Here is a 69,192-nt window from a genome sequence, read left to right as displayed (position 1 = left end):
TTCATAGGCAATAGTAAAGCTTATAAATCAATACATCTCTAATAGACTTTTCTATTTTCTTCTCAGCAAACACTAGAGACATTAAGGCTGAGTCTACTGGAGAAAACATGGTGACATGTGTACCTCCAAACCACCTAAAACACCCTCAAGCCAGTGCAGAGAAAGGAATTGGTCTGCGGCAAAAAGATCAGACTGTAAGCAGCATAATTGCTTATGCCGACTCCAGGTCACAGTCGAGATCTGACCTGAACCCAGCAAATAAATCCAGGGATTCAGCATGGGCAGAAAGGGTAACAGCCCATGCTTCAGCGCCTCCCAGATCCCCCATCCTTCACCCAACCATTGGACTACCTAAGGGCTACACGCCCATCCCCACCCTGCTGGCTAAGAGTGTGGGAAACAAAGTGACCTTAATGAATCGACCTGCTGATTGCCCAGGTGTTAACAGTGAAGATGAACCGAGCAAGAGGTCTTTGGTCTCCCTGCCTACAACTGCAGTAGCTAACACCAAACTTTCAAAAGCACAAAGTTCTCCATCCAGTTCCCAACAGAACAAGCAACAGATTCAGGTACGAGGACCACAGCAGACAAAAGCCCCTGAGCAGTCAGAAGTGGCCACTGTGGCAGCAGTTCTTCCTAAATCTCCACAAGGCAAACCAACACAGATTGCACTTAAAAATCCAGTCCAAGTGGTGTACAAGGTGCCTGAGGGACTGGGTCACCTTGTAAGGAAAGACAACAATAGCCCAATAAAGATCTCAGTTCAGCCCGTCCTGGGCCAAGACACTGGAGAAAAGACTGTCCAGCAAGTAGTGATTCTGCCTTCTAACCTTCTCGTTCATAAAACTGAAGCAAAGTCTTGCTCTTTAGCTCAACAACAGACTAAAGGCTTTCAGGCAATAGTTTCCAAAGTGGCCAGCTCTTTTTGTATGTCTACCGATGTGCCTGGGTTCAGGATTCCTGAAAACAGAATTCCTGTTCAACAAGTGGCGCCCCTAAAAGATGCCAGGACAGTGAAGACCCCTTCTCCTTCGGTTTCACCTCGTCTTCAACACGGGGCTCTAAACAGAGCAGGATCTAAAGAGACACAGTTATGCAGTGTCCAAGCTAGTGCTTCACAAGATACCACACCAAACACAACCTCCATCACAGCAGTTTCAAATGCAGTTTGTACTGAGCCTGAGAAACCTACAGACCCGAAACAGGAGCTGAAGACTGTGTGCATCCGTGACTCACAGTCAATCCTGGTAACAACTAGATGTGGCAACACGGGCATTGTCAAGGTCCAGACATCCTCGGACCAAAACACACTTGGCTCTGTACATACCAGTCCAGTCATCACTATCTCGCCTCAGTTTAAAGCCTTCCTTCTGTCCAAGGCCACACAGTCTACTTCTGCTCCCACTCAGACTGCACCTTCTGTTGTCCAAGCAATGACAATTTCCCAACCCCAGCAGCAGATTCATCCTGTGTTAAAAACCCCTTCCTCTCTCAAAAATACCATGCTCACTGCAACCACTGGTAGTGGTATAACATGCCCAAAAAGTCAAACTACAGCCAGTGCTGTTGCTGTAAGTCAGGGCCTCAGTACCTCAACTGGTTCTACAGTTGTGACAAACATTTCTCAGCCAGTCCACACACCTGCTGCTGGTTCTCATTTTCAAGCTTCAGTAGCTAATAGCAGTGTTGTCGTGCCACTACAAAGTGGCTCAGGGTTTTCCCAAGCAGCTACCAGCAAGACTGGTATGAAACGCACCACTACAGATGAAGGATCCCAAGTTACCAAATTCATCCTGGTTACTCCATCTTCGTCCTCACCCTCAAATGTAGCTGCATCCAAAGGGACACCCTCCTCCCCGAAGCCAGGTCCTAGTTCAAGACTCATGTTTGTCACTCAGCCCGCATTGACATCATCAGCCACTGTCATTGGAAGCCTTTCAGCACCGGCGATGGCAACGTGTGCAAGTGGACAGGGAGCAACCACTTCATTATCAAGTCAGACTCTGAAGGTGGGATTAAGACCAGGAAAACCTGCTAGAAGTATCAGCTTGGAGCCATTGTCCAAGGGCAAAAACATCACCCTGCCCCAAGGTGAGTTTTTGTTTTTTTATTATTATTATTATTTGTTGTTTGTCTTGGGTTGGCTCAATTTTGAAAACTTTGTAAAGTTTATGTGTATAACATGTATCTCATAGTGGGAGAAATGCCACACTATCCAATGTTGACATATAAGTAAATCGAATGTAGCAGAGCAGGTGAAGCTTTTTAAGCAGTGAAGTTGGTGAGCAGGGATCTGCTCTGAACCCCTTCTTGGTTGCAGTGGTGATAGACAGGTTAACTTGAGGTCATGGTTTGGACATGTGCAAAGGAGGGATGGTGGATTTTAGGGCTGCCACGATTAGTCGACTAGTCACGATTACGTCGACTATCAAAATCGTCGACGACTGATTTAATAGTCGATGCGTCGTTTGAAGCTTTGTAAGATCACAAAAGACGCAGGAATAAGTAGTAGGATTTAAGAGTGTAATAACGGACTGAAACAGAAGATGGCAGCACTGCATGTACAAGGATGCCAGCTGCCGTTAAACCCCGAAGAAGAAGAAGTAGCTTTGTCCCAGAATTCATAGCGCAGCCCTGCTCAGTTTCCAACAATGGCGGCAGCTAGTTAGTTTTAATATTACTCTTATTATTCTTTCTGGGTCACAAAATAAAAGTTTAACATATTTTCAGACGAGAATGTGTAAACCTCAAATACCTGCTCAGTTTATCAAGACACCACATATTTTGAAAAGCGTTCCGACATCTGTTACCCACTAGCTCGATAGTTAGCCAGGGGCAAAGCTCACTAGAGCCGTGAGAACACCGGACTCCCGGCAAATCGTTTTCAAACCCACCGCCGTCTTTCGCTACTCAGGTTAAACATATATAAGTCACTTAGATAACTTACAAATGTTATTGTTTGGCTTTTTTAGTATTTTATTTGTTCCTGAGTAAATCGGTTTGGCTGAGATTAAAGTTATAGTTTTTACACAGCTGAATAAACGTCAAGCAGACAACTGATTATCAGAAGTGTGAGATTCTCGAGAATATGCTCCGGTGTCCTGTTATATTTTAGATAGCAAGGAGTTTATTAAACTTCACCGAAACAATCTGCAAATTTCATTAAAATTTAATAAACTATCATCTTGTCTTTATTTTTAGTTAGCACATACCTTAAACACTTAAAGCTGTAAGCTAATGATAGCTATATAAGAGCAGATTCATGCTGGTGCAATAAGCTGTAGGTTTTACGTCCAATGGATGATGATCTGATTAGTCAACTAATCGCAAAAATAATCGGTGACTAGTCGACTATCAAAATAATCGTTTGTGGCAGCCCTAGTGGATTTACTGGACGAAGGATGTTCAAGATTGAGTTGCCATGTGGACAGGAGAAAACAAGGAAGACCACAGAGAAGGTTGATGTATGCAGTGAAGAAGGGCACAGAGAGGGTTGATTTGAAAGAATGGGAAGCAGATAATTCGTTCTGGCAACCTTAAAAGGATGCAGGCAAAAGAAGAAGAGAAGATGGTTTGATAAATGACTTACCTGTGATTTTGATAGTGATTACAGGAATGTGTGCTGCTCTTGTCTTCTCTAGAGAGCATTATCTTGCAGAACAACTGAGGACAACACGTCTTGGTCATGCTGCCTTCTTACTCTGTGTGTGTGTGTGTGTGTGTGTGTGTGTGTGTGTGTGTGTGTGTGTGTGTGTGTGTGTGTGAGAGAGAGAGAGAGAGAGAGACAGCATGGCTATATGATGATGTCATCTTCACAGTTGGTTTGGCTTGGAAAAAAGACTGATGTGTTGGACTCGCATTGACTACTTCACTGTAGTGCTTGATTTGCTGGAATCAAAGAAACCTTTTCCACCACAAATTTAATAAATATTTTTCTCATCTTTATGTTTCACCAGGGGTTCAAATCCAGTTACCAGGGAAAGCAACTATTGGACAGACTACTTGTGCCCTGTCACAGTCTGCTTCCAAGTTCACACCAGGGTCTGTTTCAAATGCATGTGGGCCAACAACCTTCACCACTACCACTGGACTGGTCCCAGCAACAAGTTTAAATGCCATCACTAGTTGTTCTTCCCAGCTTGTCTCTCATGGATCAGTCAGCACCAGCTCTCACCTCCAGGGAATCTCGGCATCCTCCTTGATGTCACAAACAGGCTGTTATACATCCATAAACACTGCTGCTGCTCAGCCAAAGGGAAACATGATAAAGAATGATGTTAATATCCCAGGAAGCGTAGTGTCCATCACCACTCCTGTTCAGACAGCTACTACTGTGGAGAGTAGGCCAGACCGAACTTCCACACTCACTCTTGATTGTCAGAGGAGTATCGGTGAAGAAACCACTTCGTCCTCCTCCTTCTCTTCATCTCAGTTTGCTCGCAATAAAACCCAACTCCCTCTCTCCTCTGCAGCAACCACCTGTACCCCATTCACCACCTCTGCAACCAGCACAATTCAGCAGAGAATAGTCATTAACACCTCTACGCCACTTGCTGCTGGCACACAAATTCTCCTCAACAATGCACGCTTTGTAGTCCCTCCCCAGGGTTTGGCTCCAGGCAGCCACGTCCTTATCATCTCTAGCCCTGCACAACAAGTGCCTCCTGCCAGTCCTACAAGCACTGGACCATCAGTACCTTCTCAAGGTGCAAGCCATGCCATGGTAGCCCCCAGGGCGCCAGTTTTACCCCAACCCCCAGCCAGGCTGCCTGGTGTCCCAGCTGTAAGTTCTCCCTTTGTGGCAAGCACTCCTGCTGTCGTTCCACCGTTGCTGGCAACCACTCCTAATGTCTTGTCACTAAAACTAACAGGAACACCTGGCCTGGGCTCAAATTTGTTACCCAGTAAAACAAATGTAGTATCGGCACTTCCTAGGTTGCCAACTGCACACGTGGGTAACTTTGCGTTACCTCCAGTAGGTACATCCACTCTGGTCTCCCCTACAGCAAGGTTAGACAGTGTACCAACTGTACCAGTGTTAACAAGTGCCCCTTGTCTTGGATCAGCACAGGGCACAGTCAGACTAGCTGCCACTACACAAGCAAAATGTTTATCAACCATTTCACCTGTAGTAGCACCCCCATTGGCCAGATTGTCGGGACCTCTGTCATTGCCTGTAGTACCCAGGCCATCAGCTGTTACCCTACCCAGCCCTGTTATACCAGTTCCTGCACCCCTCTCTTCGCCAGTAGCACCAGTAATAGCAGACACACCAGCTTTGCATGGTTCTCTTCCTGCCCAGCATGTGATTGCAGTGACAACCCTTGACCTAGGCATACAGCCTCAGCAGACAGCTGTCCGATTTGCAGCACCGACCACCGCTCAACCGCAGGTTTTAATGCATTCAGGGCTGAGCAACACATCAATCAAAAAACAGACCCCACTTGTGCAAACGGTGCCTGCTGGCACACGGACACAGGTTTTGCCAACTGTGGCTGTTCCACCAATCATCAGTGGAGTCTCTAGGATGCAGGCACTGCCTGTTGCTACTGTTCCACCCATCGGAAGCACTGTCAACACATTTGAAACAGCAACTGTGGAGACCACATCTTCATCCAGCACAACTGTAATAATCACTCCAGGTCAAACAATCCCATCGAGTAAAACGAACACCACCATCCATCCACCTGTTGTACTGACCAATCAGACACTTGGAAAACACTCTGTGCAGACCTCAGCCCTGGGTCTGCATACAAGTGTAGCTTCCAAGATGCTCATTAGTCCCGATGGGGCTGTTTTGAGCACTGTTCAGCGGCCGGTCAGTTCAGCAGAGCTGACTGAACCTCGGGATGCACTGGTGATTTGTACCAACAGTTCCACTGGAGCACTACAAACACATGATTCCTCTTTACAGCCTTCAACGGCAGACACAAAGTGAACCAATTAAAGTGGAGTGTGAAGGCTCAGGCACCACTTTTCAGCTGCTTGGTTTTAGCAGGGTTCATATATTTTTGCTTGTTTTAATCCTGGTTAAAGAACTACATTTTCAGCTTTAGTTTGACTCCTAACTTAAAGTTATGCTACATTAGGTTTTATCCTCTGGTTTAATTGTCTTACATGTAAACCTGCTCAGTCAGACATGGTGAAAAATGTATACTGTGAAGAGTTTCTGGAGGGGGACACTACTAAGGTTGCCCTGATTTCAAATGTGTAGACCCTTCCTTGAGTAATTACAAGTGTTATAACCAATTGATACAACAGGAAGGTAGATGAAATAGATTTCAAGTTGAGCTTTAGCAGTTTAGCATTTCAGTCCCAGTATTGTTTATGATTTATCATTACAACTTGCTCTACTTTTGTCTGTCGGTTTGGAAAGAAAAGAAAGGAAAAATCCATCAGCATCCAGTCTGTCATGTCCTTATTTTCAGCTAGTAACTATTTGAAAGAGGCATTTTACTTTTTAGAAATAAACTACTAGAGAAATTTGTACTACATATTTGAGCCCATATAAATATTTTAAAGTCACATTTATTTATTTTTACCATATAGATTTTTCCCCCCCTAAAAAATTAAAAAAAAATTACTAGGTACATTTTCATGGAACAATTCTGGACGATACTGCATGGAAATAAACAATGCAACTGTCCCAAACAAGCGTGTCTGCTTTCTTATCCTCAGAAATGTGCAATAATAGTGTTTTACTTTTTATTGAAACAAGCTATAGTATTAAAGCTGTGTTCATTTGCGTAGTTTTTAATTTTACAAAGTGAGAGATACAGTAGTTTCACCTATATTTGGCTACAATGCGCTATATTGCTAGGGACATAAGATTATATATTTTCAAACAGTAAGGTGAGCTTGGAGTTCCTTCTTCATTGTCTTTCTTTGCCTCTTCCACCTTCAGCCACAGTGCTTCAGGGGGAATACGGAGGTGGCAATGGCCCAGAGGAAATCTTTTCATAGGCTGGAGGTGCATTAGGAACCTGTAGAGAAGTGGAACAACAACAAAAATGAAAGCTACAGTTCAGTTATATGTGAATAATATGTTTATGCAGCGTTGAAAAGTGAAGCCAAAGTTTATTTCCCTAGGGACGTGTCATTACAACAAATGCAAAATGTAAATTTTTCACACACGGGATTCCACATGATTTTTGAAAGACTCCTGCTCTGATCCTCCTTTCACTTTTCCACCATACACACATCTCCTCTGGGAATTAAACATTTTTATACCTCCCTCCAGTCTGGTGACATAATCTTTGCTTCAGGCATCCACAGCTTTTGCTTTCACGTGCTCTACATCATGTTTCAGAGCTCTGAGGCTCTGTGTGGAATATCAGGTTGCACAAAATTTAAATGAAATACCTACTGATTGGTGATTTTGGGGGGGGGGGATTACTATATCCTGTATATGTGGCTATTATTCCTGAAGTAATTGTCTCACCACAGATCGGAAGCTGCCAAAATCAGTAAGAGCCATCTTGTTTTCTGCTGGAGATCCTGCCTCCGAGTACTGGCTTCCTGTATAACCTGACGATCCCGATCTGGGGCTCTGCAAGTTACAGAAAGGTGTACGAGGGTTTGTGATGAAACAAAATGAGAACACAGTGATACAGGCTGGGAAAAGATGGGTACAAACTGAACACATGATGCTCTTTGAAATAGGGTGAACTGAATTTTCATTTTGACATTTTACAGATGTTCACCAACAACAAATCAGAATAACATAAATCACTTATAAAGTGTGATGGTCTCACTCTGATAAGTTTGTAGCCACTCCTTTTCTTGAAGTACCAGCAGCCCAGGATGAGAAGTGCTGCAAGGATGACAACCAGCAGAGCTATGCCCACTGCCCTGTGGTCCACAACACAATTCAAATTGAGAAAAACTTTACTTTGCACATGGGTTTTAAAGTGTTCACAACAATACAAATTTGGGCACAGCAGTAGCTTAATAGCAATGATTTTAAGATGACAATAGACACATACTCCTCAGCTCTGACGTTTCCTCGCCTGCTGCTGGCAAAATAAACGTTGAAGTCCCCACGAGGCATGCCGTGTGTACGATTACACAACATCAAGCTGAAAGTCAACAAGGGATCATTTTATAAGGAACAAATAGACAATACGCTCACATGACTGACTATTTAAACCCATTGTAGCCTTTATAGCCATATAATAATTGAAAATGGGCTATGATGTGAGGTGCTGCTTTGATATTAAGGTCAAGGTCAAATTTATTTATATAGCACATTTCAAACAGCTGATGCTGCACAAAGTGCTTAACAATATAAAAATGGCATTAAAAAGCAACAATGTAATACAATAATAACAATAAAAAACAATAATAGGACAATAAAAGAATTAAAACAATAACTAAACTAATTCAAATAAGACCAAAATGCTTGGGTCATAGTGTGTTAAAAGCCAGGGCATAGAAATGTGTCTTTAGTAATGATTTAAATTGCTCAAGTGTTTGTGCAGATCTAATATTTAAGGGGAGACTATTCCAAAGTCTGGGACCTGCCACAGAGAAGGATCTATCACCACGGGATTTGAGATTAGTCCGTGGGATGGACAGCATTAGTTTTGAGCTAGACCTCGTGGTTTTTCCTGGAGCATAGGCAGAGAGGAGCTCAGACAGGTAAGGAGGGGCTCGGGCATTAAGTGACTTAAAAACAAAAAGTAAAAGTTTAAATTGGATCCTGTAGGAGACAGGAAGCCAGTGTAAAGAAGCTAAAACTGGGGTTATATGCTCTCTCCCTTTGGTACCAGTTAGCAGGCGAGCAGCTGCATTTTGAACCATCTGAAGACGATGGATGGTGGCCTGATCTAGACCATAATACAATGAATTGCAGTAGTCTAATATTATCCCAGAGGGAGGTCCATAAACTGCCAAACAAATAGTCTGGACACAATTAAATGCCATAAAGCTTAGCTCTGCACTGAGAAATCATTATTATCTACCCAGCATGCAAATTTTTTAAGTGAAAATATTATATTGTACCTAATCTTGATAAGGTAAAATTAAGTTCAGATAGTCCTCACTCTTTAATAGCCTGTAATGTAAAGCCAGTATGTCTTGATACAATTATTAAAACTTTTAAATAACACAAAAGTGTAACTGTGTAGGGGTTCCAAGCTTTGGATCACTTGCTTTTTCCACTCTGCGTCTCTGTCCAGTGTATACACCGGACTTGGCTGCACCTCTTCTATCTGTCTATTCTCTCTGTCTTTGTGTTGACTGATGCTATCTTACAGACTTTAAGTGCACATCAATACAAATCACATATATATTATGTAGATACAATGGAAATCGACTGCTACTAAGGTTGTCTTTGAGTATCCTACATCTGTGCAGTGAAATGAACCTTATCAAGAAGACCCTAATTAGCATTTCCTTAATTCACATTAATGTCATGTCAAATTGAGCCTTTCATAAAAGCACAATGCCCCACATGCCTTTAACAAGCCTTCTTTTTATAGAAAAGTAAGACAAACAGAAAAACCAGCTACCTTACCAGGTTTGAGAGAAAGGATTCAGAAAGCAGCTCTTCTGGTCGGCTTGGCTTCTCAGAAAGATTGGGTCCACGGAGCGCTGTGTTTCTTCACTCCTCAAATATCTTAACTCAGTGTGCTGGAGAGCAGAGAGGGGCAAAAACCCCACATGACCGTCACGGGTTAGAGACTCATGGTTAAACCCATTGAAGCGGAGTAATTACCGTGAAACCCTACGGCAACATTGTTATCCACTCGTGAAACTACAGGCGTCAGCTGCTGGCCTTTCATATGACTGTGTGTGTGTGTGTGTTTGTGTGTGTATACCAACTTCATTATTATTGATAAATATCCTAATGAAATTATATAGATATAAGGAAAGGAATACAAAAATTCAATTCAATACCAGGCTAACTATCTCAATGATATCACGCCTTTATCATAAAAGATAAAATACCTTCAAATTACCACAATGTAATATAAGAATTTCATAAATACTATAAACCTAAACAGTAATTTAAGTCATAAAGTCTAACAAACAAACAAACAACAAAAGGAAACATTTCTGATCCCAGTATCACTGTTTTAGATTTGTGAGGAGTATTTGCCTGGATTATCTCAGCTCCTAAACAAAACAAAACTTATAGTTTTTTACTAGTTCTGCTCATGTAATTTTTTCATCTGCTGTAGTGCAAAGATACAATATTATGCAAAAGTCTTGAGCTATTACTCTTTTTTTTTTTGCTTTTTAATATTTTGCTTCCAGACTTTCTTGCGATTTTCAAAGAAGTACTCTTAAAGAATAGTTCTCCAGTTTTCTGAAGGTTTTTTGACTTATTTTTAGTTTAGTCTTTGTACCTAACAATTTAAATAGGAATGTTTTTTTTTCTTTAACCTACAAATCATCAAGTGTAAAAAAGGCACCTACGCTAATCAACCAATTTTGTGTGGACATGTTACAGACAACCAATTTTAAATTGTACCTTTTTGTACACTTTTTTACTTGCAGCCTGTCACAAAAGCACATAACTTGTTCTCATTTCTAAAAACAAATGAATCTAAAAAAAACCCCCAAACAAACACCAAAGACAACACAGTGTGACAGCCGCAAAATAGTATTTTTACATTAAAAAGGGGACTCCCAAAGAGCTCTTAGCTAAAAGCTTAGCACATCTCAGTGTGGTGTGCAGGACAAATGAAGAATTGATAGGCCTGAAAAGCTATCTACAGCAGATGAGCAGTATTTGAAAGGTATGTCCTTGAGAAATGGGAAAAATCCAGCAAAGACTTGAGACAGGACCTGATGATGCATCTGGTCCTTCAGTTGAGCCCATCTACTGTTCACTGAAACCTCATCAGAAATGGTCTCAGGTGAAGGGTGGCTGTCAAGAAGCCATTCAAGAAGTGAGCTAGGGAGAAAAGGTGGAAGTATGCCAAATTACACAAGAACTGGACTGAAAAATCAGTGGCAGCAGGTCTCATGGAGTGATGAATCAAAATGTGAAACTTTTGTTTCAAATAAGTCATCAATATGTAAGGTTAGAAGAGAGGTACAATAGTAAGTGTTTGCAGCCATCTGTAAAACACAGTGGATGCTCTGTCATGGTTTGGGTCTGCATTTTGGCCAGTGGTGAATTAATTTTGCCTAATATATGTTACCATATTTCAATAAACTGGTGAAAATATAACAAGTTTTCCTAACAAAATATAAAGAAATGATGGTTGGCTAAAAAAAAACCCCTCCACAGTTTAAATCTAAAAAGTACATTTTTTTAGATATATAATTAAACTGAGGTAAAATGTGGGCTAAACGCTTTCTGTGTTTTCTACGTTCTTTCTGTGTCTGTGTGAGTTCTCCCTGGGTATTCTGGCTTCCTCCCACAGTCCAAAGTGGGGTTAGGCTAAATGGTGATCCTAAATTGCTCATATGGGTGCAAATGTGAGTGTGAATGGTTGTCTGACCGGCACACTTGTCCCTAGAGTGGAATAAATAGATGGATGGATAGTAAATATGTTCTTCGTGCTTTGGAATTATGATAAAATGTATTTTAAAACTTCTTTTTTTCTTATTAATTTTACAGAAAAGAAGATGGAAAATAAAAGAGGAATCATTCCACTGGCCCATTCTCAATTATACAGTAGTTGTTACTGTTTTGGGTTTGTTTTCATAAGTCAAACTGCTGCTGGAGGGATCTTTTTTTTTGTCTCATTAAATGAAAACAGAAACTTTGATAGTTTTAGAAAGAGACAGAGAGGTTGTGGGGAGTGACGCAGGGGAGGCTGTTTGCTTTAATATGGGATAACTTGACTTTTCCTCCACAAGAGGGAGACCAAATCCTGTTTATGAAACTAAATCTTAATGTGTCTCAAATCGAAGCTAAATGCTTTACTGCTGGCCTATTATGTAGTGTTGTAATGTAGTGTGAATAAATGTTTTAATATACTCACGTGTCCCCAAACCGCTACAGTCCTAATTAGTTTGGGTCATGTGAGAACATTTTACAGAGGAGGCAGTGAATTTTGTAGCTCTGGGCAAGCCGTGGTTAAATTTTTAGTGGGAGGCAGTCAGTTGATCGACTGCTTTCTGTATATATATATATATATATATATATATATATATATATATATATATATATATATATATATATATATATATAATAATGTCTAGAGTTTTTTTTAAGCTTTCCCCATTATGCTGCACTTGTTTAAATAAAATGATGTGCTTTTCTGATGACTTTTTATTTTATTGTATATATATATATATATATATGGGGAAAGCTTAAAAAAACTCTAGACATTATTATTATTATTATTATTATTATAACAAGCTCTGTGATAGCAATAATGAAACACAAGTTACACAGTGCGTTAGTTCAAGGCTTTTTCTCAAGGGTCACTCTGTAGGGGGTAAATTGTTGACTCCATCAGCCTTTTTTATTTTTTGTCCTGAAAAATGACCTGATACTCGTTAGCATCGCCTCTAACCAAGCTGCTCTCCCCTCACGGCAGATATGTCCGCCGTGAGAAAGAAGGGGTAAAAAAAGAAAAGAAAAGCCAGCCAGGGATTATGTGTCAGTTCCGAGGGAGCTGTTTGAACAGTGGGACGGAGAGGGAGCTAGAGACTCTTCTCCTGCTCCAGCTGCCATCCTACTCCTGCTCCTCCCCCTCCTCCTCCTCCTCCTCTCCACCAGAACCACTTCTCTTTCTCATCACATCCAGAGGTAAATAAGCTAGGTTCAACTGTTACAGCCTCTTTTCGGGCAGATTGTTTACCTCCCTGCGCGTTTTCCGCCGTCAGACAGCCACCTGGAGCCGTTACAGAAATCAGCCGAGGGGGTAATTCTGATTTGTGATGGGGGGTCTGTGCTTTGTACCCCTGCCTCCTTGGCGTCGGGTCGGGGTTACGCTTCCTTAGGCAAGTCCGAGGTCCACTTTCATAGCTGGAGATGCGACGATGAAGGCCACAGCAAGTGCGAAGTGCTAATCTAAAGCGATACGCGACCCGTGCGGTAAAAAGAGCGATATCGAATAAGCAGCACACGGCTAACCGGGTTTGATGCACTCCCGGTGATGCTAGCTAATGCAAGTTACAGATAAGGCTACACCTAGCCAGTTAGCATACATTAGCTACATCTTCAGTTGTTGCTAGCCGGCTAACCGCGAGTTCATTTTTGTCACTTTCACAGACGTCGTCGCTCCGCTCTTCCTCATAGCAAGGGTATGAAACAACTAAAAATAATAACAACAGAGTATTAATGTAGTTATAAGCGTTGTCAAGACGAGCTAATGTCTCTGTTTTGTTTCCGGGCAGTCCCGGGAATCTTAACTGGCTCTGAAACAAAAGAAGAATTTTGAGACATAATTAGCTAACAGTGGCTTTTTCTTTTTAAATCGCCTTTGGATTTTGTTTTGTATGTTCCGTCGGCGAAACTGAAAGTATAAACACGGACAAGCAAGCTCAAGAGGCCAGAGACACAAAAACAACACACAGAAACACAATCGGTGTCACTTTATTGTGTTTTTTAAATGAGTGATTAAATGAGAGCTGTCACCACTCGAGTTTACTTGCCAGTGCACGACGTGCGTTTGAGATCTAAAGTAGTTGATTGCCGGTGTGTTTCCGCTCTCACTGTATTTTCGATTTAGAGCAGGTTGAAATTTCGCAACTGGATTGCATATCCTCAAGTTGTGTATGTATATTAGGGGAAATTGTACCGGGGAGCAAGGTAGCATTTCCAACAGAGCCTTAAATCAATAACTGATAAAGCCATGCCCAGGCTTGTTGTGGGGCCTGTGTGAATCGTGTACCTCAGAGATTCAGTTATGCTGGCACTGTAATAATGCCCACTTGTGAACTCACACCATTTCTAATCCCCATCCCAGACCAAGTACACTATAGCTGTCTGTAAAATAATGGGCCATTTCTTAATTTAGTCTTGTTGCCACTTTTTTTCTGTCTTTTGCAGCACTTTGGCGATGTGACATATAGGACGATTGGTGATATTGACCGACCTGTGCATTGACACGACCTCTTGACCTCATCTTCAGCATGAATGGTGACATGCCTCATGTTCCCATCACTACTCTTGCTGGAATTGCTAGCCTAACAGACTGTAAGTGGAACATCATCACAGCTTAAACACTAGCATTCAGACTAAAATGAGGCAAGACTAGTGATTACTTGAATGCCAAGCAGGCCGAAATTAACTGGGCATGTAGTTATAAGAACGCCTGAATACTAGTTATTGTGATTTCAGAGGTTATAGATTTATGTGCCCTATATCAGTTTCAGAAATGAAAAAAGAAACATATGTAAAATATATTGTGTGCATCATTGCATTTAGTACACATTCTGAAACCTTTGGATTGTTTATCCAGATTAGAGTGTTGCTGCAAATTTAAATAGTGCATTGCCAAACAAAGTGTTACTTTTACATTACTTCTACATAGTGCATGTAAGTTGGGCGTCCTTACAGGCGTTTCCCTGTACAGTTTTATGCCATGATTTTCTTTTAACTGTCCTTTCAGTGTTGAACCAGCTTCCTTTGCCTTCTCCCCTACCTGCCACCACTGCTAAGAGCCTCCTCTACAATGGAAGGATCTCAGAAGAGGTCAGCAGCCTGCTGGTGTGTCGAGACGAGAGTCTAGTGACTCAGCTGGCGCATAGCCTTAACCAGGTTTCCACCGAACACATGTAAGTTTCACTCGCTGATCTTTCATACCTCGCTGCAGTACTGTTTTTTATTTTTTTAACTCTTAAATTATTTTTGAATTGCACATAAACTATTGCCCTGACAGTGTGTTATTTCAGAGTAATGACTGTTTAGCTCAGCACTGTAGTCGGGTATTGCCAATGTAATGCCAGTGAGCACATTGCAGTAGCTGGCTTTTGGGAATAGGTGGCTCTTGCCTGTAACATAGATTGTTCTTATGTTTATTTTCCAGAGAGTTGAAGGACAACTTGGGCAACGATGAACCCGAGGGCGACATGCCAATGCTCCTACAAACTTTGCTGTCCAGGAATCCCAAAATCTTCAGGGACAAAAGTATGCAAACCCAGCACAAGGTTCTGGGTGGTAAGGAGGAGACACTGAGACATTGCTGTTGACTCTGCAGTTGATCTTGCTGCATGCTTTCTCTCTGCGGGTACCTTAGTTTAGCTTAATTATTCACCTGAGCATATCTTTTGCCGGATGTGCTACTTAGGCCTTGTTTCATCCTGTGTGATTCCCACACTGCAGTCATTGTCACCACAGGAGGAAACTCTGGAATCACCACACTACACAGAATAAGCATTTTAGCCTGTTACAGGAAAGTGCAACTATTCACACTGTTACTGCTGGATTGCATCGCGCTGATTCCAAGAACTGAGCTGTCATTGATGTTTTTTGTTTTGTTTTTTTCCCCCTTGTAAGACATACTAGGGAGTGGCAAGACAAATATGGAAACCACTGGCAAGTGTGTTGCCGACTTTTTGTATAAATGTAGGTTTAGTTTTAATGGGTGAGCATTGGCGGTTACATTGTTTCAGCACAAAAGGTGAGGACAAATGCTAATGCTAACTACAGATACTTGTGTATTTGCCCTTTGCACCGATAGACCTGCCTGTAGAAAGTGAAAAACAGCCCCTGTATGGATTTTTGAAGAAGTTATCTTAATCGCTTGATCAACAACAGTAATGGTCCAGTAAGTTTTGTCTTTGTCGTGGGATGGCCAGGTTTGCGCTGTCTCGTAACTAACAACAAAAACAGGGCTATTCTTTGTTTTGGTGACCAGCTTTCTAGTCAATTGCCTACAGCGTGCATAAAATAATTGTCTTAAATCAGTTTCGGCAGTCACAAGGCGTCTTCACCTAGTTGTTTGGACAGATCCTGGCTCTTTTATCTCCTAGTCTTTAAAGTCTTTAAAGACTTTAGTCTTAGTCCTAGTCTTTAAATGAAGCTATGTTCCCTTATTCGCAAGGGGTCACCACAGTGGGTAGCTCCGGATGTTTAATTTGGCAGAATTTTTTGATTGTTTTATTTGCCAGATGCAAACCTCAAAGGGTTTTGTGTCTCCTTCTGGGGTCAAACCAGGAATCTTTAGCTTGTCAAGTGAAACTACATTAAAGGTCTAAGCTATAGGACCAAAGAAATATCTTTTATACAATTTTATTGTTCAGCACATCCTTTAATTAGGTTTTTTTTTTTACAGAGACTGTTTCTTCCATCCAGGTCTGTTGATTATTTAAAGTAGGGAATTTTTATCTTTTCATTTGTTTCTAGTGGATTGCAGTAGCTGTATAAATCTGGTAGACAAATGTCTCAAAATCTGGCTTCCCATTAGAGGTTAAGCTCTTCGTTGGCACTTGTGTGAAAAAGCCCTTTAAATCTATCTTCATATTGGTTATAAACTCAGATAATTAAAAAAAACAAACAAAAACAGAACACTATTTGTTTGATGTCTTCATTAGGTTAAAAAATACCTGTTGATGTTTATTCACCCTAATATAATTCTGGTCTCTGGAATTAATAATAAATAGGATCTGTCAAAAAAATTTACAGCCAGAGAGAGAAACAGCCTAGCTCTGTTTGTTTTGTTGTCATTGGCTAGATTGCTCATTGCCATAGACATTTTCATATTTGGCTTTGGCTTTAGCTCGGGAACGTTTTATTATTATAGGAACAGCCGCAATATCTCGCAGTCACAGGTGGTAATTGTAGCAATTATTAATAATATTATAATAATATTAAATATAGCAAGCAAACGTTTAGGCATCATTATTGAGGACAGTGGCAAATGCAAAATGAAAACAAGAAAAAGTAAACAAGTGTTTGTGGTAATGACCACACTCACAGCCCGTAAAAATGTGGAGTCAAGCATCATTTAATGCTAATGGATGATAATGTACATAGCCTCCCGCTTTGGTTTACTCTCGCCATACTAACCTCTTTCTTCGTCACTCTGAAATTCACTTTGTCAGATTTTATTTTCATTACTTGAAAATATAATGCTGCTCCTGCAGTTTAGTACCAAACGCTCTGACATTGCAAACAAACTTGCATTATAAGACGATCACCCCACTGTTAGGACTGTGAAACCCATGTTTTGTGTAATGCAACCACCATCACTAAACATGCCCTCAAAATGATCGCAGACTGGAATGGACACCTTTCTTGCATGGTTAATGGAAAAGGATGGGCAAGATTGTAGCAGGCCTGTTGTATTAAGTGTTCACTTTATTTTGCATCTGAAATGTTGTTTAACACAGTTTTTCATCCTGCATATTTAATGTTGCAACTTTCTTCCTCATGCCTCAGTGGTAGAGAAAATATATATATATATATATATATATATATATATATATATATATATTATTATGTTTAAACAGGATCAGGATAATTTATAAAATACTTGTTTGCTAAGACTTATTATAGACTTAATATCCTGGAATGAGAAAAATAACCTGCTTTATATTATAATATAGTGAACCCAGTATTCCTACTCAGTAGACGGGCTTGGTTTAGCTGGAGAAATGCACATGCTGAGCTTTTGTTTGATATGTGTCTAATTTTTGTTGTTGTTGTTGTCTTTATCTCATAGGTGTAATGCTGCAGCCAATAGTGCAGCAGTATAAGATTACTCAGAATCAGGTCCATGGGAGTCCAGCCTCAAACTATCAGCAAACCACTGTCCCTCAGAGCCCCTCTGGGTAAAGCAGTGCCACCGTATTGTCTGATGATGAAAATCAGAGGCATGTATTCCTCAGCTATGGCTTCTTTTCCTTTGCTTTCCTCATCTGCAGATGCTTTACATCACCGCAGTCTGGTTCAGGGCCACGCTTTGTACCCCAGCAGAACAGTCCTATACCTAGTCCCTACACACCCCAGAGTCCCGCGGACTACATGCAGTACAATCCACCCAGTTATTCCCAACACCAACACGCTCAGCAAGGTGAGTGTAATGTTTGGTCAAGAGAAAAGTATGACATAAGCTGCATGTCGAATTGCTTTTAGTAACGACAGAAAATAGCAAACTGAAGTTTTATATGCATTTGTGTACTTCAGCAACCAGTAACAGTGCACATGGTGACTTGGATAGACCTAGCTGGTTGTATGCAAATTACTTAACTGATCCCTAATAACATTATTAACTTATATACACCGTTAAGTGGTGAGAAAATGAGCAAATATCTAACTATTTTAATTTCATTTTCGTTTCAGTTACGAGTGGCTTGAGAAATATCCATGACAGCAAAGTCTCTGGACATCTATCAACTGATTTATCGAATCACAATGCAAGACTGGGCTCAGATGAAGACTACATGAACGTGGCTCACAGACTGGGAAATGAGGTAATGTGGAAATTCAAGATATCATGAACTGGACCTCAGCTCAAACTAGGCGTGGGTGAAAAAAGAAATAGAGCACAGTGTCGGGATATTTTACATGGCATTATTGCATCAATACAGGGAGACCAAATATTGATATTTGATTTAATAAATTAAAATACTCTGGAAATACTATAAACAAAATGGTTCGTCTCATGCAGATGAGATGATGCTAGCTGAGAAAACTTCGATTAAATCAGCTCAACCAAAAAACTACCCAACACTGGACACATTTAGCTTGACAACGCTACCGACTAATTCAGAGCAAGCTAATGGGTCAACTAATGGGTAAAAACAGGACAGCTAACTTGATCCCATTCAGTCACAGACTGATAGCAGACTGAGCCCATCTTATGGCAACATTTATGGCAGTGTGTGCTTAACAATCTAATTTTGTCACAACTAAAGTAAGATAAATTATTGGATAAAGCAGATATTGACAAAGGTTAACTTTGAGGATGTAATTTGCAGTTGAAAAAGGTGATAAATCACAATATGTGTTATTGCAATACTCGGGATATCCCAAAATATAAAAAATCAGAAAAATATCGTATCGTGTCTGGTGACCCTTACGTCTAGCTGACTGTTAAAATAATAAGAAATGTCTTGTGTTTCAATAGGAGCATGATTCTCCAATGAAGGCTGCTGCATTTTCAGTGAGATCCCCACAGTCGGCATGTTCTCCAGCTGGGAGTGAAGAGACTGTACAAAGTATGCTGCCTTAGCAACAAGTTAATTCTTCATTTTTGTGTCTTCGAAAAAACCTAATACACCGTTACAGAAATCACGTTTGGCTTAAATCTGTGGTCTTCACAATTCCATCAAATACTTTGTGTTTCTGCAGGGTCTAGGCCTTCCCTCATAATGCAGTCGCCTCCAGCTGATGTGCCACGAGGTGCACCGCCTGACCAAATCCTCACCTCATCTGATCGGAAGAAGAAACATAAGGAGAGGAGTAAAGAAGAAAGTGATCCGATGGAAAAAAATGCTCTGTACGATATAGTTAGTTCACCAAAAGACTCGACCAAGCTGACCTTAAAACTGTCCAGAGTAAAGGTTCAAGACATGGATCAATCTGAGGAGCTTCCCCCTGACGCACATATGGAATTGGACCATGAAACAGTTATGATCAATAATAATAATAATAACCAGTTATCAAAACCTGCCCAGGATGTTCCAAACAAGTTAGGAGCTGACGATCAAGCAAACTGTCAACAGGCTGCTGTGCGGTCAAATACCATTGAAACTGGTGTCACTGGCAGAGTTTCCTTTGATGATACAGAGATAGACACACTTGCAGAGATTGAGAGGATAGAACGCGAGTCAGCCAGTGACCGAGAACGATGGTCTAAAGAAGTTCAGGACAAAGGTGAAAATCTATGTTTGCTTTTCCCCTGTGCTTCTTAGCATGTTTTTCTCATCTGTCAGGTTGTTTGTGTAGAGGTGCTAAGTTGTAGTGTTCTTTCTTTCAGACAAGCCGCTGAAGAAACGGAAACAAGACTCCTATCCCCAGGAACCCGGGACAGAGTCAAATGATGGGGCTGCCATTCATGGGGGCAACAGTGTCAGCAAGATGACACCCAAGAAGACAAATGCTGCAAGTAATGGTGCCAGTCGGCCTGCTTTGATGGTCAGTATCGATCTACAGCAAGCTGGTAGAGTAATAGGACAGCCTGTAGTGGTCTTGGAATCACAGCCGCTGTGTGAGGATCACCTACGTCGTCTGAAGTCAAACCCCGATGGAAAGGTCAAAAGGGTTGGTGATGACAGACCTGGGATCATCAAGCAGCATGCTGACACTCTCCAGAAGTCTGGCTCAGATGGACAACCGGAAATGTATAAACAGAAGCAGGAAAGCCAGCGTGAATCAAAACACAGACATGACGACAAAAGTGACAGCAGCAAGGGACCGTCAGATGACAGAAAGCCAGACCCCTCACGGCAGAAACTTGACAAGCATTCAAAGTCACGCCACAAAGAGGAAAAGAATCACAACAGCCACCGAATGCTTGAAAACCGACCCGACACCCCAAAAAACACGAGCAAGACAGAGCGCTCGAGACATGGAGAAGACAAAGGCAGGGATAGAGACAGGGATAAGGACAGAGAAAGACACAAGGATAGAGATAGAGCAAGAGACAGGGACAAAGAGAGAAACATAGAAAAAGAGAAGGAGAGAGACAGGGACAAAGACAGACACAAAGAAAAAGAGAAAGAGAGAGACAGGGACAAAGACAAAGAGAGACACATAGAAAAAGAGAGAGACAGGGACAAAGACAAAGAGAGACACATAGAAAAAGAGAGAGACAGGGACAAAGAAAAACACATAGAAAAAGAGAGAGACAGGGACAAAGAAAAACACATAGAAAAAGAGAGAGACAGGGACAAAGAAAAACACATAGAAAAAGAGAGAGACAGGGACAAAGACAGACACATAGAAAAAGAGAAAGAGAGAGACAAAGCCAAGGACAGGGACAGGAAACAGAAGATGTTAAGAGAAAACTGCAGTCGAAACTTAGCTGACCCGCATACTAAACCTGACAGCACCAGACTAAAGCACGATGGAAGCAAAAAATCAGCTGACCCCAATAGCCGACAGAGGACAGGCAATTCCAGCCTTAAAAATCCCCAAAATAAGGACCAAAAGACAAGCGAGGATGGTAACATTAAGTGCCAAGCTGGAGACAAACGTCAGTCCTTTGAGGCCAAACCGAGCGAATTCCCCTCGTACCTGCTGGGTGGCAAGTCAGGGACCCTGAAGAACTTTGTGATTCCTAAATTGAAACGAGATGGAAAAGATAAAGATCCCCCAAATAAACTAGTAGAAGGCTGGAGCGAACCGCGAGTAAGGCTGGAGAGAGTCTCATTGGTAGATAACTTAAACAAAGGAGCTAAACCCGTTGTCGTGGTTAAAAAACTCAGCGTTGATGAGGTGAAAAAGATCATTAAGGAAAGCAGGAACGCGCACGGCTCCAGATCCAGGAACTGGTCATTTTGTGAGAGGACAAACAAGCGAAGCCACAGTATGATTAGCAAGAGATCCAAATATGCTGAGTTGGCCTCGGATGATGACCAAGACAAGGATGACGATGAAGACTCTGACAATGAGCGTGAGTATCGCTGCCTTTTATAATCTCATGTTCTCAGTCGTGTAAAAACTGAAATCATGTATCGCCTCTGCTCCCACAGTAGCTTCTAAAAATGCTGCTCATTTTTTCCTTGATCTGCATAAGGACCTGAAATAGTCAGTACCTGTTGCTATGGTTCAGTTCAAGAGAAAATATTACTCCTGGTGGATGTGCTTCCTCTTAAAGTTGCACAGAAATTTAATTGAAATTGTTCCTGTTTTGACCTTGAGCTTTTATTGCATGTGTTCTGGCAATTGTGTTCATCCTTTTGTAGTGTGTTACACTTGCTTTTCTACCTGTTTTTGTTTAATATTGTTAAAGTGTCTGCTGCCCACTTGTCCAGGCCACTATTGAAGCATGTTTAATCTCAATTACAGTTAAATTAGTGATGTTATTAGACCTTAAAAATTGCACGTTTTTAGAAGAGCACATGGGAATTCTGTAAAATCTACCAAAGTGCTTTACTGTCTCTACTTCTGATGGAATTTCCTTTATTTATTTACAGTATTTTGACAGTGATGCATTTTTTTTTGTTTTCTTTGTGCACCACTATTGTGTATTTTAAGTCAAACCAGTATTTAACAAAAGTATTACATGAATTTTTTAGGAATTATGGCCATTTTTATACATAGTCCTCTATTTTCAGAGGCTCAAAAGCAAGTGGACAGTTGAAATAAAAGCAGGTTCGTGGCCAGAAGAAGCCAGTTCCCTTGTTATTTAATGACAGATGAATCAGATAAAATGTCTAACTCCCAAGTACTTAACTTGAATTTGGTAGCTTTTAATTGGAACTTAGCATGAGGTCCAAAGAGTAATGAGAGAAAGACGCCATCATTAGGCGGGAAAAACAAAACAAAACCTGTCAGAATGACAATAAAACCTTTAGACTGCAGAGTCTTTTCAAGTATTAAAAACAATCCTTATTTTTACATTTGTATTAGTTTGTCCAATAACTTTTGACCCTCTAAAAATGGAGTTAATGCAGTACTTTTACAAAACCTCTTGGATTACAGCTCAAAGTGTGCACTTCAGTCACACCTTGACTGTTTGAGTTAAAGTCACCAGTGTTGGTGTGCAAAAGCAAAATTACAAAAATGTAACTTTTTCCTAAAAATTAGACCTAATTATAAATTATAGCCCTAATTGCATGTAAAGCAGTAATTTACAATGCAGATGCTGTCTCAACGTGTACTCTTCTCTGTTGTTGTTTTTTTAGATGCAAGGAAAAAGAAAAAGAAAGACCACGATAAGACGTGGAAGCATGAAGAGAGAAGAGGTTCTGGAGAACACCGTCGAAGTGGTGGTTTTCATAACGCACGCCGAGGGTCTGGTAGCCGTCAGCGCGACTGGAGAGATGAAGATTCAGATGAAGGCTCTCTCCCACCGAGCCTGTGTGATGGTCAGATTTTTATTTTTATTTTTTTTTGCATACGCTTACCAGTGGATAAGTGGATAATCAAATAATGTGGTGGCCAGTGAAGCCCGTGCTTTCACTTTTTGATTAGATTACAGCTGTCCTGTCATTCAGATTATCGTTATTTAAAATAATTGGTCATTCCAGTTCCTGGGGTGTGTAGAATACGACATCAATTTGTTTCTCTGTTGATGGCTTGAGGGTTGGTTGTTGCTGCTGCTGATTTGGCTACTATTGTGTGTATGTGTTTAGTTGCCAGAAAGCAGAAGAAAAAGGATAAACTGAAAAACAGGAAGATTTATGATTCCAAGTTGACACCAGAGGGTATTGACCTGGCACTTTGAATTCTTTTATAATTAATTCATAATTTATTTTATTAAAACATAATGTATTTGTATTAATCAGTTCTCAATGACGTTAATCTAACAGAGATGATGGACTCCTCCACATTTAAGAGATTTGCATCGAATATTGACAGCGTTCTTGAGAATCTCGAAGACGTGGACCTCACTGCCGCAGGTAGTTATGATTTACTCTGCTGTTTTCAGACTCTTTGACATTTATCGAAGTGTCACATTAAAAAATAGTGACATTGTAACTCTGTGCCAGATGATGACGAAATACCTCAAGAGCTCTTACTTGGAAAGCAGCAGCTGAGTGAGCTGGGCAGCGATTCTGCTAAGATTAAAGCTATGGGCATCTCTAACAAGGTGAGAAGGACATGTTCTTGCAGTGTTAAATTGTTACACTCATGGTGACAGCATTTTGTCATTGTAAACAACCTTAAATGACACTTACTGTACGGTTAAAGTAACCAATTATTTTTTCCTGCAGTTTTCTTCTAGTAAACTGGTGAAGTTTCTGAATATTTTGGAGAGGAACATTCAGGACAGCGTCAAACTTTCTACACTAATGAACCATGTAAGTTCTCAGCCTGATCTTAGTTATGCTGTTCAGGCTCAAAATGTGAAATTTATTTCCTTTTTTAAAAAACTGAATCATAGGATAATGACTCCATGGATGAGGAGCGGTTGTGGCGCAACCTCATCATGGAGCGGGTGACCAAGTCGGCTGATGCTTGTTTGACTGCACTCAACATAATGACGTCTCCGCACATGCCAAAGGCTGTTTATATAGAAGATGTGATTGAGAGGGTGCTGCAGTACACCAAGTTCCATCTGCAAAACTCTTTGTACCCTCAGTATGACCCAGTCTACAGAGTGGATCCCCACGGAGGTCAGCCACAGTTTTATTACCTTCTTTTTAGCTGTTTTAACACGTACAGCAATAATCATGATTTCCAAGAGATTAAAAAAATGTGTGTATTTTAGCATTTTGGAGTTTTTAAAACTTTACTTACTTGAATTTCTTACGGTATTTTGGTAGTGCTTGATAATAAAGCCAGTGACTTTTGGTGTGACTAATAGAAGTTTTTTATACATTTCAAATTCTCTTGTCCTCCTTTTGGCCACAAATCATTTTAAATCTAAAACTAATGCATTTATCTTTACCAAAGTTCCTCCCATGTAACATACATTGTGGGCTGTAACATCAAGTATTTCTTATCAGCTGATGTTAAGACCCTGGATTTGAATCTAAAGATTGTGTCAGAATATCTGAGAAATTCTAACATATTACTTCTGGGGTTTTTTTTGTTTGTTTTTTGTTTGTTTTTTAAATTTTTTCTTGTTTATTTATCGGATCTTCCTCACCCAGGTGGCATGCATACTTCAAAGTCCAAGAGAGCCAAATGTTCTACCCACAAACAGAAGGTGGTAGTCCTGCTCTACAACAAAGTGTGCGATATCATCAGCAGCATCTCTGAGCTCCTTGAAATCCAGCTGCTTACTGACACCACAATTCTGCAGGTGCAGTTTGGAATCTGCCTTCACATCACTCAGATTTGTGTCCTCATGTCACCTTGGCTGTTGAGTTAACTCATATCTCACTGCTTTTGTGCCCATCTTTTAGGTCTCCACCCTTGGCATTACACCATTTTTTGTGGAGAATGTTAGTGAACTGCAGTTATGTGCCATCACACTAGTGACTGCGGTGAGTATTACTATAGGTGCTTCTGAAATTGATTTGGATTAGGTTTTTGATGGGATGCTTCAGTGTGACGTCTGGACTGGTGTATTTTGATGCGGTTGTTTCTTGTTTGACTCTCGTGTAGGTGTTTTCTCATTACAAGAAGCACAGGCAGCTCATTCTTGAAGAGATTTTCACCTCCCTGGCCAGACTGCCGACTAGTAAACGCAGCCTGAGGAATTTCAGGTAACAACAACCAGAGTAAATATTTGCTCAATATCAGATGTTTATTGAGGACCCAGTGTAACATAAGGAAACTGATGTCTCATACTCCCCAGGCTGAACAGCAGTGACTCAGATGGAGAACCATTGTATATCCAGATGGTCACAGCCCTTGTTCTTCAGCTCATCCAGTGTGTGGTCCACCTTCCCTCTGAGAAAGAGACAGAGGATGAGCACAATAAGAAGGTGACATTAAGGTTTTAATAGATTTTTTAAAACCATATTTGCCTTCAATAAATACCCAAAACATGTATTTTAAGAGATGCTCAAACTGTTTTTTATTGGGTATTTATTGTCTAGGTGGATAAAGATGTCCTTATTACAAACTCTTATGAAACTGCCATGAGGACAGCTCAGAACTTCTTATCTGTGTTCCTCAAGAAGTAAGTCGTTGTTCCTACTCTTGCTATAACCTGTCATGTCTGTGTGACTATGACTCCTTATATGTTGTATCTTTTTCTGTGGAATAAGCTGCTCTGCATGTGTTGCTATTCTGTAAGTACTCTGCATGTTTCAGGTGTGGCAGTAAACAGGGAGAGGAGGATTACAGGCCGCTGTTTGAGAACTTTGTTCATGACCTGCTGTCTACAGTTAACAAGCCTGAGTGGCCTGCTGCTGAGCTGCTCCTGAGTTTACTGGGCCGATTGCTGGTGAGTGTCACCACTCGTCATCTGCCCACTAGGAAAAAGTTGCAGATGTTTGGTTTTCTTATGACATTTCTCCTCCTTGTCTTGTGTTCCAGGTGCACCAGTTCAGTAACAAGCAGACAGAAATGGCACTCAGAGTGGCATCGCTGGACTACCTTGGCACTGTCGCTTCCCGTCTGCGTAAAGATGCTGTCACTAGCAAGATGGACCAAAAGGCTATTGACCGCATCCTCAGAGAGGTAGACTACCAGAATTTGTTTAACAGATAAAAAACCAACCAAGATGTCGATCTGCTTTTAAAATGCTTTTGGCATTTTTTCACAGACTGAAGGCAGCGACGAGATACCAAAACTACAGAAGGCTTTGCTCGGCTACCTAGATGAGAACATTGAGACCGATCCATCATTGGTGGTGTGTTTTTAACTTGATTTTTCATGAACTAAAATCTACGGAACTGCTTATGTTTTTAAAAAATGTATTATACTCTGCCCTTATATATTTATGTGTTTGTTTCATCCAGTTTGCTAGGAAGTTTTATATTGCCCAGTGGTTCAGGGACATTACAAGCGAGGCAGAAAAGGCATTGAAGTCTCAAAGTGAGGACGACGAGGACTTGAAAGGTCATCATCATTCCAGGGATGTTGACTCGACCGCCGAGATCATGCAGAAGGCGGAGGCAAGGAAGAAATTCCTCCGCAAGGCCGTCAAGACGTCAACATCGCATTTCAGTTCCCTGAGGTAAATAGTGCTTCACTCACGACACTACTTCGCCACTTTGCTCGTTTGTCCTCTCATCCTTATAGTAAACGATCCTCTCGACTTTTCTTTCAGGATGAACTCTGACACAATAAACTACAACGACTCCTGTCTGATTGTTAGATATCTGGCCTCCATGAGGCCGTTTGCACAAAGCTTTGATATTTATTTATCACAGGTAAGATGATCATTAGCTTGAATTAGCTTAAACACCAGTGACTGTTTATATTGTGTCAGCTGTCATTAATTTTTTCTCTCTATGGCTTCAAACTAGATCCTGAGAGTGCTGGGAGAGAGCGCTATTGCAGTCAGAACTAAAGCTATGAAGTGTCTCTCTGAAGTAGTGGCTGTAGATCCAAGTATCCTGGCACGGGTAGGTCATTCAGTATCGACTGCTACTTGGCTCTTGCAGCTTGTCTGACACAGAACGTGTTTCAGCTGTTGTGACTGTGCAGATTTGTCCGCAACTGAGCACCAGAGCTGTAAATGCTGCCCTGCTAACGTGCTGCTCATGGCTCGATGCCACAGAGATTGATAGCTATAGTTCTGTCCTGTCACTGTCCTAAACTAATTTTCCTTCTTTATTTTTAAGCTGGACATGCAGCGTGGGGTTCATTGTCGCCTCATGGACAACTCCACCAGTGTGCGAGAGGCTGCTGTGGAGCTCCTCGGCCGTTTTGTGCTAAGTCGACCTGAGCTCATTGAGCAGTACTATGACATGCTCATTGAAAGGATACTGGTAACTTCTTCTTCTTTCCTCCAGTCCTTTAACTACATGAGTGTTAACCTATTGATGTGCTAAAGTGTAGATTTACTTTAATCACAACATGTGTTCTTTTATGGGTTTGTAAAGAGAAATTTGTCCTGGAAAGTTTAATTCAAAATACAAAAGTTCATAAGAGTTTAAAACATTTTTTTTCCTACAGTGCCACCTAAAGATCAAGTGAAGAACTGCAGGAATATATTTCTGCTATTATTTTCTCTTATTCTTCCCGTTTGCCATTATATTTATCTATCATTTTCAGTGTTTTATATATATATATATATATATATATATATATATATACACTGGATAAGTAATACTTTTGGATTTAGTTCCATAAGTGACAACAAAAGGAAATTAATGTTCAGTTGTTCCTTTGTCTTTGTCAGGACACAGGCATCAGTGTGAGAAAAAGAGTCATTAAGATCATGAGGGATATTTGTCTAGAGCAGCCAGACTTCCACAAGATCACCGAGATGTGCGTGAAGATGATCCGGAGGGTCAACGATGAAGAAGGGATCAAGGCTGGTGTTTTTGTTGTTGTTTTTGTTTAATGTACATTTTTACAGTCGACTGTTGGTAGTAGTGTTCATATACAGTGTGTCTAACTAAACATCTTTTCCTCTGCAGAAACTGGTGAATGAGACATTCCAGAAACTCTGGTTCTCCCCGACGCCCAGCCACGACAAAGAAGCCATGACCAGAAAGATCCTGAACATCACAGACGTGGTGTGTATTATCAGGACAAAAGGGAGAAACAAAAAACCAAAAAGTGATCTTATTTTAAATAAGTAAAATGAACTAACTTGTGTTTTTTTTTAAATTTTTAAATTTTATTCCAGGTGTTGGCATGTAAAGACTCAGGCTACGACTGGTTTGAGCAGCTTCTCCAAAATGTTAGTTGACTTTGTTGCTGTCTCAGAAGCTGCTTGTCTGCATTTTTCTATTTGGCACTCTTTTTAATTACTGTGTTGGGTAATTTTTACATTTTTTTTTCTTTTCAGCTGCTGAAATCAGAGGAGGATGCTTCGTACAAACCTGCAGGGAAGGCTTGTGTTCAGCTAGTGGACAATCTAGTGGAACATATACTAAAATATGAGGAGTCTCTTGCAGGTAAGTGTATTTTGCTAAAAAAAAGAACAAACATAGGTGTGTATTTGCTTATAAAAGTCTTATTACAAATAATAACCCCGTTGTGTTTGTGTCTCAGATTGTGAGGACAAAGGGGTCAGCTCAGGTCGTCTGGTAGCGTGCATCACCACTCTCTACCTGTTTAGTAAAATCAGGGCAGAGTTAATGGTTAAGCATGCCATGACTATGCAGCCCTACCTGACCACCAAGTGCAATGTAAGTACTGTGATAGTTTTTTTTTTATTTTTCGAATATTTGAGATACTCACAGGCAAGCTAAACATGGACCTGGACAGTGAAGCTGCCATGTGTTTTTGTGCTGTCATCTGTCAGAGTCAGAACGACTTCATGGTGATATGCAACGTGGCTAAGATCCTGGAGCTGGTCGTGCCTCTGATGGAACACCCGAGTGCGACTTTCCTCACTACCATCGAAGAAGACCTAATGAAGCTTATCATCAAATACGGCATGACGGTAGGTCTCTTTTGCAGCTCGCTGCTTTCAGAGGTAGCTTTAAAAACCACAAACACCGTGTGAGACAGTTGTTCTGATACATCTTTTTGTGCTCCCCAGGTTGTGCAACACTGTGTGAGCTGTCTTGGTGCTATCGTGAACAAGGTCACACACAACTACAAGTTTGTTTGGGCTTGTTTTAATCGGTACTATGGTAAGGATTTTTTTTTTCTTTTTTAAGACAAAACACAACCACATTTCCCAAACATTTTTTGTGTTTAGTTATTTAAGAGTCCTTACTAATCTAATATGACGGTGGAGTTTAAAAACAAACACACACTCTCAGACGAGCTGGTTGTTTTCTTTGTGACTCAGAAAAACTTTGCCAATAGGGAAGTTGCAGAGTGCCCTCTGGTGGGCAAACTATCCAACAACTATCAACATGGTTGAAATGTGTTTGTTCTCTCTCCTGCTTGCTTTTAAATTGTCAGTCATCGGCTGTTATAAACGTTAGTAACAAAATATCGACAAATTATCAATATCAGGTATTAATAGAGCCAGTACATTAAGCCGGTTATGAGTTTGTGCCAAGCTGATGCACAAAACACAATGTTATGATTTCAGTCAGTAGATCACAGCCTTTCCTCTGTTGCTGTGGATCCATAAGCAGCCAGAAAGAAAAAGGATGATGGCTGATATTATGATTTTTTTTTTTCTCCTCTCAAAAGCTAGTTAGTTGTGAGCTCCTTTTTACAGGTTTAAAAGGGTTGTTGCTAGTCTGTGAACTGTTACTAAGGAATTGTTGCCTACTTGTTTCATGTCTTCGTTTTTGTCTCTGAGAACCTCACCGTGATGTGTTCCACTTTATGCTGAACTGTCACTTAATGCTTGAGTTTTTGTTTCAAAGGCATTTCTACTGTGAAATAAAGCAGAAAAGGTACAAATTGGTGGATACAAATTCTCCTGAATATCCTAGAAATGAAAAGCTCTGTGAAAACCTAAACTATATAAGCGCAGGTCAGGGAATGCAGTCGTTCGACTTATTATTCAACTTCACATTAAAGCTCACTTGACTGTTTGTGTTATCTTATAGGAGCGTTAGCAAAACTCAAGACACAGCACCAAGAGGATCCCACCAGCTCCACTCTGGCTGCTAACAAACCCACTCTTCTGCGCTCGCTCTTCACTGTGGGGGCTCTGTGTCGACACTTTGATTTCGATCAAGAAGAGTTCAAAGGTGCTAACAAGGTAAACCCCGGCCCTTCGCTTAAATGTTGTAGTGGCTCCATGGAGTTGTTGTTAAGTAATTCTCCTAACTCATGAAAGACTGGGAGGCAGGGTTTCAGCATGAAGGGTACCCAGCATGAATGAATGTGAATGAAGACTGCAAGAGCTGTTTTGATTGCTGGGTCTCCTTGTCTCTTAGATTGTCATCAAGGACAAAGTGTTGGAGCTTCTGCTGTATTTCACTACTCATGAAGAGGAGGAAGTCCAGATCAAGGCAATCATAGGTTTAGGTATATATCCTACACCTCAGAAAAGGCTCGTATAGATGTGTTTATAGTGTCACTTAATGTTTACAGCTTTCTTTTAACTTTGACTTTTGTTTTCTTTGTAAATCTGTATTTTAAATCAATTCCTCTCTTCCAAGGGTTTCAGTTCATCATGCACCCAGAGCTCATGTTTGTGCAGGAGGTGAAGGTTCTTTATAACAGCATCCTGTCGGACGAGAACAGTTCAGTCAATTTGAAGATCCAGGTCCTCAAAAACCTGCAGACATACCTGCAGGAGGAGGACTCTCGAATGCAGGAGGCTGACCGTGAATGTGAGTTTAACAGTTCCAGCTCAGGTCCATTGTTATCCATGCACATGCAGTGAAACATGGCAGCCACTTAATGTGACACCTGCGCACTCACCAGGCTGATGTTTTTGCTTCTTCAGGGAAGAATAAAGCCAAGCAAGAGGATCTCAAGGAAATGGGGGACATCTCATCGGGCATGAGCAGCTCCATAATGCAGATTTATTTGAAGCAGGTTCTGGAGTCCTTCTTCCACTCGCAGTCCACAGTTCGGCACTTTGCCTTGAGTGTCATCACCCTGACTCTCAGTCAGGGCCTCATTCACCCTGTACAGGTGTGTTCACAGTCTTACATCAGTATAGCCTGATAAGGTTTATTTACATTTTCTGAATATTTTTTTAGGTGGGTTTTTGAAATTTATTTTTTATGTTTTGCAGTCTGCATGCTTGTAAATTGTAAATTGTTGTTTCAGTGTGTGCCCTACTTGATCGCTATGGGAACAGACCCGGAGCCAACAATGAAAAACAAGGCCGATCAGCAGCTGGTGGAGATCGACAAAAAATACTCAGGCTTTATTCATGTGAGTTGGCTTGTGGTTTTTGACAACTGGAAAAATGTGAAAGTGTAAAAAAAGGTGGGAAAATAGAAATTTCTGTGTAATAAATGTATTTACATCTAATACTTTTATATTATTATTACGTTCTGTGGTTTGTTTGTTTTTTTTTAACTCACACCTGGCTTAAAAAACTCAGGCTTTAAAAAGAAATTGTATTTCAAGTGTCATCATTTAACGTGCCCACCTAATGAGTTATCTCACTGTTATTTTGGGGGGATTTTGCAGATGAAGGCTGTCGCAGGGCTGAAGATGTCTTATCAGGTGCAACAGGCCATAAATGGATCCAAACACGCTGTCATTCGTGGTTTCCGTCATGACGACTCCGACTCGGCTCTTTGCTCTCATCTCTACACCATGGTCCGTGGGAACCGCCAACATAGACGGGCTTTTCTAATTTCCCTGCTCAACCTGTTTGACGACAGCTCTGTAAGTTCACCTCTTTACTTTGGCATGATTGGCCTTTGTCAGGAGATATTTAGGTTGCTGTATTTGCCCTCAGAAGAGCAATTACACCTGTTTGTTATTTAAAAATGTGCGTTTTTGACTTTGTCTCCTGCAGAAAACAGAGGTGAACATGCTGCTGTTCATAGCAGATAACTTGGCCTGCTTCCCTTATCAGACCCAGGAGGAACCTCTTTTCATCATGCATCATATAGACATTACACTGTCTGTCTCTGGTAGCAACTTGCTCCAGTCATTTAAAGAGGTGCAAAGCTTTGTCTAGTTTTGTTTATCAGTTGTTATGCTTGGTCGCTGTGCTCAAGAGAAGATGCATATCTGACCTTTCTTTTGTCATTTGTGCAGTGTTTACGGAAAGAGCCTATAAGGCATGAAAAGAAGATGAAGATGAATAAGAAAAAGAAAAAGAAGAAGCATTCTCGGAGGAGGAGCTACAGCTCTGATGACGACGACGATGATGAAAAGGATGATGAAAGCAGCAGCACATCCAGCAGCAGTGACGAGGAGGAAGATGTAGTGCAGAGGAAAAAGGGTTCCGATTCTGACTCTGACCTGGACGATGAGGACGCAGTGATGGACCGTCTGCCTGAAAACACCAAACCTCTGCTGGAGTTTGCCAGTGCGTCACAGGGCATTTTGCTGCTGCTGGTGCTCAAACAGCATTTGAAGAATCTGTACGGCTTCTCGGACAGGTGGGCCTCGGAGAAAATGTAAATCTTTTATAATCTCTTTGTGAGCAATGCAAATCACTTTACTGAGCAATTTTGTTTGTGTTACAGCAAAATCCAGAAGTATTCACCGACAGAGTCTGCCAAAGTATATGACAAGACAGTGAACAGGAAATCTAAGGTGCACTTCAACCCTAGTCAGACACTGGATTACCTAAGGAGTGATCTGGCCAACACAGATCTCAGCTACGAGGCCAAGAAGAACATTGCAAAACAGTATTTGGATGTAAGCTTTCAATATACTCGTGTCTCCGTTTGGAAACATAAGCAGTAGCTGTGTCCGTTAGTCTGCATGTAATAATGACGGGAAGTCTTATTGGTTTTCTGTCCGAGAAACTGTTTGTCCTTGTTTGTAAAACACGTGCAGGGTAGAAATGATCATTATTACATTTTTCCTGCCTTCAATTTCTTAGTTCAAGGTTCTAATGGATCATTTGGATCGGGATGAAGAGGACGAGGACGGTGAAGCAAATGCCAATGCCAGAAACAAAGCCATTACTTCACTGCTGAGGGGTCCAAAACCCCGAAACCACAACCACAGTAATCATGCAGCTCCAGTGGAGACAGATGATGAAGAGAGCGAGGATGAAGATCCCCCTGCTGTAAGAACTTTATTTGTTTTCCTCATGGTATCTGCTACAATGCTGGAAATATGTGGTGTTTGTTATGCTGGGTTAAAAGTGCCAGAAAATGACAGATTGAAGCAAACTGACTTTTATTGCATGCATACACATAAAGACGCCCACACCATTGAACATTTATTGGATTTTCCTCTGTAGAGAGGGGCTTATGGTAATGTTAGTATGTACAGTGTTATGATTTGAGCACTTCTACAGAGGTCAGACAAATATTATAGATATAAAAATCATGTGTAAAAGAGGGCTTTCAGCAGACTGGAGTCCTGTGAAAAACACCCCATGGTTCAACACCTTGTAGAACCACCTTTAGCAGCAATAACTTAGCAATAACACAGCAATAACTCTGTGTGATTTTATCAGCCTCTTACATTTTTATGGAAGAGTTTTGGCCCAAACATTACTTCAGTTCATTGAGGTTTGCAGGCATTCATTTAGACGCAGCTCTTTTAAGGTCCCGGCATAGCATTTCAGTCAGGCTGAGGTCTGCACTTTGACTGGACCATTACAGCACCGCGATTCTTTTCTTTTTCATTCTTTTTCTACTAATGTTCTCAGGATCATCGCCCTGTTGTATGACCCAGTTTGAGCCAAGCTGCTGTCAGCTGCCAGACAGACGACCTCACATTTGACTCTAGAATACTTTGTTATAAAGAAGAGTTCATTGTCGACTGCAAGGTGTCCAGATCCTGTGGCTGCAAAACCTAAATCCTCACTTAGTTTTCATCAAACATGGTGCTGTGCATTATGAACAAATATCTCCACTTTGGCATCATCTGTCCAAAGGACATTGTTCCAGGAGTCTTGTGGTTTGTTCAGATGCAGTTTTGCAAATCTAAGCCCTGCGGCCGTGTTCTTTTTAGAGAGATGAGGCTTTCTTCTGGGAACCCTTCTAAACAAGCAGTACTTGTTTAGTCTTTTGGCTAATGAACTTTAACATTTAACTTTCTACTGGCCTGTAGAGTCTGAGATGTAGCTTCTGGATTTTTTTGCAGTTTCTCTTAAGGATTGCACAATCTGACCTTGGGGTGATTTTGCTGGAATGTCCATGGCACTATGTGACGCTATGTTAACACACATCTGAATGCTCTAGAGCAGAAAACAGCTAAAACCTCTGCTTTTACAAAGGTGCTCAAATTTGCTGACGATCAGCTTTAAAGTGCATTCGATTAGCAGCATACTTATACAACAGCAACTTAGCCACAGGGCAGATCACTGTACTTAAACCCTGCAAAGCATAACCAAATAAATTACAGTAGATTACTTCAACACCGCCGATATTACAAAGTTGTACTGTACATTTATATTAATGTTTACAAACAACAGACGTGAAGAATGATTTTCAGTGTTTAACAGTGCATTGTATCTACAGCATATCCATTAACATATTATCCCCACATAAATAAGAGTTTCTGACACTGCCTGTCATTCACAGCGAAAGCCAAGGAAAGGTGGAGACTGTGCAGAGGATTCAGGTAACATGAACGAGACAGTAGAGGTAATGGACATCGTAGCCATCTACTGTCGCAAATACAAAGACAGACCGCAGATTGCCAGGGTCGTCCAGAAGACCAGAAATGGCTACAGTATACACTGGATGACTGGATCTTACTCTGGACCCTGGGCTGTCGCAAAGAAACGGGACGGCCGCAAAAAGGTGCCTTGGGTTGACAATATCAAGGAGTCGGACATTATTTGCAAGAAAATCTCTTTGACAAGCGGACAGAAGCTCACGAACAAAGTGGCACAGACGTTACGGGCGCTGTACGCTGCCAAGGAGGGGACTAAGAGTTAATCAAAGAGATTAGTGAAACATCTTGCACAGCTCAACACTATGGATCCAATATGTTACATACACAGAAGTTAGATTAACGTCCTGGTGGTGGAAGAGTGTTGTAAACACGTCTGTCTAAATACACACGTGTTCAAAGGCAAGAAAAAGACAAGAAGGAAATGTTTAGGAAAACATTGTGTGGGAGTTCCTTCGCTGTTGTGCAGCAACTTGGTTGTTTGATTTTTACTCCCACTGTATTATAGATGAACTAAAAAAACGTGTTTATATCTGAACATAATTCTGTAAAAAAAAAAAACAAAGTGAATGTTGGAAATTAGTGTATTGATGATGTTCTTAATAAAGTGGTTTTTGAATTTAAACTAGCACCAGATGGATTTATTCACTTGACCTGAACTTCCACAACTTCTAACTTTCGTTTTTCTCCTGTTTTAGACATTTTTGTTTATTACCTTCATTCTATAATGGACTATCTTTGATATAATTTATTTATGTTCAGACAAGTGCAGTATCTGTGCCATTATTGTTTTTAATATAGATTTTTGATGTTATAGAGCACAGAGGAACAAAAAAGAGCGAGCACCTGCTCTTCTGATGGAATAAATACTGCAATAAATTTTTCTTACATCTTTGTTACTTGTTTGCGTTTTTTTCTCCTGCAGGCATCAGACTGTGTAATGTGCTTGGTTTTTATTTTCCCACCATGTGTTTGACACAGATAAATAGAAGTGATTCTATGAAGTTAATTTCAAAAAGGCACATAAGCCCATGTGACAGAAAGATTAAACTCATCTGTCAATGATTCATAAATGTTACCACGTTCAATTTATTGAGCAAAATTTGTCATAAAAGGTACGAATTTTTAATCTGCTGTGGGCACTTTGTTCCTGTCTAACGAGCTTGTGTGTTTTATAAGTATTAGTGTAAATATAATCATACTAATGGGTATATGCAGTTTTTTTACGTACACCTTTCTACCACTGAGTTTACCCCCTTTTTGCCTTCAGAAGTGCTTTAATTTGGGGGGGCACGGATTCAACAAGGAGCTGGAAACATTCCTCAGATATTTTGATCCGTATTGACAGTGTCACACAGTTGCTGAAGATTTCTTGGCACTGCATCCCAAAGGTGCCCTATTGGATTGAGATCTGGTGACTGTGAAGGCCGTTTTAGTACAGTAAACTCACTGTCATGTTCAAGAAACCAGTTTGAGATTATTTGAGCTTTGTGACCTGTTGTGTTATTCTGGTGAAAGCAGCCATCAAAAGATGGGTACACTGTGATAATAAAGAGATAAATGGTCAGCAACAATAATCAGGTAGGCTGTGGTGCTTAAATTATGCTCAGTTGATACTAAGGGACGTAAAGTGTACCAAGAAAATATCCCTCACACCATTACAGCACCAGCAGGCTGAACTGTTGATACAGTGCAGGATGGGTGTTTATTTATGTTGTTTACCCTAAATTCTTACCATAAAAAATTGAAACTAATCAGACCAGGTAACATGTTTCCAGTCTTCTTTTGTCGAGTTGTGGTGAAGTGTAGTATCAGTTTTCTGTGTTTAGCTGGCAGGAGTGGCACCTGGTGTGATCTTCTGCCACTGTTCATCTGCTTCAGATTTCAGTGAATTCAGAGATCTTCTTCTGCACAGCTTGGTTGTAAGGAGTTGCTATTACAGTGACTGTTGCCTTGTTTTCGACTCAAAGCAGTCTAGCCTGTCATCTGACTTCTGGGATCAACAAGGCATTTTCGCCCCGAGAACTGCCGCTTGCTGGATATTTTCTCTTTTTCGGACCATTCTCTGTAAACCCTAGAGATGGTTGTGTGGGAAATTCCCACAAAATCCATGCATGAGATACATGCCATGTGTCAATTCAATTCAATTTTATTTATATAGCGCCAAATCACAACAGCAGTCGCCTCAAGGCGCTTTATATTGTACAGTAGATCGTACTGTACAATAACATTGTTATCCCAAGCAATCTGTTTTTGACTCTTTCAATCAGCCCAATCTTTCTGAATCTTTACATTCGTATTGAATCTACTATTTCCAAATCACATTATTTTAGTTTTGATCAAATTGAATGATAATTTGTTTTTATCAAGCCAGATCTTCAGATCAAATATTTATCATCATCTCATCCAGTACATATTACAAATCAATACAAGAGAAGAACATATTAGTGTCATCAACAAAAACTAGCATTTTTAACACGGTGGACACCTCACACTGATGTACTGTGTAACTTTTGAACAACAATTGGGGCCCAACACTGACCCCTGGAGGAGGCCACAAGCAATGTCCATACATACGGAGTAACAATCATTTAACTTCACAAACTATTGTTTGTTTCTTAACTAACTCCCAACCAAATTTAAAACTACACCGTAATGCCACTGAATCAATTATTTGTTATTAAAATATCATGATCTATTGTATAAAACGCCTTTCTTGATAGCCCAAACACACTGGGGTTTTTTTTTGTTTGTTTGTTTTGTCTAGGGAGTTTGTGACGTGTTTAGTTTAATAATGCCAGTGATGTTGATCTGTTTGAAATAAAACCATACTTAGTATCTGTCATTAGTTTATCGTTGTATCATGAGATTCAGCACACATTACACATATTCATAATTAATCACTATTTTTTGCAATAAAACATTATGTTACACTTTAAGGTTTAATTTTTGATTGCAAACCTTTTTTGAATGCATAATAAAACATAAAAGTTGCGTTTCTGCTTGAGAAACTAAAACTGCTGACCTTTATAGAATGAACGTCTCACGTTTAAAAAAAATCAAATTTACAAGAACAATTGAATACGTAGATTTGAAAACATCGTTATTTGAAACAGCACTGCAGATGAAACAGAATACAGCACGTCTTTCAATGGTTTAAGTGGTTATTTTGCGGAATATTTTACAGCTCTTCTTGTGTATCTTTGGTGGATGGCAGTACAACACACTCTGAAGGAGACGAAGAAGACGTTACACCGGAAATAACCCTTTCTCTACTCCTGTGCATGAGGTTGGCGGGCTGCTAGCTGTATATGTGTATTGGGGGTAATTCTTTGAATTTTGCTGCTCAACTGATCAACTCAACTCGTTGACCTAACACACCAGAAACACGCGGAATCGTTTCATTTGGGTAAAGCAATGACCGCACTTTTAAATGCTTTATTTCACTCTTAGCTGGCAGTTAGCTGTATGCTAAATAATAGGTTCTTAGTGGCAGCAGAAAGCTAACCGGTGTTCTGTCAACTAGCTAACATTAGCTAGCAGCAACTGAAAAAAAAAAGTTAAAGTTATGTTTTTGGTGTATCGCTTGATTATTTCTCTCGGGTATTTACGGAGGGCATCTGGCCAAATTGTGCAGTCGATTAATTGTGAACTGCTTTTTGTGCAGATAGGATAGGTGAGCGGTGGTTGCCCAGCCATGCCGTCCCCCGCTGGACCCAGCAGCCCCGCCGCTGCGCTCGCTGAAGCCCTGGAGAACTCCTCCCGGCTCATCGACAGACACCTGCAGGATGACCGATGCTTTCCCGACCTGTCAGAACTGCTCGGAGTCCCCTCACACAGTAAGCTAAGGCGAAGGAAAGACCTAATGATAGCTGTTTGTTTACAGCTCATGCAACACTAGGAGTAGAGGAAAAACTGGGATGGATAATGTCGGTGAAAGCAAATGTTGCAGGAGGTTTTGGACAAAACTTTCCTACAGAGGATCTGAGCAGCAGTTGTTGCTCATGTGTGTGTAAAATACAGATTTCAGGAGTGACTGGGAAATATGGATGTGTTTAGGTGAAGAGAGACAGTTTAAAAAGTTCAGGGTGATGTGTTGAAAAGCATGAAAATGTGAAGGTTTAGCACTTATATATAATAATTTAAGGCAAAAAGCTTTATCAAAATATTTGGTTAAACTCCCATAGATCATCTCATTGTAAGAATGTATTTTCCATATGTGATTCTTTTTTTCTTTTTTTTATTTAACTGTAAAAGGAGGAAAGCTAAATCTTCTCCACAGATTTATAAGCAAATGAAGCATCTCTATGTTACGCTTGCATCGTGGTATTTTTTTTTTTTTAAGGGGCTAAATTATTCTGTTGCTCAGTAGTTAAAAAGATAGATAAAGGAAATGCAAAGTTCACATTGGAATTATTTCATATCACTTGACCAAGTTTTGGATAAGATTCCCAGCCTGACCAAGTTTTGGATAAAATTCCCAGCCTAACCATCTCTGATTTTCCTGACAAAAATTCGAAAGCCAGGGTACACCTTGGACATGTTTCCAGTCTGTCGAAGGGCTAGCAGATAGTGACAGGCAACCATTAACTCTCACATTTACACCTTTAGAAGTTTAGGCAATCACCAATTAACCTAACCCCATGCATGTCTTTGGACTGTGGGAGGAAGCTGGAGTACCAGGGGACACTGGGAGAACATGCAAACGCCACACTGGATTTGAACCCGGTGCCTTCTTGCTGTGAGACAACAGTGCTAACTGTGCTACTTATTATCAATTTGTTTTTGTGTTTAGGGGGCATTTTTAAGACTTTTCTAAACACCATTTTCTGTGGAGCCATTTTCATATATTGTAGGTAGTTCTCCTAGTAGCTAAGTAGTCGTTCAAATTTTTTAGGCCAAATATCTGCTGATGTGACTGACGGAATATGGAATTTCAAAAGTGTAGCTGAAGTTCAACATATATTTCTGACAGCGTGAATTTTGATGAAAATTTTAATAGTTTTTGGAACACAGATTTCCGTATATGAGGTGTTTTCTGTACTACCAAATTACTCATATCAGATGAATGGTTCGTTGATATTTCAGACCCGCCCCCCCAGAAAACCCGCCAAAACATCACCATAACAACTTAATTGTTACTTCTTCTTTTTTTTTTGCAAAGATTTGGTGTCTTTGTTTATAACTTCAGCCTCACTTTCTCAGCATGACTTTTAAAAAATATATATTTTTACAGATGGTATTTAAGAGAGCTTAAATTTCACAATGTGAGTGTCATGCACTAGGCTAAAAGCTAAAGCCTGTCAGCTTCCTTATTTGGAAGTGTAGTCCTGGAATTTTCTTCAGGAAAACCAGAGCCAGAACCAAGCTTGATGCATTTGGTCAGTTGATATAGAATGAACCATTGTCTTAACACCTTTCAGTGTAACATCTTTATATATTTCAACAACTATATTGCTTACCTTATTTTACAGTGATGGAGAAAAACTTAATACTATAAACAGACTTCCTGTTGTTCTTCACAGATATGCCGTCGCTCTCCGGGGTGTCAGATATGGACTACCCACTCCAGGGGCCTGGTTTACTCAGTGTGCCTAACCTGCCAGAGCTCAGTGCAGTCCGCCGAGTCCCTCTGCCACCTGAGCTCGTGGAGCAATTCAGCCGTATCCTTTCGTTCATTCAGGAAAAACAAATGCAATGATTTTCATCTGACATATCGAGTAGAAAATATGTTCATTGCACTTGTATTTGTTCCACAAGTAATACGAGTTTCAGCTTAACCAACTTGTAGACATGCAGTTCAACTGCATGATGGGAGTTTTCCCTGAAATTTCTCGAGCGTGGCTTACAATCGACAATGACATCTTTATGTGGAATTACGAAGATGGGTGCGTACCTCTTGGATAAAACAGGACTGACTGACTTTTACAAACCAAGTCAAGTGCACAAACTCTGCTCATATTATTAGTAATAATATTTTTATTGAGAGTTTTTATTGATGATAAAACCAGGAGTTGAGGCATTTTTTTTTCTCTTTTTTATTCCTTGCAGAGGAGACGTGGCCTATTTTGATGGCCTGATTGAAACTATTTTGGCAGTCGGCCTAGTAAAACCAAAACAAGGTACGCCTAGGCACTCGCAAAGCATTTGTCATCTTTTGTTTGAGTAATTCTTATGGGTTCTGTTTTTCTTTTCTCAGGGATTTTACAGCCACACATTCACTACCTCTTAGTATTGGCCACTTCTGTGGACGTGGTCATCCTTGGGCTCAGTTTCCCCAAAAGTCAAGCTGGTAAGTAATTCCTCATCAGAATTTTTGTAATATTTTGTAGGTAAAAGAAAAGAAAAGGTTTTCCTTTTAACATTAACAGTTAAACATTCCATCTCAAATCCTCCAGCAATCCTGGTATTAAGCAGCAGTACATTAAATTATATCCAGCTGTTTTAAAGGCATGTATTCAGTTTGTTACCATTTACATTGTCAGCTATATACCAACAAATGCCAGACAAGCACACTTTTAAGAATCAGTGTGAGGATATTTGTATGGATGTCAGAGTGGGGTAATAGGAGTAGTGCCTATGATATCATGATGTGCTTATGCTGGTTTATCTGGGTCATATTTGTGTCTCTCTCTTGTTTCAGGGTTGAATGACAGCATGTCTGGTGGGATGCAGCTGCTACCAGACCCTCTGTTCTCAATCCCCACAGACAACACCTACATCCTGTCCATCACCTCCACAGATCTGGGACGCATCTTTATGGCGGGGAAGGACGGCTGTCTCTATGAGATCGCTTACCAGGCTGAGGCAGGCTGGCTGAGCCAACGCTGCAGAAAAATCAACCACTCTAAGAGCTCTCTGTCCTTCCTAATCCCTTCTGTGCTTCAGTTCTCCTTCTCTGAAGATGGTAAGGAGCAGGTTCACGTTTCCAGGTGGAGTGAAATATATCTGCCTGATTAAAGCTGACTGGAACATTTTGTTGCTTCTCTCCACAGATCCCATTGTGCAGATTGCAATAGATAACTCTCGTAACACACTTTTCACACGCTCAGAAAAAGGTGTCCTTCAGGTATGAGGCACATTTTGTGCGTACATATCTTTCTGATCGGCCCGGAAAGCAATAAATGTGCAGTAATCACCTGTCGTTTTAAATAATGAAATACTTTCATATTTTTCAGGTGTATGACCTGGGTGCTGACGGGCAAGGAATGAGTCGCGTGGCAACAATGTCACAGAGTTCAATTGTTGCGGCTGCTGGAAACATTGCGAGGCATGTTTTAGTTTAATAAACATCAATCAAGCTTCTTTTTGTGTCGTTATCCGCTCAGAGGAAAGTATTTCTTTTTTTTCTCTGCCTATTTGAAAAATTCAGTTTTTCCATTTTCAGGACAATAGATCGTTCGGTCTTCAAACCCATCGTACAGATCTCTGTGATTGACAGATCAGAGTCCTCAGATTGCCATCTTCTTGCCGTCAGCCACGCAGGTATGTTATGAAATATTAATCAGTATGAGATGAAATACTAGAATACGTGCATTATGTATCGGTCTGTACTGATACTGTGTTTCTGCAGGTGTGCGTCTCTACTTCAGCACTACACCTTTTGCACCTCCGCACCAGAAGAACGTTGCAGTGCGACCTAGCCTACTAGCTATGGTACACGTTCGCCTTCCTCCAGGTTTTTCTGCCTCCTCTACCCTCCAGAAACCCTCCAAAGTACATAAGGCACTACACAGCAAAGGTAATAAGCAAATGGCACTCAGATCCTGAATCATTTATTTGTTCGTTCAGTAACGTACCGGGACTTCGTTGGCAAGGAACCACATCTGTCTTTAATACATTTGAAATCTTTCAGGTGTTCTTCTTATGGCCGCTTCTGAGACAGAGGACAGTGACATTCTGTGGTGTATCAATCACGACTCCTTTCCATTCAAGAAGCCCTTAATGGAGACGCAGGTTAGCACAAAAAAAGTCATGCAATGAATAAATTAAATGTATGTTTTCCCTTTCTTTGGCACTTTGTTAGATACTGATCAGTTTATCTGTCATGTTCGCTGCACATGTTGCATTGCAGATGATGTCTAATGTAGATGGACACTCTTGGGCTCTTTGTGCCATTAATGAGGAGCGACCGGCCAATTTTTTTACTCCGCTGAACAAGGACCATATCCCCATCACCAGTTCTCCTGTGGTGGTCCAGCAGCACAACATCCCTCCACAGAAGTTTGTCCTCCTCTCTGCAAAGGTTAAAATTGTTGTCATGATGCTTCATGTTGCATACGTAAACTTAATCTTGTTACAGTGTGACAAGACATTATCATAACTGTACAACTAAAAGTGTCAAATCTCCTTCAGGGGAGTCATATTTTTCAAAAGCTGAGACCAGTAGATCAGCTCCGTCACCTCCTGGTTAGCTGTGCTGGAGGGGAAAGTGAAGAAATTGAACGCTTCTTCAAGCTCCACCGGGTAAAATCACAATGACAATCACTGTGTAATGTTTTATAATCCCCTTATCATACCATGTAGCAGTAAGCCTGTGCATGTGACTAGCTAGCAGCCTTTGTGACACACAGACACCTTCATGACATGCAACATATTTTTGAATCATTACTGTTTTCTGTACAGGAGGAGCAGGCTTGTTCCACAGCCTTAATCCTTGCTTGCTCCAGTGCTGCTTGCGACAGAGAGGTTTCACAATGGGCTACCAGAGCCTTCTTCAGGTCAGTTAATGGTTTGATATATGTAAATATTTCCAGTCGTTCACAGTGTGCACAAACTAAAGGCAGTGCTGTTTTTTACTATTTTGATCAGATATGGAGGAGAAGCACAGATGAGATTTCCTGCAGCCTTGGCGTCACCCAGTACTGTTGGGCCTGTGATGAGCTCTCCAGCACCGGGTAAATGAACAAACATTTTGCTGTGTCCACCTGGCTGGTGGGATGTGACCAAATCATGCAAAACAAGATCTGTACGTGAAGGAAACAATCATTTTAATGGCTAACTATAATATTTACCATCGTGCATTATTAATGCCCCCTTCAGGTGTTATACCCCCAGCACTGGCCACACCCTTTGCACCAATGCAGTCTGGCTCTGCCCCCATCACACCTATGTCAGCTGGCCCTGAGGTGATTTTCTCCGGGAAGCACAACGGCATTTGCATCTACTTTGCACGCATTCTCGGGTTAGTAAAGCCTGTCATCATTTGTCACATTTTTCTGGGTCACAGCTTAAATACTCGGCCTCTGATTCAAAGCTTTGGTTGCTGATGTGTGTTGATGTTGTCCTTAAACTGCTGAGTCACATGTCTTCCTCTCCTGTTTTCCTGCTGACTCTGAACAGAAATATTTGGGATGGCAGCCTTGCTGTCGAGAAAACTATCAGCAAAGGGAATCAGACTGTCAGTATTGTAAGTAACATTACAGTTACATTTACTCACAGCAGAATTGTTTGGATTGTAAAAAAAAATCCTGGATGTCAAGATAATTTTCTCCAGTTGAATGGAAATAAAATTTGTGCCCCTGCCAGCCTGTCCCCCTGGTTCATTCGAAATCTGGATTAGCTTTCCATTTATTAGAGATCTAGTCTTTGACACTTGATGGGTGCTTGCCACTCGATTTGCATGTTAAGGACCTGGTTTGTTCTTGCTTTCGTCAGCTGAGAAATATTAGTTTTATTTCTAAATCTGTCCTGTAATTCACTCTTTAACAAGCTTTTACTGAGGCAGGTAGATCGTCTGCAGTTTGGATGATCTACAGAAGATCCTCCCAAACGTTCCCATGTCATACCTCTACTGATCTCATTGCTCCCAATCAAGTTTAGAATTCAATCTGTGAGCTCAGTGGATTCATTTAGCATTTTATTTGTCCTTATTGTCCTTCTTTTGTGGTTTTTATTTGATGTGAAGCTCCTTGTGATTTTTATTTTGAATGGCGCTAAGTAAATAAAACTATTCCTATCTCTTACATGTTGTTAATAATTAACACTAGCTTTCATCCTTTGCCCCCCACAGTTGGAAAGCAGTGTTAATTCATTTGATGTGGAGTCAGTCCTTCACGAGCTCTGCGGCTTGCAGGAGTTTCTGGATAAAAACTCTCAGTTCAGTCCCTCCTCTCTCGGTGCTGCAAGGTAAAGCTCCTTACAGATTTGTTTATTCTTATTTTGAGTTAATAGCTGTATTGATACCTCAGAAAGTTGTTAGATCTTTTGCAACATTGCCTTCAAATTAAAGGAGTAGAATAATATAAATGTAAAAAGAATTAAAGATTTCCTTCAGTTCAGTGAGCAGAATACATGATGTAACACCAGCTGGGATATGAACAGATGGTTTAACTTTGCTGAATGTTTTAGTCTGCGGAGAACAGTTCAGCTCAGGTGATTAAGGACTGAAAAAGGTATCAAATGAAGTTCTGTTTAGATGAGACGTCCCCTCAAACTAGCTTCTGTTCAAAACCCTCAAAAAACCAAAACACTTTCCTTTTTGATGTTAATGCACAAAACAGGATCTGTAGATGCTAAAAAGATAAAAATATACTTCAACAGACTCTTGTTTCCTATCTCTCTTGTATAACATCTGTGTTGTTTCCTCTTATCTTCAGCTCCCCTGCCAACCTGCAGCAAAGGCTGCTGGGATTCATGCGTCCTGATGGAGCCAGCTCTCAGCAGGTTCAGCAGGAACTCCAGAGGAAATATCACAGTGAGTCATGAATACAGGCTTCATTTTTTCCCCTGAATATTTTTTTTTATTACACTATATATAAATGTGGGAAAGGAAACACAGTGTAAGTTTTTTTTTCCTTTGTCATTTCCGTTTCCAGCCAAGGCTCAAGTCTATGAGAAAGTGTCCCTGCAGGCCATCCAGCAGTTAGTGCATCGCTCATATCAGACTCTGGCCCTCTGGAAGCTTCTCTGTGATCATCAGTTCAGCCTCATTATGTCTGAGCTGCCAAAGGTGCATATGTGCACTGCAAACAGATGCTCATACCCCTGCAGTAAAACCTGGTATTCAATTGAAGCTCCCCGTTGTTTTTGGAGTGCTCCTTTGTCATTCTGCCATTTTTTGTTATTTGCAGGAGTTTCAAGAGCAGATGAAGGGAGCAAGTTTTAAAGATGTTGTGATAAGGGGCAAGGAGTTATCTGGAGCGCTCATCACAGGACTCATTAATGTCTACATCAAAGATAACGCCTCCGTGGATGCTATCAGCAATCACCTGCGCGACATCTGTCCGCTGCTGTACAGCAGCGATGACAGCGTTTGCTCCAAGGTTCGTACACACACCTTTTTTTCACCTCTGTGTTAAGTATAGTTACAATTATTGCTGCTTCAGGGGTATCACATTCTTACTTTATTGATGTGTGCGTCTTGTTTTCACATTTCTTATAATCATGGTATTTTTTTAAGGCAATGAGGTCTTGTACTAAGAGGTTATTGATTTATCCACATCGATCCATGTGTCTCAGCACTGAATTTGCTCTTGTCCCCCACTCAGGCTAATGAGTTGCTGCAGAGCTCCAAGCAGATCCAGAATAAAGCAGATAAAGAGAGAACACTGAGAGAGTCTTTACGGCTCTACCAACAGATCAGCCAGCACACAGACCTCCCACTTGTTTGCTCCCAGTACAGACAGGGTAAGGAGATGCAAGATATCTCCACTATCTCTGTTTATATATATATATATACTGTTCGTGAGATTTATTTTCTAACGCTGCTTATCTTCTCAGTGCGTTTCTACGAGGGAATCCTGGAGTTGTGTCTCACTGCGGCAGAGAAGAAGGATCCACAGAGGCTAGGGCCTCATTTCTACAAGAATGGAGAACCTGAGCAGGACAGAGTGGGACAGCAGGCCTTCCAGGAAAGGTAGAAGAAGCCTTAAACAAATCACCCCCATCAGAGATGTAGTCATCACCGTTCTTTATCTTTGCTTTTTAAACCTCCAGACTTTCATGTTATAAGTGCATCACAGACACCATGCAGGAGCTGGTGAACCAGAGCAAAGCTGCCCCACAGTCCCCCAGTGTCCCTAAACAGCCCGGACCTCCTGTCATGACCTCTGACCCCAACATGCTCAGCAATGAGGAAGCGACAGCTCATGTGAGTAGGAGTTTCTCTCATTTCCTTCCGCTGCACTGTGTATCATCCTCATTTCTAATAAAAATCTGTTCCTGTGTAGTTTGAGCAGATGCTGGGTTTGGCCCAGAGGTCTCAGGACGAGCTGTTTCACATCGCGCTCTACAACTGGCTGATTCAGGCCGACCTGACTGACAAGCTGCTCGAGGTACTGTCTGCTTGCTCGTAAATGTTTTGTTTCAGTAAAGCTTGTTTTACCTTTTCATTTTTCTTTCTCTTTTTAGTTGGCAGACATCGGTTCTTACATCAGTTTAGATCAGGGGTGGGCAATTCCAGGCCTCGAGGGCTGGTGTCCTGCAGGTTTTAGATCTCACCTTGGGTCAACACACCTGAATCACATGATTAGTTTATTACCAGGCCTCTGGAGAACTTCAGGAGCTAATTCAGCCATTTAAATCAGCTGTGTTGGTTCAAGGACACATCTAAAACCTGCTGGGACACCGGCCCTCGAGGCCTGGAGTTGCCCACCCATGGTTTAGATTCTATTTTCAACCAGATTTTTATTGCCCCAAACATAACAGCTAATATACATGGAAGACAGATGCTGCGAAAATCTGAAATTTATAAGGGAACAAATGAAAGGAAAAAATAGTTTCTTTAAATTCAAATTAATCAAGTAATGAACTAATTTCTAGTTATGTTTTAATTTGTTTGTAGATTATTATTTAGATTTTTAAAAAAAGCTCCTTATTTATTTGCTTTCCCAAATGACCTTTTTATTTATTCATGAATTTTTCACATCTCCTTTTTATTGATTCATCCAAAGGTTTTGCACCTCAATTTCATTCAAAGAAATTGTTTTATGAAAAAAATATATAAATGAAGATGTATAAAAATCAACTGGTATGTAAAAAACTAGGAGAATTAAAACCGATTTAAATACTTATCAAGGCAAGTTGAAACTGCATTTTTTTAAAAATAAAAAATGTTTGATTCCTAAAATGTCTTTCACTTGACGTAAGACTACTAATGTACATAAAAACTCCCCTAAAATAATTTAAAAAAATGAATAGAAAAATGTTTAAATCTAACATTTTACTGCATTTTCAGTGTTGTTTTACTCTGATTCTTGCAGTTTCATTTTTTACACCTCCACACATTTGTGTATGAACAAATTGAAGATGCCTTTTGGCATTGTCATGGTGATTGCACACCAGTATATGATACCTGTGTTTGTCCCTGTGCTCTGGGGTCCAGGTGAATTCTCCATACTTGGAAGAACATCTGATGCATATGATCAAGCAGGACCAGAGTAAAGTTCATAATATGGACCTCCTGTGGCGTTACTACGAGAAGAATCGTAACTTTGGCAAAGCTGCCCACGTACTGGCCCGCCTCGCCGACATGCACAGGTTCGGACGCAGCAGCACAATGCCAACGCTACAACATGCAACACATCTACATGGAAAATTGGCCACCTCCAACACTGACTCCTTCAGCAAGTGTATACGTTATATTCAACTTATTAAAAAACAATTTAGAAAAAGTACCTTGATGTTTGCACTCTGATCATGTAGCACGGAGATCTCACTGAAGCAGCGTTTGGAGTACATCGCTCGAGCCATCCTGTCTGCGAAGAGTTCATCCTCTATCTCAGCTCAGGCATCTGACGGAGAGTTCCTCCATGAGCTGGAGGAGAAGATGGAGGTAACCCTGACGTTGTAACGCTTACAGTGAAAGAAATCCTAGCCTGAAATTCAGCACATTCTGCTCACGCTCTGTCTACTTCCTGTCTGCCATAGCTTGTGCGTATCCAAGTACAGATACAGGAAACCTTGATCAGACAGTACTCCCATCATCCCTCTGTGAAAAATGTCATCTCTCAGTTGGACTCGGAGCTAATGGACATCACAAAGGTAACGTGCAACTGTGGAACAGAGAAGAGTGTTTTTAAGGAGTATTTTAACACGCTAGCCCTAATTTAAAGGTGATGGATAAAGAGTTTACAGTGAATAGAAATTTGTTTGTGGAACTGTTTTTGTTGCATAGCTCTATGGAGAGTTTGCCGATCATTTCAAATTGTCTGAATGCAAACTGGCCATCATTCACTGCGCTGGACACTCTGACCCGATCCTGGTGCACTCGCTGTGGCAGGAGATTTTGGAGAAAGGTGAGCGAAATGTCAACATCCTGCAAAAATGCAACCTGGGACCCCCCCCCCCCCCCACACACACACACACACACACACACACACACACACACACACACCCACACACACCCTTTCTGCTTTATATTTTTACTTATGTATTTTTTTGCATGCTTTATATCTCACTTATGCCTCTTCTCTCTTTCAGAACTGGAAGATACTGTGGCCATGAGTCCAGTAGATAGAATGAGGTCTCTCAATCTGAAGCTGGTATCGCTTGGAAAGATTTATGCTGGAACACCGAGATATTTCCCTTTGGGTAAGCTGTAATTACATTGAGTTTTAGTCTGATTAAAATTTGCCAGCTTGCACTTTAAAATTTTGTCAACAGTAATATAATTGGAGTTCCCTTTAGCATCATTTATGTCAGCATGTCTCTGGTGTGCAGGTCTGTAGGGTCATGTTGGTGATTAAGGCAATTGCTTAATTATCCTCCTTTTTATAACCAGCATGTTCAAGCTTGTCATGCCTATGGAGGCATTTATTAATTTTATATAAATCATCGGTACTTGCATGCATGCACATAATCAATTACGTACCCGGGAGTGAACATATTGCTGAGTATGCGATGCTAAGGAGCTGATGTGTCCTGTGATTGCAGAGTTTCTAGTAAAGTTCCTGGAGCAGGAGGTTTGCCGGCTCAACTGGGATGTGGGATTCGTTACATCCACTATGCAGGAGATTGGAGTGCAGTTGCCACGTCTGTTGGAAGTCTATGACCAGCTCTTCAAAACTCGGGTACATGCATCACCCTGTGACTTTTTAAGCTGAACTTTCTTTTAGTCTGTTCAGTAATGATCCATCTATCTCAATGAATCCAAAAACCAACCCTTTGTTTGTTTGTTTCTAAATTTTTCATAGGATCCTTGCTGGCAACGTCTGAGGAAACCGCTTCATTTAGTGGAGTGTATCCATGTACTTCTCTCAGGATATGTAGAAGACCCCAGCAGGGTACCAACTTATGACAGGTAATTACGGTCTGTTCAGCTCCTGGCCTGTAGTGGCTGCTGTAGTGTTCACAGCATTAACCTAAGGTCCCCAGTGAGCATTACTGTCACAACTGTTGCCATCAGTCAGTGTGTAAGCTGATTATTTTATTTCTTTTAGAGACGATACACATTCATCAACATTACTGTACATGTGCCAGTGTTGGTTAAATCTCTGAACTTTTGTCCCCTGGACAGATGTTGAAAGGAAAAAAAGAACACTGTTTAAAGCCATTTAAAAGAACAGAGCAAAAAAGTCCATGAAAATGAACCATATACAATAAAAACCACTGATATTAAATAGTACTGGAATAGGGAGTTTAAGTTTGCAGAGGCCGTTAAAACACAATCACTTAATCTCTCTTGTACTACAGATGAACCTGTGAAACTTTAACCGAGATTACATGCAAAGAAGTCATAAGAGGCATGCTTTTGTTTACTCATTGGGGGTGAAGATCAGAACTGAGAACCTCTCAGGCCCAGATTATTCTCCATTTTGGACAAGGACAGCTGCAGATCCGATGCACGAGCAGGCATTCCTGTAGTCTTCCTTCTGGTAGTCTGCTGGCTATGCACATGTGTAGTTGGTACGTTAAAATATAAATTCTCCAGGGACGAGTCTGGCGAGACATTTACACCGGAAAGTATGATCTTGGTTTATTTTCAAGGCTTTAGATATAATCTTAAGCTAAATTTTAAATGCTGTCAGCACAGGAAGAAAGTGCTTAAAAGCGTAAACAGAGAGTAATGATGCTGAACATTTTTTTTTAGTAAGCGACTACATTTTCTAATTTTACACCAAAAATAGAAAATGTATTAAATGTTCCATAAAAGGAGCAAAATGATCACGCTTTAAATACAGGTCTTATCTTGATCACACTAGTGTGTTGTTTTTTGTTTTTTTGTTTTTTCGTTTTTTTTCCCCCCTCTTCAGTGTGATGCATTTTTGCTGTTTCTAAGCAACAGATCATGCCCATCATGCCAGCTCCCAGCAGGCAGTCAGATACCGTGGACAAACATGTAAAACCTCACCTCGTTTGGCCACGTGTGATGTTTAGTTTGCACTTTGATCATTTCTCTGTGATTTATTCAGGTCAGAGCTCACTAAGACTATATGAAGCATCCCATTTACAAACATTGTAAAGTTGTTTTTGTTTTGTTTTTTTGCAGACGTCGCTTCACTAACGTGTGTCTTGACAACATCTGCGGTTACCTCGTGGAGCTGCAGTCCCTGAGCCCAAACTCTGTCCTTCAACAAACCATCGGCAACTTCAAGTCCCTGCAGGCAAAGCTGGAGAAACTCCACTGATGTAACTGTGGTCAAGAGTCGGGTGACTTGTGGGTGTTGCCCTGTTGGCCTTAAGTGAAAACTGCTGAATTAAAGTGTGTTTACATTGTCAGCAAAGGACAATATGATGATGACGTTTGTATTACAAAGTAGAGTTTGGCTCTTTTTTTCCCCCCTCCAGTTCGTTTTGCAGCTTGGAGAGACAGGTTTTTATAACTTATTTGATACATTTTGTTAGTTTAAACATTATGCAGAAATACAACCTTGGAAAGAATGACTGTTATTTGCATTGTGTGCAAATAGCTGTCATATATCTAAAGATGAGAAGACACTTTTTTCATCACAAATATGAAATCCCTTTAAATTTTACAGCTTATTGGTTATAGTGGAAATGCAGTTATGTGATGGTTGATTTTTCTGGTAAAATGTCCCCAACTGAAGCCATTTCTTCACAGGGGAATGATTTTGATTGTTCTATTGCCTGTCTGCAAACAGTTTAGTTTTATATGTTGTAATTATGTACATAACTTGGCCATAATGCCGTCTTTTCTGCCACAAGTCATTTACACATTTCATTTTATTATTTACAATGAATGTTTTGTCTGCTTGGGCGTTAGATTTAACGGTGCCATTGTGTGTGAGTGCTTTTTTTTGTGATTGTTTTAAAAGCAGAACGATTTTTTAACTCTGCAAATTTTGGCCCACTTGGAAGAAAAATAAATAAAACTCATTTTTAATGAAATAAAACAGCACTTTTGAGGATGTTTTCAAAACACTACACAGAAACTAGGTGTTGTCTGTGAACTAGACACACACGTGTTCTTGGTTGAGATATATCTGTGTGAAACTCTACAAATGATCAGCAGAAAGGGGCATTTAATTGCTTTGGGTGGATGTGACACTGTTTACATAATTATCTTTAATTGAATCCCTCACTTATGCTTTCTTAGAAACATCAACCATACAAGGCAGTAATTGCTAAATTACAATTAGCTGTGTGTTGGCGTACACAATTGTGTTTTGATTCTTAGCCTCATGAGAAATAAACAGATTTTGACCTGATGTTGGGTTTATTTTTGTTGGTATACTTGCACACGCTCCAGTATAGTAAGCCATGCATAATGTCTGTGAGGGAAAATGTCTGAAGGTTTGCATCTGTTTGCATCTGTTTTCCTAATGCTTGAATGTTTTTGTAGAAACCTAAGCCAGAACAAATACAGGGTTTTCCTGGAGTATGTGTAAACATTTTCCATTTGATTGTTTTAGACACATGATTGTCAGATATGTGTTTTTATAGCTGAAAAGTAGCAAACTGAACATATGGCAAACTGTTGGTACAAGCAAAAAGCCATCTTTTATTTGTGATGATCTAATCTCAGATACAATAAAGATGACAGTACCTTCTGTTAAGCGTACAACCAGTCACAGTGAAACTATTCACACTCTGTCACACTGAAATTACCAGAGAGCTTGTTCTAAGTAGGTGAGGGCCACTTGTCATATTGAATTTACTGCTCTTTAAATGATAGTCAGGAGGTCTTGAAGATATCGTGCTTCTCTCAGAGGTTTAGAGACTTCTCTGTCCTCTTTGTAAAACAGTGTGCTGACCGATTTGGATCTAGCCTTTTATAGTGCAGGAGAAATAAAATGTATAAATAAATGCAGATGAATAAACAGTGAAGCAGTTTGATATAATGTGTTGGACAGCTGAGTAAAAAGAGAGTACACTGAGGCTCAAGAGAAAGAGCTGGGTGTCTTTTTATCTTTTGGATGAGCAAGTGAGTTTTTTCACTCCGTGCAGGAAGATGTAGGGAATGATGCACGTGTAGGAGGCTGCGATGTAGCTGGACACCTCCACTACTATTGATGAAGTGTGGATGTTGTTAGTAATGTGCAGAAGCAAATGAGTCAGCCAGCATACCAGCACCACGCTGGCTACAGCCACCACGCTCTTGGCCGCTCTCACCTGAGTGCTTGAGTTCGGATGGGGTTTAGATGGTATCTGAGAGGGCCTCGAGAGATTTGGCTGAGCTCCAACGCTGCAGTTCTGGGGAGCATTGCGGAGACTATGGCCCGATGGCTGTCGGTTTGGAGAGGAAGGAGCAGGCACACCTGTATAAATGTGGTTTGTAGATGTAGAATCTCTGAGATCTTTTGAGGTGGTTGGACCAGAGATGATGCTGACCGATGCCTTGTTGCGTTTGCTCTCAAATCTCTTTTGTTCCTCTTTAACCATCTCCTTGGTTTGATCAGAGTTATGACTCCTTATACGTTGGTGGTTTTGAAGCAGAGTGATGACAATCTGGGCACTGGCGAATACAATCCCAGCCATAGGTAAAGCGTTAGCCAGGGTTAAATAAATTGCTTCATATATTTGCCTAGCATTTGGATCAGGGAAGATCTCTATGCAATCTTCGTGGCTGTCATTTGCCACCTCCAGAGTGAAGAAGAAGTAGTGTGGGACGCTGAAGACCACAGCCACCGTCCAGCTCCCAGCAAGCAGACAGCCCACGAGACACAGGCTGTCCATCTGCACCGGTGCGCCGCCTCGTTTCAGGGAGCCGACCAGCTTCTGGTGCCAGAAAACGCTGATGAAGAAGGTTGTGAAGATGCTGCTGGTTTCAGAGAGGCCAGCACAGAAGCAAAACACTCCACAGTAGGTCTTCCCCAGGAACCATCGCCCAGCAAAATCTGCCATGGTGTCAGGCAGGTCCACCAGGTAGTTGGTGATGAGGTTGGAGATGGCCAGATTGATGAAAAGGACCTCGTTTGTGCGGATGCTGGATTTGTGCCTGGGCAGGGAGCATATAGCCAGCCAGTTGTTTCCCAGGATCCCTGCAATAAACATGAGTGCTCTGATGATGGCTTCAATCAACTCTTCCATTGTTTCACAAGATCAGGCAACAACTTGTCAGCCTTTAGATCAGTGTGGGAGCTTCACAACCTTTATATAATCTGAGGAGGATGCTGTTAGCTTTAGACATTTATAGAGGAGGGGAGAAATGGCCCAACCCCATGGAGCTTTCATTGTGCAGTCCCACTGAGATGGACGTGTGTTTCTCATGTCATGCCTTCCCAGGAAACTTCCCCTGGTAGATTATAGAAACTGCCATCTGAGTAAAACACAGAAAGAGGTAAATCCAAAGCCAAATCTGAATGTTCAGTGAACAAACAGTGAGATTAAAGGGCCAGCAGCCAAAGCTGTGAGTCCTCTGATAATTGACATGTATGGAGACAAAGAACAGAAACACTCAGTCATCCCCGGGCACCAAATGCATAATTTCCCAACAATCCAAGTAAAGCTTGTTCAAAGACATGTGAATGGAGCTCTGACCGAATGAATTCCTGCCAGCAGTTGAGAGTTTATCGGCACTAATCTTTGGTGCGTAGGAAATCATAACAAAAGTGTCCTAATTATCATCTTTTGTATTGTAGCTAGACTTTGTGATTTTCTCCATGATTTTTTTTAACGATTAGAGAAGGAACATTGTCCTTTTAATTTTACAAAGTTTCTGCCTCAGTCTGCTAAATCTTGAAAATATAACTGTTGTGCATCCTTAAATCTCCTAATCCCTTGGTCTTCCTGGTTAAACCACAGCAGGGCCGTGTCTGGTGGGGTGGAGGTGGCACCAGCCCCTCCCCCCAGTTTTTAAAGATGTATTTTTTTTATTAATCTGCTGATAAATTGCATTATTATAGCTCAAATTACTCAGCAAGAAACTAAGATAATTGGTTACAAAGCTAAAATAATACAGTGTACACGATTTGAAAATTGCCCCTACACATACTCATTATGTGGAATGACACTTTTGCGCATGTGGTTCTTTAAACAAATTTTTATCGTAGATATAACGACGAAATGCTGTTTTTTTTCACTTTGCAAAACAACACAAAATGATTGCCACTTTAACGTAATAAATCTGTAAAAGGACACAGGGCACAATTTATTTCCGATTATTGCGATTTCCGGGACCCCCCTCCCTCACGCCCTCTCCTGCCTAGTGGAAACACCCCTGAAAAGCCTTCAAGACAAGGCAAAGAATTTTCCACAGCATCTTAAGTGAATGAATGAATTTCTTAGGAACCACGCACCAGTAGATAACTTACTAACTTCATCACTGCAAACCCTTCACCGATCTTATTTCAGTGGTGTTATTAAGCACTGGTATGAGCAGCAGTGGTCATGTGCAACAATGGTGGGAAGAACTGGAGGAAAAGAAGTAGTTCATGAGATCACAGCAGGGGGTCTCAGTCGGCCAAGTGTAGTAGTGCTTCACGTCATTGATGAGTAAAAGCACCACCTTTGGGACAGACGAGAGGCGGCATCTGTGCGCTGCTGGCGGCCGGGACAGACCAACCGGGACGCAGGAGTGAGGAGCGGCTCTGCGGGCTTTTATTTGTATTTTTTTTTTTTTAGCTTTCGGGCTTTTTTTCTTCTTCCTCACCCCTTGACTATGATTGTCGTTTCTCGGCGTTTTGCGATTTATGAAGGGCTTTGCAAACAAACGAGCAGGGACTTTTGCGGTGTATTCGCCGTGCGTTTCGTCGCTATGAGACACTGATGAGCGTGGAGAGGACAGGATGCCCGCCAGCGGCGCCGACTCGCTGAAACCCAGCGCCTTCATCCCGGTGTGCACGGCCGCCTGCCTCCTGGTCGGCTCTTCCTCTCTGTTCTTCGTCTTCACGTAAGTACGAAAGAGTCACGGGAAACTGGTGTTTTACTGCACGGATCATTCAGCTGAGCCATGCATTCAGACACCTGTCATCCACAGCTACTAAATATCAAATAGATCTGTTTAAGCGTTAGAAAAATATCACACATATCCCCAGTGTCCTCTCTGGCACAGCTAAAGATTATTAAACTGAATGCAATTTACTCCACTTTTATTCTCCCGTTTTTAAATTAACATTTTATTTTGAAAATCTAAGAAGCTGTTAAAAAAAGAGCAAAATTTCCTCTCCTTTTCACTGTCTTCACTCTGCTGGCAGACCCACCGGGGCTGCTAACATCTGACCTGGTTAGCTGGCAGTTTGGACTTGGGTCTGGGTGCCTGCCCGGTGCACCCTAAGGACCCAAGTGTGAGCACAGTTACTTTACGGGATAAGCCACCCACAATCAGCATGTCTCAGTGTGTCACCGTGACCCATATGTGTCATAAATTTAGCTAAAGGAAATCAAAAGAGGCTACTCGTCTTGCAAAAGCCCTGAAAATTCACTGCAAGGTTTCTCGCAATATGTGACAAACTAAAGAAAATATAGTTTTAAATATGCAATAGAGATGTTAGAGATGATGTTTCAGTCATACTGGCTTTGACCTATTTGTGAGGAAATTGAGGTTATGTCCAAGACTGAAAAGACTCCACCCAAGCCAAATTTGAATATAATATCCTATAATACCCTGAGAATCCAATTTAAACGATGACTATAAATTTGTGTAATTTGTCCAAACATTTCAAAGCTACACAGAGAACTACAAAGTAATACTAATGCACTAAATGATAAAGCTTTTCCATATTCATCATTGACTTTCTGCAGGCTCCCACATCATAGGCTATATGTCAGCCTTCTGACCCCTCAATCTCTGTAGCCATATCTGCCCTAGTTTTTCTCTCTATTCTCAGGCTGTGCACCGTTTCCGCTGGAATCTGACACCAGATTGGGGGTATGGGATTAGATTCCTCTGGTTGATGTCATGTCATCCCCCATCTGGGAAAACCAAGTCTGCAATCTTTGAGTTCACAATAGGTTATTTGGAGATAAGCGTCCGAATAAGTGGAAATGTTTACTGTAAATGCGAAGGGATAGTTTTGCAATTCCTTTTTCTTTGATAGTTTCCTGCAATATTTTTCCTGTGTATGTGTTTGAAATGTTTTAAATATCCCTGCTTTAGAAGAATGTGAAAATTTAATTCTTGCTCTCCTGTTTATAACTATGCACCTTTAATCTGGTTAATCTGCAGAGATGTAGCTGTAGAAATCCGTGTGGGTGGATCAGCCACAACATTAAAACCATCTGCCTAATATTTTCGGTTCTTCCTGTACTTCTGAAGGAGATCTAATTATTTAGGGCATGAATAAGTGACCTTTAGGGGTGTCCTGTAGTGCTGGCACCAGAACATTGACAGCTGAACCTTTGGGTCATGTGTGTTGAGGAGTGGGGTCTCTGGTTTGTTTTGGTACACCTTGTGGATGGTCAGTTGGATGGGATCTGGGATTGTTGGAGGTTGAGGAGACTGGGCTCTGCTCTTGAGTAATTTTTGAGATTTGTCTATACACATACATAGACACAGCTGCCATTAGGCCACCCACTGGTTTGTGAAGTCCAGCTTTTAAGCCTCAAGCCGAGCATTTTGGCCTTGGTGTGTTAGCTCAGATCTAACTTAAAAAACAAGGGGCATACAGTGGCACCATGTCACCCACAAGTTAGGCCCTCTTTAAAGCAGCGGTCCCCAACCTTTTTTGCGCCACGGAGCGGTTTAATGTCCGACAAAATTTTCACGGACTGGTGATTAAGGTGTTGCGGATAAATAGAACTAAATAAAATGATACAACCAAGACAAACACTGTCGTATTTTGTAAATATAACAGTAAATGCGAATTCACTGTAATTATGTAACTTTATTAGCAGCGTCCTCCTGAAATGCGCCAACAACATTGAGAGTAACATCCTCCTCTCTGCCCCTTAATGCTCTCTGGTCGCTATGGTAACGCGTAAATATTTCTTTCAAAATAAGACACACAACTACAACACGGGAAAAGACCGAGTTAACCATAAAACCCCCCGAAAACCATAAATTTCAGCCTCAACTCTCCCATCTGGGGGTGAGGGGAGGAAAACAGGACAAAAGACACACTGTGGAAGAGAGTCAGAGATTAATAATAACTAATGATTAAATGCAAAGTTTTTTATTAACACACACACAGTGAAAAGAGCTGAGTGAAGAAGAAACATTCAGTGCATCATGGGAAGTGGGAAATGCATTGGCTTCACCTCTCACACACGGAAGCCATGTCCTTCTTTTATATACAGTCTATGGTCACATTGTACAGCTGTGTGAGGTTGGTGCTGTTGGAGCATCATTCCCATTGGTGGGTGGGGTGCAACAGTGTTTAAGTGGGTGCTGCATATCAAAGTAAAATCAACTGTAATGCTCAGTGTTTTTTGATGCTGGGGCTGATCATTGTCTCTGTATTGCATTCTTATTATGGAGTGTTTTAATGTGGAATGATTTCCTTTATTCAGAAGTTTTTAAATGTTAGACTACAGAGATGTTACAAACGGGGAAAGCTCTTCAGGCCTGAGACGTATAGAGACATAGAGCTCATAGGCCAGAAACTCTTGAGCATCCCTGCAGACCATCTATATCCTATGAGAGAAAAAAGAAGTCGATGAACTCCTGACATGATAGATTGAAAAGAGACTGCTTAATTGGGACTGCAATGCCAAACCAGCAAAACTAGGACACTGCAAGTGATTGAAAGTGAGTGCAAGTCAGCTGAAGCGACCTTATAACATACACTTTTAATTAATTATCACATTTCTGCAGAACAGAGATCGACATATTCTGACCACAGGACCTCTGAATCCCACAGACTGTATCCCAATCTTTAGATAAACAACAAAACAATATGTCTGTCTTACCGACCAACAGTATAACATTTTGTTATTATTTGTGCAATTTAATGTAAATGTCTAAAATGCTCTTCTAGCTGTGCGGTCGTACATACTGCATGCAGCTAAAGCAGACTTAAAGGTCACTCACAACTGCCTTAAGCAGAAACATCTTGTTTGAGGAATAAACAGCAGACACTGAGTTTTGTGGACTGCCGGTTAAATAGCTTGTTTATCATCTTGTATTTTTTCCTCGAAAAGCAGAGATGGACAGGTGCTGCACTCTGTTCAGCCCATCCCCTGTAACACTGAATCAAAGGGACATCGTTGTCATCTGCCATAACATCATTGTTTTGGTTCCTGTGAATCATGGAAACACACAGTAGTTAGAGAATACCAGCCAGGACGGCCTTGCACCCTTGAAGTTATGTCCTTTGTGTGTGCTCACGTGCACATTCACAGTATCATTGTTCATGTTTTTAAAGTGTTTTTAGCTTTTAAACCAGAGCAAGGTGACATGAAAATTCCTCTCCAGAAATCGCAGTTACCCTGCAGCCACATCTCCTTTCATCTGCTAATATTCATGCAATTATCAGCGTCAGCAGCTCTCTATGAGCATTAGCAGTACCAGCATGCATACATTCATTTCTGTTTCCAGTCGGGCTTTGGGAGTGTCAGAGGACGACCTTTATATCCGTGGCGGCTCCTTTGTCTTCCTTTGCCTGATAAAATTCACCAGTTAACCGGTTTCCTGCTTTTGTTCCTCTGACCGTGAACTTTTGTTTGGGTCAGTGTTTAAGGTGTGGTGCATTGTTGAACACTGCCAGACCACCAACAAAGAGCAGAAATGAGAAAGAGCAGCAGAAATCCCCCTTGTGCTGTGTTCCAGTCTGCTAGGATGCAAGCATTTTTGCATTGACAAATACTGACATTTAAAAAAGCTACAGTTGCTTAAGTGGGCCCCTAACTCCAAAAATACTGGTTTTAAATTTCTCAAGATCTTGCATGTGATCTGCTTATTGTATAGCAGTTGACTATTTCACAATAGTCAAACGAAGACAGTTATAATATGCTTAACGCTTAAATAACTTACTCAGTAAAGACTTTTCAAAGTTGGCTGATCACCTTCAGCCTCTCACGGTCATACTAGACCAAGTTTATGCTGCACTACCAAAACCTTTGAGTGTACTGATCCCATTAATCTGACATTTTATTGATAAATTGCTTTTTTTTAGTAGTTTTTCACTGAAATTCAAAACACCAAGCTAAAGGTGCAAAAATGCGTGTGGAGAATGTATTCACGAGCGGCATTTTCTGCACGGCTATTGTCTCTAGAAATCTGACAGATTATGATGTCATTTATGTAACTGCAGCACTCACAAAAGGAGCCCTGGCTACTGGCAGTAGTGAAATTGCAGCTTGACCGACTGAGTGGTGTCTGCCGTGCCACTGACCCACTGCAGGGATGAGCGCAGTGTGCAGATTGCAGAGCAGCTTACTGTTCTGCGTGATTTAATAGCGCCCCTGCCCAGACTGTTTCATTAGGTAGGGCCTGCGGCGTAATGAACTGTCCCTCCCTGCAGTCCAGATGGTCTCAGATCAATTGGTGGATGCATCCACATTACAGTCTGGTCCATATCTAGCTTCTCTTCGGTTAAAACGTGGTTTGTGCTTGTAATTTAAGAGATAACTGCAAATGACAATGAGCAGTGTTACTCTGCTTAACGTAACCAATAAACTATGACAGTTTAAGGACATGTGAAACATGACCACACTATGTGAGAAGAACTTGGACACGAATCCCTAAAAAACTATGTGGGCTGGAGGCTCGTATTCTGCTCCTTAATGTTTTTCTCACATATTTTTATATTTTAAGATTCAAATCTTTTTATTGTGCGGCATTTTTTCATATCTCAAAAGACGTGTTTTGCTCTGAAAGCGCTGAGCAAAGATTGCAAGTTTTGTGAGAAGTTCCCTCACAACAATAAATGTAGTGGCTTTATGTCATGTTATAGAATATATAGTATCATGCTGTGTGATATATGGTCGCCTTGACTGCGTATTCTGTGTGTTAAGCGTCTGATGTGAGGAATCCACAATGAACTGGACTGACAGAAATTGTCTGTAATCCAGAGTTCATAATCCAGGGATTACTGTGTTTGCAGCTGGCATGGCATCAGCAGGCATTCCTCCTGCGGGGCGAGACCCCTCCCCCACCCCTGCCCTAAAACCAGCCTGGGTGTGGGTTTGGTGGGTAGGTTGAGAGGGGGGTTTGGGGATTGGAGGACTCTTAATTTTGTGGCGTTTTCACTTTAAATCAGACTTCGTTTTTAATCAACTATGTTCCATGAAGTCATGTTCGAAATAAATAAATAAATCACGTAACCTGTTTTGACACGTTTTCCCTTTCAGTCCTAAAAGATACATCATATTATAGTATTTTATTATTGATCTGAACCCATACTGATAAATCCATAAGCAAAAGACTCGTAGAGTAGATAGTCCAATCAACTGATGTTCAATCAAACACTGCTAACATAATCCAGTGGATATTAGTCTCTCTCTCGCTCTAATCTCATGCAGTAGAGTAGAATCATTCACAACGGTTTTAATTAGTTAGTAGCGCTCATAGTTTGCAACATTTTATGCAATTAAACAGATCAAAATCCAACTTAACGTTAAATCCGCCAAATCTTCTTTTGACATTTTTTCTGGCCATTTAATTGCTTATTATAGTTATAATATTAATAGTTATATCCATATGAGCCACCCTTTATTGTAGTTCTCTGTCTAGTAGCAGTGTGCAGGCTGTTGTTAGAGGGCTGAACATTTGATGAGTTAGTAAGGTAATTATCTGCAGCTTTTTTTTTTTTTGCCTCATCACATAGACACTAACTTTCACATCATTGTGCTGGGATCAGGGATGTCGCGGTGGCCGTCGTTCTATTTTCTGACTTTTTTAAAGAGTAAACGATTCAAAAGTCATCAACAGATTATTCGGTAATGAAAGTTATCTATCGTTCAAACCCTGCTGTGTAACGGGGCACAAGGTGCAGAAGCATTCTGTGCAAGGAGAGACCTCCATCGTTTAATCTCCTGTTGTGGGCACTGTTGAGCACACGCTAATACATGCTTATCTGTCACTGTAAACAATTACTTTTGGAATCCACAGCTCTCATCACAATAAATGGGATGAAGATGATCCCTTACAATCGTTTTCTTTTTTTAAAATTTTGATAGCTGCGTTAAAATGAACCTCTAAGTGTTGGATGCTTGCAGGGCTCAAAAACATCCATCCAGTTATTACAGCTGGAATTTGGATTTGCATAAGTGCAACTGCAGGAAATAGTGTTTATGAATATTCTCATGTGTGTGTTTGTGTTCAGGTGCCCGTGGCTGGCTGTGACCATCTGCCCTGCGGTGCCGCCATGCTGTGCCGTCCTTTTCCTTTTCGTGCTGGCCAACTTTACCATGGCAACCTTTATGGATGCCGGCGTGCTCCCAGTGGGTTAGTAATCAAAGCGAAGGGGTCATGTTTATTATGTTTACAGCAGACTAGATCACTAGTTTATTTGGGAGTTTTATTTTAGCAACTTCACATCTTGTTTCCCAGCCAGCGAGGATGAAGACAAGGATGATGAGTTCCGCGCTCCGCTGTACAAGAACGTGAACGTGAAGGGCGTCCAGGTGCGGATGAAGTGGTGCGCGTCCTGCCATTTCTACAGACCTCCACGCTGCTCCCACTGCAGCATCTGTGATCACTGTGTGGAGGTGAGCGGAAGAAAAACTAGATGATTGAGAGAGTAAAAAACCAAAAAACACAAAAACAAATGCGGTGGGAAATTGAAATGGAGGAATTGTGTGATAAGGGTGTGGAAGGCACGGAGGGACAGATCAAGAGGGAAAATGAGTTGTTGCTTCTGAGTGAGTGTAGCAGTGTGTCGGGAGGAAAGTCAATAAGGGGGATTTCTGCAGGGTGAATGATGGCCAGAGGGTGTTGGAGAGAGAGAGGGAGAGATCTCATTAATCAGGTTAATCCTTTCCTCAGATCCTTTGTGGACTCAGTAGAAATACAATTTGAAAAACGGGCTCAGACAGCATCTACTGAAAAGTATGTGTTTACAAAGCACAGCAGTTCTATAGCTGCCTTTTTTATTTTTTCTCTCATTTTCTGTGTTTTTATTGTGCTGTGAGCTTTGTGTCTTTATATTTCTGTTGTGTAGCTCGTGTTTTATAGAATTTTCGGTGTACTTGTGTGCTTTTTGCATTTTAAAGGCCCCGTTTTGAATCAGCATCGCAAATTAGCTTAAGCCATAAATGCTGCAGTACGGGATACTGTTTCATGCTACATACATACAAACTGTTCTACACCATACCAGCGAAAAACTGATTTTTAGTATTTTTCCCCCTTTCTCAATCTTTCAGGACTTTGATCATCACTGTCCCTGGGTGAACAACTGCATCGGGAGGCGAAACTACCGCTACTTCTTTCTGTTTCTCTTGTCACTGACTTTTCACATGATTGGTGTCTTCACTTTTGGCCTCATATACGTGCTGCACCACATGGATGAATTATGGAAGCTGCACTGCACTGTCACGTATCCTTATGCACACTCAATATATGTGTGCAGCTATCTTTGCTTGCATATTTTGACTATTTTGTCTAACTGATTCTAACTAGAAGTAGTTTTCCTTATCATTGCTTTTCCCAGTTTGGTAGTGATCAGTATATCAGGGCTGTTTCTGATCCCTGTCCTCGGTCTCACTGGATTTCACTTGTATCTGGTATCCAGAGGACGAACCACCAATGAACAAGTCAGTTTTTTCCATACATGTACATTACTGTTGAGAACATAGAAGCATATGAATGAAACTGAAGGACTTAATGATGTTGTATTGTACAATTCTGTGCAAAAGTCATTTACTTCCAAGGAGCCAGACTTGTAATTTTTTAAAGTTGTCTTGAGCAATAGTTCTCCATGTTTTCTGAGGGTCTTTCAAACTTTTCCTTTGGACAAGGGCTGATTGTCTTCAATTATTTTCAGTCCAGGGCTTTTAACTGACTATTTCCAGAGGAATGTTTCTTTTAAAAAATATTGTTAAGCCACTATAAATTGTCCAAGTGTAAAAAAGCACCTAACTATCTACATAAGACAGACAACTTGGCAAAGAATCAGTTTTAAACTGTATCTGTGCTTTGTTACTAGCAGCTTGTGGCAAATGCACATCATTTGTTCCCATTTCTTTAGCCGAATCTATGAAAAATGCCAAAGATAACACAGTTTGACAAGCATAAAATAGTATAGAAGTACAGAAGAGGCAAGTCTAAAAACAACTTACAGCAGATGGAGTATTAAGTATCATAAAGTCAGGTCCGTATGAAATAGGTGAAAATATAGCAAAGCTCTGACACAGGACCTGAGAGATGCATCTGACCCTTCAGCTGATCCATTTGCTGTTCACTGAAGCTTCATCAGAAATGGTCTCAGTGCAAGGCTGGCTGTCAAGAAGCCATTCTTAAGGAAGAGAAACAAGGTGAAAAGGCTGAGGTATGCCAAATTACACAAGAACTAGACTAGAAATCAGTGGCTGATGGAGTGATGAATCCACATGAGAAGTTGTTTAAATTGTCAATATGTGTGGAGGTCAGGAGAGAGGAACAAGACTAAGTGTCTACAGCTGTCTGCAAAACACGGTGGAGGCTCTGTCATGGTTTGGGGCTGTATTTCAGTTGCTGGTGTTGGGAATAATCTTTACTGTTCAGCATGACAAAAACACACTGCTATTACTATAAAAGCATAGCTTGATATAAAAGCACACAACTGAACGCTATCAGTTATGGATCGGCCTCTTCAGTGGACCTCAACATTACTGAAGCAGTGTGGGATCATGTTGACAGAGAGCAGAACAAAAGACAGAATCAGCTTTGATGTCCTTCAGAGTCCTGGGGAACTATTACTGAAGACGAGTTAAAGAAATGAGAAAAAAGCTGCCAAATAGAGTTCAGATTATAATGAAGAATAAAGGTGGTCATAACAAACTTAACTTTCAAGCTTCACAGACTCTCCATAAACTGTGCTTCCATGTAGGTTTGCACGTTTCAATAAATCACTGCACCTATTTCCCATTTTCATAGCAAAATGTATGACTTTTGCACAGTACTGTATGTATACACGTAAAAACTCTAATATACTTCCTCATATTTTCACAGGTAACTGGAAAGTTTCAGGGAGGAGTAAACCCTTTTACACGTGGCTGCTGTAACAACTTGGAGCATCTAGTTTGCAGTCCCATTTCTCCAAAGTAAGAAACGTTCTCCTCCTACATCTTCTGCTTAATTTAAACGTTTAAACTAACTTTATTTTGCTGTCTGTCTTTGTCCTGGGACACCAGGTACACAGCAAGGCCCTGTAGGAAAGCAGTCATCCACATTCAGCCTCCGTTTTTGAGGCCAGAAATTGAAAGGCAGATGCCAGTGAAAGTCAGAGGCAACGGGATACAGAGTCTCCAGAATAAGGTAAGCACGAAGAGCTTAATATTTTCACACACTTGTCAAGTGATATATGATGTATGAGCTATATCTCTCATGTGTCTGGCTTTTTTTTTCTTCTGCCAGCAAACCTCAACCGGAGCTGTCAAGCTGTCAGACATCAAACAACCGAAAACTCCACCGCCGCTGCCTCCGAAACCAGACCACGGTCTGTTGAAGAGCCAAGTAGCTGCCATGGATGGTAATTTAAAATGACACATATGCTTATATCCTGTGATAAGCATGCATCTGTAAAGTGAAGCGGCCACATTTTCTGTAACATTTTTTTAATTAAGTAAGAGAAAAGGGGGACACTTTGAGGACTTAATTATAATTTGATAAATAAACATGTACTGTTGGATTGTGGGCTCATACTCTTCTTCCTGTGCAAACTGCGATGATTACTGCACCAAATGTGCAATAATTACATCTTAAAAGGTTTTTTTTATCAAGTCTTTTTTAAAAAGATACATCTTCTGTTATTGGAAGTACTTTTGGTTTTCGAAATCGGTAAAATGGAAACTTGTGACCCACTTTTCATAGGTTTACATCTATATTATCTATCAGAGGGCTTTTGGCGTGTGTGCTTTAGAGAGATTATGGAAAGTATTTAGAGACAAACTAATGCACTGTTGGTTTGTTTTTTTGTTTTTTTCCATGGGATTTGTTGATGATGAAAAACCAAGAACTCCTTTAAGCCATCTTTGCTCAGATGCATTGGCGGTTTTATTCCATACGTTTGCTGTTGCATGCCATTAATCTGAAGCTGACTTCTTTTTTAGATCCGGGGCATCATAATAAAACCGTCCTTCCTGCATCTATTCCCACCGTGCCACAGCTACGACCTGTCCTTGAGGCTATATCCAGAGGATCATCGCCCGTTCCTCCAGAACAGGTGACTTTCAGAGTTTATTCCTCAGTATATAAGTCTTGGTTTTGATTTGTGTCTGATAGACTCTGCTGTCTGTTTTGTATTGTTGTGCTTAAGTTGCTGAAGACGTCAGATCAGCAAGGGAGCAACAAAGGTCCTGACCTCCACTCTGAGTCTAAAGGAAGCCCTGTGAGATGCAGCCAACAGGCCAGCCTGCCTGTCCAGCCTTCCCTCCAGACCAGCGCTGTCTCCAGCTCGCTGCAGCTCAACTCTCTGCCGCTGAACTCCCGTTCTCTCACCCTGAAACACACCAGTCGCAGTGGCAGCAAATCCCAGCTGCCAGCCATGCATGCTGACAATTTGGAATCCAGTCCCCTGCCTGGCATCCTGTCCTCTTCCAGCCTGCTGGCCAACCACAACACCAGCAGCAGCAGCATCTCCTATGATAATGTCATTCCTGTAGACCCTCAGGCCATGGCTCAGAGAGGGGCCCCTCCAGTCAGCTACCCCCATCACTTTATGACCCTGGGCACAGACGGGAACCTGCAGCGGTCGCATCATCGCACATACAGTCCCGTGTTTATGGGCATCAGCAGACAGTCTCCTCAGCCTCGAGATCCCTCACCTTCTTTGCAGGGTCTAACCTCCAGGGATGCCTCGCCTTCTTTCCAAGGTTTTATTCAAAGAGTCCCTTCTCCTGCTTTCCAAGGGCTGTTGCCAAGAGACCTTGCATCCCAAAGCGTAATGTCACGAGATGTCCCACCTTTGGGTTTGGCGATGCGAGATGCTGCTTCTCAGAGTCCTCGAGGTAGTCTTCGGGATCTCATTCCTCCAGACATGACACCTCCGCTGTCTGCTGCTGCACGCTATGATAACTTTTCAAAAGCCATCATGGCTTCTATTCATGAGAGACGGGAGCTGGAGGAGCGGGAGAGGATGCTCCGTCGCCAGGTCAGGACCCAGGCGCTCTTCAGCCCTGATATGGGGATCTATGACATCCCAAGCAGGAGAAGTTTACCACCGGACAACATTCGACCTCCGGGCTCCCGGGGACCAACTCCGCCAGCCTACGGCTCCAGGGAGTTTCTCATGAGTACGGGCGTCCTAGGTTACAACATCAGGACCTCACCTCTCTCCAGCTCGTCCACATCTTCTCTCACACATGGTCCAAAAACCTCCAGCTCTCCTCTGCAGAATAGCAGCAGCAGCCTACAAAGCAGGGGCAGGTCTTCCTCTCCGGCCTATTACCCTCCCGAGAGGCCGGCCCCAGGCTTCCCTTCCTCTACGTCCACCCTGCCCCGCTTTTCCTCTTCCTCAACCTCCTCTGCCCCCCTGTACGCCTCCTATGCCAACACAAAACGTTCCTCTCTCCCATACTCCGGCGAGGGGAAAGACTCTGTCACTTTGGGAGCCCTGAAATGAAAAAAGAAAAGAAGAAAAGAGTCATGTTTCTGGTGGTGTGAATGACTCATCTATGCAGCGTTAGTCTCAGTCTTCACAGCTCCGCAGCGTGTAAATACGAAGCCATTTGGGACTTCCCTTTGTAGGAGGGTGTGGGACAAATAAATACACAATGATGGATACACATAGAAACTATATTCTTGCAAGGTCATGTAAGTTTGAACAAATAAAAAAAAAACAACCCTGTGAATCTCAGGATAGCTGTGCCTCCTCTTACAGACAGAGGGAGCTCTATAAACTCAGAAGAGCTTTGTGAAGAATACAGATTAACTTATTTGTTTGTATGTCATTTGATAATGCTTTTGTGAAACAGTGTAACAATACACTTTGCCTCCTCCTGAACAACAAAAAAAGAAAACTCCCTGTTTAGTAGAATTTTGTAGCTGTTTATATGAATAAACATATTTTGTAATTTCCACTTATGTTATTTATTTGTGATGTGAATTGCCACTAAAACACCATCCAGGGTTCCAGCAGTTCATTCAGTATAAAGGGTCTCACAATAATATTTCGCTATAAATTATAAAATTCTTCTATAATACTAAAAAAAACGTGGATATACTCATAGGAACCTATAAAATGAGCAGTTGTGTCTCTACTGCCAGCCATGTTTGGGCCAATCGAAACTCTGATATGACTGCGACACATCACGTCACAAGCAAAATAACAGTATTTCCAGCAGGACGTGAGAATAAAGTGCTTTACTTCCCTTCTATGTAAAGTTTAACCACACCTGCTATAAATGAAAGCCTGCAGAGTGTGTAATAAATAAAGATAATAATAATAAAAAACCTCACGCTTTAATAGAAATTGCTAGAACACATATTTGTTTAGCAATGATGATAATACAAGTGGATAAAAACATATTATGAGTCCGTAAGGAGTGCGATAGGTATATGAGGGTAGTGGCTCCATACTGCCACTCTCTGCACCAAATTTGTGCACGGCACCCTCTAGTGAACAATTTCAGAAGGAGGCATAATGTTCAGCTAGAGCAGCATGATCCAGCACATGATGCAGTTTTGGGTAAAATGCCAGAAAACAGCATGATGATGTCTATGTCAGGGGCTACGAGTAATGGAAAAGACCATAGGAGGCTCTAGCTCAAATGCAGTTTTGTTACATAGTATGAGTGGGTCACATTAAGTTAATTAGAAAGAAAAAAGAAATGTCACCAAGACTTCATTCATCTACAAGAGGTGGTGTTAATGCTTCACAAGCATCAGATGAAGAATCAAGTGACAGATTTTTCTATTTTTTTCTGCTTCCGACAGCTTTAACGGGTCCGTTCTTCTGGTCGACCTTCAGCGTCTGAGCGAACTTATGACTAATTCAGTGTTTCTGGCAGAAATATTTCTGATAACAGGAACTTTTACTACGTCGAGCCCTGATAGACTGTCTTTGTTTAGGCAATAAATGACAAGATTCAACGCTCTGAGGCCA

At 41.1% G+C, this 69,192-nt stretch overlaps 6 protein-coding genes across 8 annotated transcripts in view; 4 read left to right on the top strand and 2 right to left on the bottom strand.

The window, feature by feature from the left end:
- The window catches only part of brd10 (bromodomain containing 10), a 13,354-nt gene extending 6,700 nt beyond the window's left edge, over positions 1–6,654 (top strand). The window contains exons 9-10 of the mRNA XM_084935237.1: positions 67–2,091; positions 3,957–6,654. Coding sequence (XP_084791363.1) covers positions 67–2,091; positions 3,957–5,938 — 4,007 coding nt within the window. The 3' untranslated portion in view covers positions 5,939–6,654. The remainder of the gene's footprint in view (positions 1–66; positions 2,092–3,956) is intronic.
- A 237-nt stretch (positions 6,655–6,891) lies between these two features.
- Positions 6,892–13,303, bottom strand: mlana (melan-A). Its single transcript, XM_084935243.1, has 6 exons — positions 12,768–13,303; positions 9,518–9,633; positions 7,986–8,078; positions 7,755–7,851; positions 7,442–7,549; positions 6,892–6,983 (listed from the first exon to the last, which is right to left on the bottom strand). Exons 3-6 carry the CDS (start codon positions 8,072–8,074, stop codon positions 6,915–6,917), a joined length of 363 nt encoding a protein of 120 aa, XP_084791369.1. The 5' UTR covers positions 8,075–8,078; positions 9,518–9,633; positions 12,768–13,303; the 3' UTR covers positions 6,892–6,914.
- On the top strand, positions 12,563–35,624 carry LOC146383785 (nipped-B-like protein B). 3 transcript variants are annotated; one of them, XM_084935233.1, is made up of 46 exons: positions 12,563–12,715; positions 13,961–14,107; positions 14,523–14,688; positions 14,940–15,070; positions 17,577–17,685; positions 17,779–17,927; positions 18,197–18,327; positions 18,984–19,074; positions 19,208–19,732; positions 19,836–21,473; positions 22,708–22,890; positions 23,158–23,229; positions 23,335–23,424; positions 23,515–23,615; positions 23,740–23,826; positions 23,910–24,141; positions 24,622–24,773; positions 24,877–24,957; positions 25,079–25,179; positions 25,272–25,401; positions 25,516–25,598; positions 25,733–25,865; positions 25,958–26,101; positions 26,187–26,273; positions 26,383–26,600; positions 26,694–26,796; positions 26,893–26,991; positions 27,211–27,357; positions 27,771–27,905; positions 28,012–28,110; positions 28,224–28,277; positions 28,386–28,494; positions 28,592–28,728; positions 28,845–28,985; positions 29,085–29,178; positions 30,058–30,212; positions 30,391–30,481; positions 30,616–30,789; positions 30,906–31,096; positions 31,235–31,342; positions 31,604–31,804; positions 31,938–32,084; positions 32,183–32,529; positions 32,617–32,791; positions 32,979–33,167; positions 34,636–35,624. In XM_084935233.1, the coding sequence occupies exons 2-46, from the start codon at positions 14,044–14,046 to the stop codon at positions 34,993–34,995; spliced, it is 8,154 nt and encodes a 2,717-aa protein (XP_084791359.1). In that variant the 5' UTR covers positions 12,563–12,715; positions 13,961–14,043; the 3' UTR covers positions 34,996–35,624. The 3 variants fall into 3 exon arrangements, with proteins under 3 accessions (XP_084791359.1, XP_084791362.1, XP_084791360.1); XM_084935236.1 differs by having other exon boundaries at positions 12,564–12,715; positions 14,940–15,040; XM_084935234.1 differs by lacking the exon at positions 12,563–12,715 and adding an exon at positions 12,722–12,830.
- A 2,337-nt stretch (positions 35,625–37,961) lies between these two features.
- Positions 37,962–52,338, top strand: nup155 (nucleoporin 155). The gene is made up of 34 exons (XM_084935231.1): positions 37,962–38,138; positions 38,397–38,568; positions 40,255–40,392; positions 40,521–40,617; positions 40,781–40,851; positions 40,929–41,021; positions 41,373–41,636; positions 41,725–41,798; positions 41,908–41,999; positions 42,117–42,214; positions 42,303–42,470; positions 42,585–42,685; positions 42,804–42,974; positions 43,085–43,195; positions 43,355–43,449; positions 43,541–43,626; positions 43,772–43,913; positions 44,072–44,138; positions 44,742–44,857; positions 45,328–45,425; positions 45,547–45,680; positions 45,802–45,993; positions 46,219–46,357; positions 46,451–46,586; positions 46,667–46,820; positions 46,900–47,004; positions 48,054–48,208; positions 48,374–48,503; positions 48,599–48,712; positions 48,846–48,966; positions 49,151–49,261; positions 49,604–49,740; positions 49,864–49,970; positions 51,159–52,338. The coding sequence occupies exons 2-34, from the start codon at positions 38,427–38,429 to the stop codon at positions 51,295–51,297; spliced, it is 4,098 nt and encodes a 1,365-aa protein (XP_084791357.1). The 5' UTR covers positions 37,962–38,138; positions 38,397–38,426; the 3' UTR covers positions 51,298–52,338.
- A 697-nt stretch (positions 52,339–53,035) lies between these two features.
- Positions 53,036–54,203, bottom strand: ora5 (olfactory receptor class A related 5). Its single transcript, XM_084935232.1, has one exon. It carries the CDS (start codon positions 54,158–54,160, stop codon positions 53,036–53,038), a length of 1,125 nt encoding a protein of 374 aa, XP_084791358.1. The 5' UTR covers positions 54,161–54,203.
- Positions 54,204–55,365: 1,162 nt separating this feature from the next.
- zdhhc8a (zDHHC palmitoyltransferase 8a) lies at positions 55,366–68,167 on the top strand. The gene is made up of 10 exons (XM_084935230.1): positions 55,366–55,961; positions 62,275–62,396; positions 62,502–62,659; positions 63,314–63,486; positions 63,601–63,703; positions 65,100–65,191; positions 65,282–65,405; positions 65,505–65,619; positions 66,200–66,312; positions 66,406–68,167. Exons 1-10 carry the CDS (start codon positions 55,858–55,860, stop codon positions 67,708–67,710), a joined length of 2,409 nt encoding a protein of 802 aa, XP_084791356.1. The 5' UTR covers positions 55,366–55,857; the 3' UTR covers positions 67,711–68,167.
- Positions 68,168–69,192: the final 1,025 nt, after the last annotated feature.

This window comes from Perissodus microlepis, chromosome 7, assembly GCF_051167445.1.
Source record: "Perissodus microlepis isolate ML-2025 ecotype Zambia chromosome 7, ASM5116744v1, whole genome shotgun sequence".
Taxonomy (NCBI): Eukaryota; Metazoa; Chordata; class Actinopteri; order Cichliformes; family Cichlidae; genus Perissodus; species Perissodus microlepis.
The sequence above is the reverse complement of the archived record's forward strand: the minus strand, read 5'-3'. Positions and strand labels throughout refer to the sequence as shown.

Bases quoted from the DNA above. Each gene is read 5' to 3' on its own strand.
- mlana (XM_084935243.1), bottom strand. From the start codon at position 8,074: ATGTTGTGTAATCGTACACACGGCATGCCTCGTGGGGACTTCAACGTT. The intron at 7,550-7,754 runs GTGAGACCATCA...TGTAACTTGCAG, and splicing joins GTGGCTACAAACTTATCAGA to AGCCCCAGATCGGGATCGTC. The intron at 6,984-7,441 runs GTGAGACAATTA...ACTTCTCTACAG, and splicing joins TTGGCAGCTTCCGATCTGTG to GTTCCTAATGCACCTCCAGC.
- LOC146383785 (XM_084935233.1), top strand. From the start codon at position 14,044: ATGAATGGTGACATGCCTCATGTTCCCATCACTACTCTTGCTGGAATT. The intron at 23,230-23,334 runs GTATTGACCTGG...TTAATCTAACAG, and splicing joins TTCCAAGTTGACACCAGAGG to AGATGATGGACTCCTCCACA. The intron at 31,805-31,937 runs GTAAGTTCACCT...TGTCTCCTGCAG, and splicing joins ACCTGTTTGACGACAGCTCT to AAAACAGAGGTGAACATGCT.
- nup155 (XM_084935231.1), top strand. From the start codon at position 38,427: ATGCCGTCCCCCGCTGGACCCAGCAGCCCCGCCGCTGCGCTCGCTGAA. The intron at 48,209-48,373 runs GTTCGGACGCAG...CTGATCATGTAG, and splicing joins CGCCTCGCCGACATGCACAG to CACGGAGATCTCACTGAAGC. The intron at 49,741-49,863 runs GTACATGCATCA...AATTTTTCATAG, and splicing joins ACCAGCTCTTCAAAACTCGG to GATCCTTGCTGGCAACGTCT.
- ora5 (XM_084935232.1), bottom strand. From the start codon at position 54,160: ATGGAAGAGTTGATTGAAGCCATCATCAGAGCACTCATGTTTATTGCA.
- zdhhc8a (XM_084935230.1), top strand. From the start codon at position 55,858: ATGCCCGCCAGCGGCGCCGACTCGCTGAAACCCAGCGCCTTCATCCCG. The intron at 65,192-65,281 runs GTAAGAAACGTT...CTGGGACACCAG, and splicing joins TGCAGTCCCATTTCTCCAAA to GTACACAGCAAGGCCCTGTA. The intron at 65,620-66,199 runs GTAATTTAAAAT...CTTCTTTTTTAG, and splicing joins CCAAGTAGCTGCCATGGATG to ATCCGGGGCATCATAATAAA.